Source organism: Salmo salar, chromosome 06 (assembly GCF_965601325.2).
Source record: "Salmo salar chromosome 06, fSalSal1, whole genome shotgun sequence".
In the NCBI taxonomy this organism is placed as follows: domain Eukaryota; kingdom Metazoa; phylum Chordata; class Actinopteri; order Salmoniformes; family Salmonidae; genus Salmo; species Salmo salar.
Genome location: NC_138296.1, coordinates 80514181 through 80586269, shown reverse-complemented (window position 1 = coordinate 80586269; position 72089 = coordinate 80514181). Strand labels below are relative to the sequence as shown.

Genomic DNA, 72089 nt, shown 5'->3' with positions numbered 1-72089 from the left:
GAATTATGGGTGAAATTATCATTATTACACCAGTTGGAAGTTCTTCATTTCAGAAAATAGTGATTTCTAATGCAGAAAAATATATAATATTAAAAATTAATCTTGAATATGCAGGTTGTTTTTGCTTTTCTGTTGTACATAAAGAGAATTCAGGTGTATTTTTCTTAATGATATGTTTGTCTCCATGGAAACCTCTTTATCTAATAGGTAGTGCTGAAAGCTAGCCTGTCGCTGCAGACCACTATGTAGACAGGTATGTCCACTCCCAAAACCACCCCTACACCCTATGCCCTTGCAGAGACCTGGATTATGTAGGTAGATATAGCACCCCATTTCCCTGAAACACTTGATTAAATGTTCACTATATTGCTTATATACCTATCCAATCCTCTCAGATTTGCACAAGGGCACAGGTTCTAGAGGTTGATTTAGGACCGGGCCATAGGCTAAGATAGGAGCTGTCTAATTCAGCCATCACTCAGAGCTCAGGTAAAACATGGAAGACTACTGCTGACAGGTCTCTCACCCATTAATAGGCACCAGTACTCTAAACGTGTGAATTCACTTACCTACCTAGTATATAACAAATATGACTGAACTGGTGTTATGGTTGTGTGGACTATGGCGGTACAGGAGTTATGACGACAGGACTGATGATAAATGTGTGAACCAGACAACTGACACTTCATGAACATCAATACTTGATGGTGGTATGAGTGCTGGGGCTAGCTCAGGGGAGTTACACGTTCACATCGAAATGTATTGGCTGAAAAAGATATGGGAATATCTCTCATGTAGAATAGGGAATCTAATTGTCTATTCATTACATTCCTTAAAGCTTTGTAGCTCTAAGGTCATCTTCAAACCATTGCTGACAATGGACATCTATAAGCATGATCTTAGCGCTACGAAGCTTTTGGGAAATTCTCCCCTGAACGTTTCACCTCCCTGAAGAGGGAGGGTGTGATGCACCCAGGTAGGCAGTGGAAGGATTCTCCAAGGTCTAACAGTGGGAGTGTTTTTTTTTTTTCACAGTGTGACTCCTATTAAACAGCTTTGACAGACCTTGTCTCTGACCTCCAGTCTTTTACTAGTGGGCTGAATGGACAGTCAGTCACCAGAGGACTTTCCTCTAAATGTTTCTCATGAGTTTAGCTTCAGTACCATTTGTTTTAGTAGTATTGTATGGGCACATGAGACCTAGTAGTTAATTCAAATGAAATCAGTCTTGAGGCTGAACACAAGTCTGTTGGACCAACTGTTTAGTAGTTTAGCTGTGGCTCTAAAAGAGCTGAACTGAGCGTTTATTGGAACCTGTATTAAACCACATTGTGTCTTCACCTCCCACACCACCAGCATTATGGGCCTGGGAGTAGTGAGCAGTCTGTTTTGGGTCTCTGTGTCCCCCTCCACTGGTCCTATGGGGGGGATGGTACAGCTGTCGATGGCCTGGCGATGGGACTCCCCTCTGGGCTGGAGGGACAAGACATCATCTTTATCAGAATAGGATAGAATATAACTTTTGTCCAACCAGAGATGGAAATATGCCTGTGAAATCAACTAACAAGTACAATATTTAAGTGATAATGCCAGAGAAGCTGGTATTTGGAGGATGTATTGGCACAGGTGTTGTTGGGGCAAACCACTTTTATACAATAGATTACGAACATATTCAAATAAGGATTGACATATTTTCATTAAATGTTATTTTGATAAATGTATTCATACTATTTCATCCTTTCACAAGATATAGTCCTGACACAAATCTAAGGTTGCTACTGAAGCCGGCTGGCCGTTCATTCTATCGGTTCGGTTGCCAGAGACGTGACCCAGTCATTAAGTATTTTTGTTCTGTTTCTATGGACGCGACCCAGTCGTTCGTTCTAAATGTTCCATTGCCCAACTGGCTGGTAACTTCTTACCCCTTGCTTAATGCTAGCCAACAAGGCTAACTTACAGTCACGTCAAACAGTGCAGCCAGAATAACAACAGTAGCCACATTTGTTTAAGCTGTTTTCTAGTGAAATTTATTTGGATACATCCATAACAATGAGCTAATGAGGTGCGATTTCACCTGGCTTAGAAATGTGCTCTCTCGTCAGGACACTTGTTCAGAGGACCTAGCTAACAACACAGCTAACACAATCATTTCAAACTGAAGCAGGAAAGACTGCAAACTAACTGCACTTCGTTTCATTGTACCTTTTTTCAATTGACATTTATTTGTATATATCAGTAAAAATGATGCCAGCTGATTCATGATTTCGACTGGCTGAGAAACGCTGCCTGCCTGTCTGTCTCCTCCCGACACGTTCATTACTATGGGGCAGCTGGAGATCCAATTTGAATATTGAAACAATGTTGCAAATGTTGGAGAGACAGACAGCAAGGTTTATACGTGTAACCCCGCCTCCACCCTCTCAGTTTGATTATGCAAAACCCTCCACCTCTTCCTGTCTCTTGCAGCCTCTGGCCTCTCTCTCCTGGGTCAAACGAGCTGGACCAGGGCTCAAAGATCCACGATGCCCCTGGAACGCCCAAAGTAGCTGTCCTCTGCAAATTCAAGCCGTGAGCAGAGACCTCTTGTCATGACGCTAAATGATTTAGCTAACATAACTACTGCTACTTTGTTATTGATAGGCTATGCACAGGCAGTGACTTCTAACTTTGACATAACTGTCAACAGCAGTGATATTTTGTCAGTTTCAGAAAAAGGGTATATTTCTCCTTCAGCCAGGTCTCATACGATGCCCTTCAACTTCCAGCGGAGGAAAGGTAGTGGTGTGTCCCAGCTGAACCCAGTGTTCTGAGAGCACTCTGTCCCAGCTGAACCCAGTGTTCTGAGAGCACTCTGTCTCTGCTGAACCCAGTGCTCTGAGAGCACTCTGTCTCTGCTGAACCCAGTGCTCTGAGAGCACTCTGTCTCTGCTGAACCCAGTGTTCTGAGAGCACTCTGTCTCTGCTGAACCCAGTGTTCTGAGAGCATTTTGTCTCTGCTGAACCCAGTGTTCCGAGAGCACTCTGTCCCAGCTGAACCCAGTGCTCTGAGAGCACTCTGTCCCAGCTGAACCCAGTGCTCTGAGAGCACTCTGTCCCAGCTGAACCCAGTGTTCTGAGAGCACTCTGTCTCTGCTGAACCCAGTGCTCTGAGAGCACTCTGTCTCTGCTGAACCTCATGCTGGAGTATGACCCTGATGATCTCGTCAGTTCCAGAGCCGCCCTTCAACACCCCGTCATCAGAGAACAACTGTGGGACATGGCTAGTCTATTGAAAAGCAAAGCTATTCATGTTACTAGGCCCACAGTTGAACTTGGGGATGTATTAATGCAGTGTGATGTGGTGACTCATGTACAGTGTGTGTGTGTGTTGTGCCATGGCAGGCTGCCAGACAGAGCCCGCAGGATCCTGGAGAGAGGGGGTGCTGGGGACCACCCTAGGCATGGCAGACGACTGGTGACCCCTCAGACACACGTAAACCCATGTGTGGCACTTATAGATGCTAATCTAGAACTGTGGTACACGTAGCCTACTGTACACTGACATCCATAATACTTCCCCTTCAACACCCTCTCTTTACACAAGCGATGTCCCAATGTTCTCTCCTTTCTCCCGAAGTGCACTAGTTCACTTCCCTTCTCTGATTTGAAAAAAATATGGTGGTGGAAACTCCCACAAGTCCATGCCTCCACCAATTCAATGAATTTAGATTTGTGGGAAGTAGTGAGTAACGAGTGCACTCTTCAGGAGAAAGGAGATATTATTGGGACGCATACAAATTACAGTAAACAAGTAGTGACTAGGTTTGGGACAAGAAGAGGATCCCACTTCCCTTTAACTAGTTACATGGCACCACCTAGTGGTGAAACTCACTGGTACGTCTGTCAGAGTATAATGTGATTGGTTTGGTTCCTTATGATCTTGAAGACAGAACACTGGAGGATACAACTCTCAAAGACACACCTGTACTACAGTGGAAGAGATACTACTACCCCATTAATACATAATGAATCATTACCTGATGATCTTGTAGAAGACACGCTCCAGACGTCCATCTTGTGAGAGTTGTGTCCGTCAGTTATGAGGCACTCTGGGGTTCTGTAGCAACGTGTAGAGATGTACTCTGTGTAGGGCGGGAGTAAACACTCTAACACGAGCCAAAGTCCCCCAGCTTCAGAGTGTCCTTCTGTTTAGGGGAGAAGACACAGGATACTACTACTGTGTGTGTTATACTGTCCTACCACCAAGTACTGTATGAAGCTTGCTGATGAAGGCTGGAATGTGTGGCTTTCAAATGATAAGAAACATTTTACTGAACATCCATTTTCATAAAACAGTGACTGAATACAAATTATAGTAACAATGTAACTGTGAGTGTTTGTCATGGCATTCTTAGTGGCACCATGGTAGGTTCAGTAGAGTTCTCCTCCAAACTCAATACATCTCTGTCTATGGGAATCTGTCTCACCTTAATCAGAATGTTCTCTGGTTTTACAGCCTGGTGGAAGAGCCCATGACTGTGGGGAGAAGTTACATGTCAGAAAAATCAACTGAAATGACCCTTGACCTTGACACACACAAGTATGAGAAGGGAGTCCGCTCTCCTAATGCTCATCTGTGATTACCTGTGTATGTGGTCCAGAGACTTGCAGAGCTGATACATGTAGTTGTGGCTCCTGCTCTCTGGCATGGGGTACTGTCGGGTTAACCCAGGGGTCAGAAGTCAGGGGTTATGGTAGAAATGAAGTACAGTTTTACTCCTCAATCACCCATGATAAAATAACCAGTTAACTGCTGATTCCAACAAAGGTAAAGGCTGTGTTTCATTCCTGATAGATGTGAATGTTCCCTCCCTTTTGCCCTCTTTAACTCTGGTCAGAATGGATATGTGAAATATGGCTGAAAACTACGTGGAACAACTGCTTAAAACCACCCGTCTGAGATCTATGAAGGGGAGTGAATAAGGGAAGAAGGAAAGGAAGAAAACGATGTGAATGAAATGTAGCCATATACTAAGAGTAGACTGATACTAGGAGAATAATATTCTGTAAGTTCATTTTAAATTACTCATCAGACACATACAGTATGTTTGTTCACTCATCACTGATATCAGGAGAAAGGATCAGGTTTGATATTCACTTTAATGTCATTACAGATCTTGTTAACTTTATTTATAAATTATAACACAGGATTATAACAAGAATACATACCTTCCTGAGAACAAAGTCAATGAAGGTCAAATTTCCACCTTGAGTCAGCTGACATGTACACTTCCTGTTGTTGTCCTCCCTCTGGATGTTCACAGAGTGAAGTCACAGGGAGAATGTTGTGTGACCTGGTATCTGGAGTCTCCCTGCAGATCAGTACTTGTCTCATCCACCAGCTCAGTGTAACACCACTAATGATGTGTGAGTTACACTTTCCATCAAAAGTGAGTAGAGAGCACCTTACTGTCACTGTTGTGGACAGGGAGACTGAAAGACAAGAATATATTTCAGTTTTAATCTTACAAATACATGATATACTGAGTTGCAAAATGCAAATGCATCTCAATATTTATTTGTATTATTTTGAAGCATGAAATTACTAGCTATGTTATTTTTAAGAACGAGGTGTGAGGACCTCTTTTTCTCTTTCTCTGCTCAGTCTCAGAAAAACAGAAGTGGTCTGAGCTGAAATAACCACTGAAAGAAGCGTTTCAGACATAGACATTAATATTCATTCTTCTGTTTATAAAGCTACATCATTGGTTGTAGTTACATTCACCTCTCTAACAAATGAAATTCCCTCCATTACCCAGGTGGGATATCAGCCTTTAGTAGAAATGGTTTGATATAAGATGGAACCTTCAGTTTGTAAACACATAACAATTCTCAAATCTATCATTTAAGACCTTATAGCGACATTCACAGTGATGTGCTGCTTCTATAAGCCGGAACGTGATTGGATGTCCACTTCAGCCCTTGACAGGTTTAAAACATATTGGTACATATGCAGAAACATACGTAAAATGTGATGTCATACACAAACAGGTATAATCTGCCTTAATATATGGACAGTGGGTCATCAAAAGACATAGGAACAAAACAAATAGGAACACCAAATCACTAGTACTACCCATTGGGGGCATGGTACAGCTGTCCAAGGTCTGGAGATGGGACTTCTCTCTGGGCTGGAGGGACAAGAAGACGGAACCTATAATTATCTTTATCAGAGTAGGGTAGAATATAACTGCTGTCCATACAGAGACGTAAATATGCCTTTACATCAACTCACGTAAAATGTACATTACCGGTCAAAAGTTTTAGAACTGTCACGTTGATATAAAGGGTCGGGAGACAGGCACAGGAATGCATAATAGTTTTTTAAATTAAGCCCAAATTACGGCGTGCCGTGTAAAGGCACGGGAACGAAGACCAAACAATCACATAACAAAACACAGGGTAGAAACTCAAAACAAAAGAGTGAGGAGTACCTCGAATAAATAACACACGCGCACAATGATTAACACACGGTAGGAGACACGTAATCATCTGCACAATCCACAAGGGCACGAAAGCCCAAAACACACAGCACAGCACTCCAAGCGCGCACAGCACTCCAAGCGCGCACAGCACTCCAAGCGCGCACAGCACTCCAAGCGCGCACAGCACTCCAACAGACATTGTAACAATGATCGACAGCCCAAAGGAAACTAAAGGGTACACTTATACAAGTACTAATCAGTGGGAATAGGGGACAGGTGTGCGTAATGAAAGTTCCGGAGGGATCCGTGACAAGAACACCAACTCATTCAAGGGTTTTTCTTTATTTGACAATTTTTTTACATTGTCGCATAATAATGAAGACATAAAAACTATGCAATAACACATGGAATCATGTAGTAACCAAAAAACTGTTAAACAAATATATTTTATATTTGAGATTCTTCAAATAGCCACCATTTGCCTTGATGACAGCTTTGCACACTCTCGGCATTCTCTCAACCAGCTTCATGAGGTAGACACCTGGAATGCATTTCAATTAACAGGTGTGCCTTGTTAAAAGTGAATTTGTGGATTTTTTTTCCTTAATGCATTTGAGCCAATCAGTTGTGTGGTGACAAGGTAGGGGGGATATACAGGAAATAGCCCATTTTGGTAAAAGACCAAGTCAATATGATGGCAAGAACAGCTCAAATAAGCAAAGAGAAATTACAGTCAATAATTACTTTAAGACATGAAGGTCAGTCAATCTGGAAAATGTCAATAACTTTGGAAGTTTCTTTAAGTGCACTCACAAAAACCATCAAGCGCTATGATGAAACTGGCTCTAATGAGGATCGCCACAGGAAAGGAAGACCCAGAGTTACTTCTGCTGCAGAGGATAAGTTCATTAGAATTACCAGCCTCAGAAATTGCAGCCCAAATAAATGCTTCACAGAGTTCAAGTAACAAACACATCTCAACATCAACTGTTCAGCGGAGACTGTGTGAATCAGGCCTTCAATTGCTGCAAAGAAACCACTATTAAAGGACACCAATAAGAAGAAGAGACTTGCTTGCGCCAAGAAATATAAACAATGGACATTAGACCGTTTTTTGGTTCCAACCGCCGTGTCTTTGTGAGACGCGGTGTGGGTGAAGAGATGATCTATACATGTGTATTTCCCACCGTAAAGCATGGAGGAGGAGGTGTTATGGTGTGGGGGTGCTTTGCAGGTGACACTGTCTGTGAATTAGTTAGAATTCAAGGCACACTTAACCAGCATGGCTACCACAGCATTCTGCAGCGATACACCCTCCCATCTGGTTTGGGCTTAGTGGGACTATCATTTGTTTTTCAACAGGACAATGACCCAACACACCTCCAGGCTGTGTAAGGGCTATTTGACCAAGAAGGAGAGTGATGGAGTGCTGCATCAGATGACCTGGTCTCCACAATCCCCCGACCTCAACCTATTCTACTCTCTTATCCTCTCCTCTCTCCTCTCATTTACACTCCTCTACTCTCCTCTCTTCTCTACTTTGCTCCTCTCCTTTCTCCTCTACTCTGCCCTCTCCTCTCCCCTCTTCTCTACTTTGCTCTTCTCTCTTTTCTCCTCTACTCTCTCCTCTCCTCTCCTCTATTCTGCTCTCTCCACTCCTCTCCTCTCCTCTCCTCTCTACTCTCATCTCTCCTCTCTATTCTACTCTCCTCTCTTCTCTAATCACATCTCTCCTCTCTACTCTACTCTCCTCTCCTCTCTTCTCTACTCTGCTCCCTACTCTCCTCTCTACTCTCCTCTCCCCTCTCTCCTCTACACTCATCTCCCCTCTACTCTACTCTACCCTCTACTCTACTCTCTCCTCTCCACTCTACTCTCCTCTCTCATCTACTCTCCTTTCTCCTCTCTCCTCTACTCTCCTCTCTACTTTCCTCTCTCCTCTACTCTCCTCTCTTCTCTACTTCTCTCTCCTCTACTCTCTCTCCTCTACTCTCCTCTATTCTACTCTCCTCTCTCCTCTACTCTCCCCTCTACTCTCCTCTTTCCTCTATTCTACTCTCCTCTACTCTCCTCTCTCCTCTATTCTACTCTCTCCTCTGCTCTCCTCTCTCCTCCTCTCCTCTCTCCTCCTCTCCTCTCCTCTTTCCTCTGCTTTCCTCTCTACTCTCTCCTCTACTCTCCTCTCTCCACTACTCGACTCTCTACACTCTCCTCTACACTCTACTAACCTCTACTCTCCTCTCTACTCTGCTCCCTACTATCCTCTCCTCTACTCTCCCCTCTCCTCTCCTCTCTTTTCTACTCTCCTCTCTCCTCTACTCTCCTCTACTCTCCTCTCTACTCTGCTCCCTACTATCCTCTCCTCTACTCTCCTCTCTCCTCTATTCTCCTCTCTCCTCTACTCTCCTCCTCTTCTCTCCTCTTCTCTCCTCTCTCCTCTGCTGTCCTCTACTCTCCTCTGTCCTCTCCTCTACCCTCCTCTCTTCTACACTGCTCTACTCTCCTCTCTCCTCCTCTCCTCTCTTATCTTCTTTTCTCTTCTCCTGTCCTCTACTCTCCTACTCTCATATACTCTCTACTCTCCTCTACTCTCCTCTCCTTTTCTCTCCTCTACTCTGTTCTACTCTCCTCTCTCTTTTACTCTGCTCTCCTCTCTCATCTGCCCTGCTCTCTTCTCCTCTTCTCTCATTTTCTATTTCTCTCTCTGCTCAGGCTCAGAAAAATAGAAGTGGTCTGAGCAGAAACAACCACTGAAAGAAGGACCAGTTGCAGACATAGACATACTTATTGTTCTATTTATGTACATCATTAACTGCAGTTACATTCACGTTTATAACAATTGAAATATTTACATATACATCAAACCCAACAGCCAAAAACAGGTTGTAACTAGAAGGAGTACAGCAATTGATGGAAGTGACTGTTCTTAGCAGGCTTGGAGATCATTTTAGCTAACCCTAACCCTTTTCCTAACCTTATGATAATTCTCCTAACCTGCTACATAAGTTCTCCTAACCTGCTACGAAAAAGTATGTCACGTCCTGACCATAGTAAGTGGGTATTTTCTATGGTAGAGTAGGTCAGGGCGTGACAGGGGGTGTTTGTCTATGTTTTGTATTTCTATGTTGGTTTTGTTTGTTATGATCTCCAATTAGAAGCAGCTGGTCGTCGTTGTCTCTAATTGGAGGTCATATTTAAGTTGATGTTTGTCCAACCTGTTTTTGTGGGTGATTATATTTTGAGTAGTGTGTTTTCTCTCTGCGTCACGGTTCGTTGTTTTGTTAGTTCAAGTATTTAGTGTATTAGATTACGTTTCACGAATAAATAAAGATGTGGAACTACAAACACTCTGCATTTTGGTCCGATCCGTTCGACAGCCGTGACAAAGTAATTTCCATCAACAGCTGTATACCATCTAGTAATACCCTCTAGTAAAACTCAAAACCGGGTCTCTATGTTAATCCCCATAGAAACGGTACAGGCCACTGTTCCCACAGTATCTTTGTGTTGTTGTCTTCTTCTTTTGAAGGTGTGAAATGACCAGCTGTGTTATTTTAGGGTGAGATAATATGCTGTGGTAAAATGAAAAGACAACCCACCACTATGACTTATTTCTCTCTCTCTCTGCTCAGTCTCAGAAAAACAGAAGTGGTCTGAGCTGAAAGAACCACTGAAAGAAGAGTTTCAGACATAGACATTAATATTCATTCTTCTGTGTATATCTACATCATTGGTTGTAGTTACATTCTGCTCTCCATCATTAGAAATTCACTCATCTGTCCTTTTTCACTACAAACACAGTTATGTGCTGCTTCTATAAGCTGGTATGATGAATAAACCCTGGTAATACAGGAACGTGATTGGATGTCCACTTCAGCTCTTGACAGGTTTAGAACATATTGGTACATATGCAGAAACATACATAAAATGTGATGTCATACACAAACAGGTATACTCTGCCTTAATATATGGACAGTGGGTCATCAAAAGTCACACAACAAATAGACACACCACCAAATCAATAAATAGTCATATTAAATGTCTTTAGTGGTGGAGAAAACCATCTGCATAGTTTGAGATCTCTTGTGAATGATCTTTGGTGTCTGGTAGTGCAGCTTGTTACATTGAACTCCTCAGATCATACTGTTGCTGTTTAAGGGTTAGAAACTTGTTCAGAGGACTGGTGGTTGTGCAGGAACACTTTGAAGGCCTTGGGAGGGAGTTGTAGGAAGTGCCAATGATGAGGCAGCAGCGTCTCTGAATGACTTCAAATCCTGGAGAGACGAGAGACTTGATTCCACTGATATGTCATGTTGACATGTTCACTATGTCACATCTCCGTCCTGTAAACTATTTAGATACAATTAGGATGCACACAGAATTAGAGGAGTGGATAAATACCAAGTCTGATTAACCATTCAAATGAATATGACAGTGGAGGCTCCTCAGAGGAGCAAGGGGAGGACCATCCTGTCACGTCCTGACCAGTATAGGGGTTATTTGTATTTGTAGGTTGGTCAGGACGTGGCAGAGGGTATTTGTTTTATGTGGTTCGGGGGTTATGAGTATTGTAGAGGGGTGTTTTATTTATGTATTACAGGGTTTTGGTGTATGTTCTGGGTTTTGTATTCTAGGTTGGTTTTCTAGTTTGTTTATTTCTGTGTGGTCTGTGTGGCTCCCGATCAGGAACAGCTGTACGTCGTTGTTCCTGATTGGAGTCATATATTAGTTGCGTGTTTTCACCTGGGGATTTGTGAGTAGTTGATTTTGCACTGCTTGTTATTATAGCCTGTAATACTGTTCCTGTCGTTTTTGTTTATTGTTTTCCGTGTTCACATTTTAATAAATAATAATGATGAGCACGCAACCCGCTGCGCACCTTGGTCCTCTCTCTCCTACGACAGCCGTTACACATCCTCAGTGAATTTCATAAAACTCATTTGAAAAAGTAATAATTTTTAGATACAACTATACTAAAAATGTTCATGTCACCAGTTGTTTTGTAATGAATGTCTACAGTAGCCTCAACAGCACTCTATAGGGTAGGTAGCACCATGCTGTAGCTGGAGGACAGATAGTTTACTCCCTCCTCTGGGTACATTGACTTCAATACAAAACCCAGGAGGCTCATGGCACTCACCCCCTTCCACAGTAACTATGACAACTTCCAGAAGATGTCTGCCCACCTATCAGAGTTCATGCAGCATGAACTGACAAATTGTCCACCCAATCAAAAGATCAGAAAATGGGTGCTTCCCGAGCTGCGCAGCGGCCTAAAACACTGCATCGAAGTGCTAGCTGTGTCACTACAGATCCCGGTTCGATACCAGGCTGTGTCGCAGCCGGCTACAACCAAGAGACCCATGAGTCGGCGCACAATTGGCCCAGCGTCGTCCGGGTTAGGGGAGGGTTTGGTTTGCTGGGTTGTCCTTGTCTCATTGTACTCTAGCGACTCCTGTGGCGAGCCGGGTGCAATGCACTCTGACACGGTCGCCATGTGTACAGTGTTTCCTCCGACACATTGGTGAACATTGTTAAGAAGCAGTGAGGCTTGGCAGGGTCGTGTTTCGTAGGACGCATAGAAAGAAGAAGAAAAAGCATCAGAGAATGAATCTAGTACTGAAAGCATAAGCTACAGTTACAGTAGCTAGCACTGCAGTGTTTAACATGTGGTGAGTAGGGGACTCAGAGAGAAGAACAATAGTTGAACAGTTTGAACAAATTAGTTTCTTTAAAATGAAGGAGAAGCAAGAGAGAGAGAGCTATATTTAGTTGTATGTTTGAGTAGGCTAGTTTAGCACTACTCAAACAACTGACTCAAACAGAGAGGGATGCTATGTTAGCTAGCTGGCCATTGCTGTCCAACACTGGAACGTTTCCAAGTCAAGGTCAACTTTTGATTGTATTAATGTATTGCCTCCGGGGCCAGCTTGCTAACTGTACACTCCACTCCACTGTAGAGGGTTTATTAATGTGTTAGTTCTAGTAGCTATATTGCATGACCTTAGCTAATATGGTGACAATAATGTAGGCTATGTGTAGCAGTTAGCAGTTATGATATGAAGGTTTGGCTTGGAAAGGTTGTCGCCTGGTCAAAGACAGCTGATGTGTTTTGCACTGGATCACACAAACAAAGGGAAAAGGTGAGAGGAGGAGAGTGTAGATGTGAGAAGGAATTAACAAGCAAAGTGATCATGCTGTTTGTTTAAGGCTACTATGAAAGTGACCTGTATTTGCATGTGATCAGGGGTTTATTCATTCTAGTATCATATAGTAGCCTAAACTTAACAACGTTACACTGAGCTGGGTGAATGGAATATGAATGACAGTCATCCAATTAAATGGCACCGACCACCACTTGAATATGACCACATTAATGCCAAATCCCTGCATCACTAATACAGACTCTCATACATGTGAAGAAGGTCTTTAACTGCTGGTGAACTGGAGGATTCTCACCAAGGTGTCAGAAACTAGATAAAAACATGACCCCTTTGAGGAAGTGATGCTATAGTGGTGAATAGAGATGCTGCTGTATGGTGAGAAACTCATAGTGCTGAGACACTCTGACAGAGGAGAGACAGAAACAGAGGAGAGAGAGAGAGAGAGAGGGGATCATGGCTCACATCCATCATTCATTTTTGGGATTGCTTGTGACCGTTTTGTTCCTGCTAACAGGTAAGACAGAGGAGAGAGTATGTCATTAGAGATCATAGAACACATGTATTTCACACGGCCAAACTAGTTCAGTTTACATTTTACTAATATTATGATGACATTTCTGTTGTGTAGCTGTTTACTCTTCACTATTGTATAGTAGACAGTATATTACACTATTATTCACACTGAAGAATATCAATAAGAATACGTATGAAATATAATGTCATCTGTATTACCAGTTAATAATTATCTGATGTCATACTCCTTCCAGGTGGCAGTGGAGAAACTCTCTCTATGTTCTCCAGAGTGGGAGATGATGTCAGTCTGCCGTGTAACAATGTGGTTTATCCAAACTGTTCCTCAACTACATGGAACTATAACAGAGCTGCAACTGCTATTGAACTAGTCGGTCTAGGGAAGGTGAAAAAACAACTCAACAACATAGCAGACAGACTGAGTTTAGGGTCTAACTGTTCTCTACATGTTAGTAATGTCAGAGCTGAGGATGCTGGACAATACACCTGTCAACAGTACCTTACAGAGACTGGACCAAGACATGGAGATGATACCCCTGTTCATCTATCTGTTCTAACCAGTGAGTATTACTGTTTAAATCAGAGTTTAAATGTCACTGTGTACAAGTGAAGTACTTCTTGGGGCTATGTGGGACGCTAGCGTGCCACCCGTGGTGCACCCTATCAACAGCAGGTGCATTTCAAGAGCGGGAAATTTGAAACCAAATAAATGTCAAAATTCAAATTTTTCAAACATACAACTATCTTACACCCTTTGAAAGATAAACATCTCCTTAATCTAACCACGTTGTCCGATTTCAAAAAGGTTTTACGGCGAAAGCATAAAGTTAGATTATGTTAGGAGAGTACGTTGACAATAGCTGTGTGTAATGTTTTGTCAATTCAAAGACAGGGTCACCAAAACCATAAAACCAGCTAAAATGATGCACTAACCTTTTACAATCTCCATCAGATGACACTCCTAGGACATTATGTTAGACAATGCATGCATTTTTAGTTCTATCAAGTTCATATTTATATCCAAAAACAGCGTTTTACTATGGCATTAATGTTGAGGAAATCGTTTCCCTCCAATAACCGGCAGTCAAGTCAGCACCACAAATTAAATAATTAAAATTAGAAAACATTGGTAAAATATTATATTGTCATTTAAAGAATTATAGATTTACATCTCTTGAACGCAATCAACTTGCCAGATTTAAAAATAACCTTACTGGGAAATCACACTTTGCAATAATCTGAGCACTGCGCCCAGAAAAATATGCTTTGCTATACAGACAAACGGCCATGTTGGAGAGATCTAAAATCGAAAATACTATGTAAATAATCCATTACCTTTGATTCTCTTCATCAGATGTCACTTCCCGGAATCCTAGGTCCATAACGAATGTAGTTTTGTTCAAAAAAGCTCATCATTTATATCCAAAAAGATCCGTGTTGTTAGCACATGATCTAAGCCAGCCGGACTTCTCGTCATGAACGAGGGGAAAAAATATATTTACGTTCGTTCAAACATGTCAAACGTTGTATAGCATAAATCATTAGTGCCTTTTTTAACCAGAACATTAATAATATTCAAGGTGGACGAATGCATTCTCTTTTATAACGTATTGGAACGAGGGTACCCAACATGAACTCGCGCGCCAGATTCTAATCGGCCATCACCGTTCCATGGCTCTTGTTCGGTCAGATCTCACAGTAAAAGACTCAAAACACTTTGTAAAGGCTGGTGACATCTAGTGGAAGCAATAGGAAGTGCCAAAACATTAATCAACCCCTGTGTGTTTCAATGGCATAGGCTTAAAGGTAATTCAACACATCAGGTATCCACTTCCTGTCAGAAAATGTCTCAGGGTTTTGCCTGCCAAATGAGTTCTGTTATACTCACAGACACCATTCAAACAGTTTTAGAAACTTTAGGGTGTTTTCTATCCATATATAATAAGTATATGCATATTCTAGTTACTGGGTAGGATTAGTAACCAGATTAAATCGGGTACGTTTTTTTATCCAGCCGTGAAAATACTGCCCCCTAGCCCCAACAGGTTTTAATAATCATCTGTCATGTTTTTTATTTTTTTATTTCACCTTTATTTAACCAGGTAGGCAAGTTGAGAACAAGTTCTCATTTACAATTGCGACCTGGCCAAGATAAAGCAAAGCAGTTCGACAACATACAAAAACACAGAGTTACACATGGAGTAAAACAACATACAATCAATGATGCAGTAGAAGAAAAAAAAATAAGACTATATACAATGTGAGCAAATGATGTGAGATAAGGGAGGTAAAGGCAAAAAAATGCCATGGTGGCAAAGTAAATAAAGTATAGCAAGAAAAACACTGGAATGGTAGATTTGTAGTTTGAAGAAAGTTCAAAGATAAAATATAAATAATATGGTGCAAAGGAGCAAAATAAATAAAATAAATAAATACAGTAGGGGAAGAGGTAGTAGTTTGGGCTAAATTATAGATGGGCTATGTACAGGTGCAGTGATCTGTGAGCTGCTCTGACAGCTGGTGCTTAAAGCTAGTGAGGGAGATAAGTGTTTCCAGTTTCAGAGATTTTTGTGGTTCGTTCCAGTCATTGGCAGCAGAGAACTGGAAGGAGAGACGACCAAAGGAGGAGTTGGCTTTAGGGGTGACCAGAGAGATATACCTGCTGGAGCGCGTGCTACAGGTGGGTGCTGCTATGGTGACCAGTGAGCGGAGATAAGGGGGGACTTTACCTAGCAGAGTCTTGTAGATGACCTGGAGCCAATGTGTTTGGCGACGATTATGAAGCGAAGGCCAGCCAACGAGAGCGTACAGGTCGCAGTGGTGGGTAGTATATGGGGCTTTGGTGACAAATCGGATGGCACTGTGATAGACTACATCCAGCTTGTTGAGTAGGGTATTGGAAGCTATTTTGTAAATGACATCGCCGAAGTCGAGGATTGGTAGGATGGTCAGTTTTACGAGGGTATGTTTGGCAGCATGAGTGAAGGATGCTTTGTTGCGAAATAGGAAGCCAATTCGAGATTTCACTTTGGATTGGAGATGATTGATGTGAGTCTGGAAGGAGAGTTTACAGTCTAACCAGACACCTAGGTATTTGTAGTTGTCCACAAATTCTAAGTTAGAACCGTCCAGAGAAGTGATGCTGGACAGGCGGGCAGGTGCAGGCAGCGATCGGTTGAAGAGCAAGCATTTAGTTTTACTTGTGTTTAGGAGCAGTTGGAGACCACGGAAGGAGAGTTGAATGGCATTGAAGCTCGTCTGGAGGGTTGTTAACACAGTGTCCAAAGAAGGGCCAGAAGTGTACAGAATGGTGTCGTCTGCGTAGAGGTGGATCAGAGATTCACCAGCAGCAAGAGCGACATCATTTATGTATACAGAGAAAAGAGTTGGCCCAAGAATTGAACCCTGTGGTACCCCCATAGAGACTGCCAGAGGTCCAGACAGTAGGCCCTCAGATTTGACACACTGAACTCTGTCAGAGAAGTAGTTGGTGAACCAGGCGACGCAATCGTTTGAGAAACCAAGGCTACTGAGTCTGCCGATGAGGATGTGGTGATTAACAGAGTCAAAAGCTTTGGCCAGGTCAATGAATACGGCAGCACAGTATTGTTTCTTATCGATGGCGGTTACGATGTCGTTTAGGACCTTGAGCGTGGCTGAGGTGCACCCATGACCAGCTCTGAAACCAGATTGCATAGCGGAGAGGGTGCGGTGGGATTCGAAATGGTCGGTAATCTGTTTGTTGACTTGGCTTTCGAAGACCTTAGAAAGGCAGGGTAGGATGGATATAGGTCTGTAGCAATTAGGGTCAAGAGTGTCACCTCCTTTGAAGAGGGGGATGACAGCAGCTGCTTTCCAATCTATGGGAATCTCAGACGACACGAAAGAGAGGTTGAACATGCTAGTAATAGGGGTTGCAATAATTTCGGCAGATAATTTTAGAAAGAAAGGGTCCAGATTGTCAAGCCCAGCTGATTTGTAGGGGTCCAGATTTTGCAGCTCTTTCAGAACATCAGCTGAATGGATTTGGGAGAAGGAGAAATGGGGGAGGCTTGGGCGAGTAGCTGTGGGGGGTGCAGTGCTGTTGAATGCAGTAGGGGTGTGAAAACAGCCAACAAGTACTGTATACCCTTTTCTCTTTCTCAGTCTCCTCTACCACACCAGTGACAGATCTGAAGTCAAATGTAAATATGACATTACGGTGTTCTCTGCTCACCTATATGGGACATGGAACATGCATCTCAGGAGTTAGTCTCAGCTGGGGGCCTAAAACAGGTACTAATGCCCAGGTCACACTGGATTCTTCCTGTGAAATCTCACTGACTGTGACACTCCAGAAGGAGGACAACAACAGGAAGTGGACGTGCACGCTGACTGAAAAAGGAAACGTGAAGATCTCGATTGACTTCCCCTCCACATTCTCAGGTATGTGTTCTTGTTATGCTCCTAGAATCTGTATAAGTTCACAAGATCTGTGATGATATTAAAGTTGAATATCAAACCTGATCCTTTATCCTGATATTAGTGATATTAGTGATTGATGATTAATTTGATTTGAATCCTACTGCTGTATCTGATGATGATGATGATGATGGGTTATTTAAATAAACTAACAGAGGATGTTCTCCTACTGAATTAGATATTGAAGAAAAGACCACTGATAATGATGATGTCATCTCCACTGTCCCAGGTAAAATACTCCCATCTGTATGATGTGTACAGATGTAGTAAAAGTTTTATCTTTCCTCTGGATACATAGAACTGGGTACTGTGTTTTCCCATGCTGTGTCAGGGTTTGAGACTGGGTCCAGAAAGACACTTGATTTGATGTTTTTCAGACAGTTCTGATGTAACTAGTGTAATGCCTGTCAAGACAACCACCAGTACTACGCAGCAGTATAAGACTGGTCATGTAAAAACACCCCCAAATATATTTATACTGCTTGTCTAGTGCTCTAGAGATTGGAGAAAGATTTAGCAGATTGCAGTAGAGAAAACTCTACAGGCAACAGAGTGAGTGACTGGATGTGGATCCATTCTCATCTGTGATGTCACCATTATTCACCAATGAAAAGTGGTCACCTTGTTTGTTTTTAACTACTATGCAGGAAGTACATAGTCTGAGTACCAGTCTCTTTAGCTAATGTTCCACTCCTTGTCATTGCCAAAGAGACTGGCCTTTTGGGAATATCAACATTCAATAGAGTACCACAGTATGAGTCATAATACCCATTAAACCTAGTGGTCAAACACGGAAATGGTTCCAATCCTTTTTCCACCATTCATTTCTCCCATAGGGGATTTTAGATACACTTCAAATAAGGGCTGTGTTTCATGTAGGCTTACCCTGGCATGATTTTTTGATAACCGTGTAAATCTCTCTCAGACAAGGTGACTTTAAATCAAATCAATTTTTATTGGTCACATACACATGGTTAGCAGATGTTAATGCGAATGTAGCGAAACGCTTGTGCTTCTAGTTCCGACAGTGCCGTAATATCTAACAAGAGCCTAACAAATGTAAAGGGAGGAATAAGAATATGTACATATAAATATATGGATGAGCGATGGCTGTGCGGCATAGGCAAGATGCAGTAGATGGTATAGAATACAGTATATACATATGATATGAATAATGTAGGATATGTAGACATTATTCAAGTGGCATTATTTAAAGTGACTAGTGATACCTTTATTAAATCACTTTATTAAATGTATTAAAGTGGCCAGAGATTTGAGTCTGTATGTTGGCAGCAGCCACTCTATGTTAGTGATAGCTGTTTAACAGTCTGATGGCCTTGAGATAGAAGCTGTTTTTCAGACTCTCACGCCTAGCTTTTATGTACCTGTACTGATGATAGTGGGGTGAACATGCAGTGACTCGGGTGGTTGTTGTTCTTGATGTTCTTTTTGGCCTTCCTGTGACATCGGGTGCTGTAAGTGTCCTGGAGGGCAGGTAGTTTGCCCCATGTGATGCGTTGTGCAGACCTCACTACCCTCTGGAGAGCCTTACGGTTGTTGGCAGTGCAATTGCCGTACCAGGTGGTGATACAGCCCGACAGGATGCTTTCAATTGTGCATCTGTAAAAGTTTATGAGGGTTTTTGGTGACAAGCCAAATTTCTTCAGCCTCCTGAGGTTGAAGAGGCACTGTTGCGCCTTCTTCACCACACTGTCTGTGAGGGTGGACCATTTCAGTTTGTCCGTGATGTGAACGTTGAGGAACTTAAAACTTTCCACCATCTCCACTACTGTCCCGTCGATGTGGATGGGGGGATGCTCCCTCTGCTGTTTCCTGAGTCCATGATCATTTCCAATTTTGTTGACGTTGAGTGAGAGGTTATTTTCCTGACACCACACTCCGAGGGCCCTCACCTCCTCCCTGTAGGCCGTCTCGTCATGGTTGGTAATCAAGCCCACTACTGTAGTGTCGTCTGCAAACTTCATGATTGAGTTGGAGGCGTGCATGGCCACGTAGCCATGGGTGAATAGGGAATACAGGAGAGAGCTGAGAACACACCCCTGAGAACACACCCAACCACCTGAGGGCGGCCCGTCAGGAAGTCCAGGACCCAGTTGCACAGAGTGGGGTTGAGACCCAGGGTCTCAAGCTTAATGACGAGTTTGGAGGGTACTATGGTGTTAAATGCTGAGCTGTAGTCAATGAACAGCATTCTTACATAGGTATTCCACTTGTCCAGATGGGATAGGGCAGTGTGCAGTGTGATAGCGATTGCATCGTCTGTAGACCTATTGGGGCAGTAAGCAAATTGGAGGAGGTCTAGCTTATCAGGTAGGGTGGAGGTGATATGATCCTTGACTAGTCTCTCAAAGCACTTCATGATGACAGAAGTGAGTGCTACAGGGCGATAGTCATTTAGTTCAGTTACCATTGCTTTCTTGCGAACAGGAACAATGGTGGCCATCTTGAAGCATGTGGGCACAGCAGACTGGGATAGCGATTGATTGAATATGTCCGTAAACACACCAGCCAGTTGGTCTGTGAATGCTCTGAGGACGCAGCTAGGGATGCCATCTTGGCCGGCAGCCTTGCGAGGGTTAACACGTTTAAATGTTTTACTCACGTTGGCTGCAGTGAAGGAGAGCCCGCAGGTTTTGGTAGCGGGCTGTGTTAGTGGCACTGTTTTGTCCTCAAAGTGAGCAAAGAAGTTTAATTTGTCTGGGAGCAAGACATCGATGTCTGCAACAGGGCTGGTTTTCTTTTTGTAATCTGTGATTGACTGTAGACCCTGCCATATACGTCTCGTGTTTGAGCCGTTGAATTGTGACTCTACTTTGTCTCTATACTGACGCTATGCTTGTTTGATTGCAGAGGGAATAGCTACACTGTTTGTATTTGGTCATATTTCCAGTCACCTTGCCATGATTAAAAGCGGTGGTTTGAGCTTTCAGTTTTGCGTGAATGCTGCCATCAATCCACGATTTCTGGTTAGGGAAGATTTTAATAGTCACAGTGGGTACAACATCATCGATGCACTTGCTAATAAACTCGCTCACGGAGTCAGCGTTTATGTCAAAGTTGTTGTCTGAGGCTACCCAGAACATATCCCAGTCCACGTGATTGAAGCAATCTTGAAGCGTGGAATCCGATTGGTTAGACCAGTGTAGACCTGAGCATGGGCGTTTCCTGTTTCAGTTTCTGTCGATAGGCTGGGAGCAACAAAATGGAGTCATGGTCAGATTTGCCAAAAGGAGGGTGTAGGAGGGCTTTGTATGCATCATGGAAGTTAGAGTAGTAATGGTCCAGAATTCTACCAGCTCGTGTCACGCATTCGATATGCTGATAGAATTTAGGAAGCCTTGGTCTCAGATTAGCTTTGTTAAAATCCCCAGCTACAATAATTGCAGCCTCAGGATATATGGTTTCCAGATTACATAGAGTCCAGAGGAGTTTTTTCAGGGCCGTCGAGGTATCTGCTTGGGGGGATATACACGGCTGTGACTTTAATCAAAGAGAATTCTCTTGGTAGATAATGCGGTCAGCATTTGATTGTAAGGAATTCTAGGTCAGGTGAAATAAAGGACTTGAGTTCCTGGATGTTGTTATGATTACACCATGAGTCATTAATCAAAAGACATCCACCCCCGCCCTTCTTCTTACCAGAGAGATGTTTGTTTCTGTCAGCGCGATGCGTGAAGAATCCGGGTGGCTGTACCGATTCTGACAACATATCCCATGTTTCCGTGAAACAGAGAATGTTACAATCTCTGATGTCTCTCTGGAAGGCAACTTGTGCCCTAATTTCATCCACCTTGTTGTCTAGAGATTGGACATTGGCGTGTAATATGCTCGGAAGCGGTGGATGGTGTGCTCACCTTCTAAGTCTGACCAGTAGGCCGCTCCATCTGCCTCTCCTGCTGTGACCGCGTTGTTTTGGGTCGGCCTCTGGGATTAGATCCCATGTCCAGGGTGGAGGTCCGAACAAAGGATCCACTTCGGGAAAGTCGTATTCCTGGTTGTAATTATCTCATTTACAGTTGAAGTCGGAAGTTTACATACACTTAGGTTGGAGTCATTAAAACTTGTTTTTCAACCACTCCACAAATTTCTTATTAACAATCTATAGTTTGTCAGTTAGGACATCTACTTTGTGCATGACACAAGACATTTTTCCCAAAATTGTTTACAGAGTATTTCACTTATCCTCTCTAGGGTAGGGGGCAGTATTTGCACGGCCGGATAAAAAAACGTACCCGATTCGAACCTGGTTATTACTACTGCCCAGAAACTAGAATATGCATATAATTATTGGCTTTGGATAGAAAACACCCGAAACTTTCTAAAACTGTTTGAATGGTGTCTGTGAGTATAACAGAACTCATATGGCAGGCAAAAACCTGAGAAGATTCCTTACAGGAAGTGGCCTGTCTGACCATTTCTTGGGCTTCTACACGCTCTTTATTGAAAACTGAGGATCTCTGCTGTAACGTGACACTTCCTACGGCTCCCATAGGCTCTCAGAAGGCGGCAAACCGCTGAATGATGTCTTTGCAGGCTCTGGCTGAAAAACAGTAGCGCATTTGGATAATGGTCGATCAGAGAACAATGAGACTGAGGCGCGTGCACGAGGCGACACCATGTTTTTTTTTTTTTGTCTTTGAACTAAAACTTTTTTTACGAGAAAAATCGCATAAAAATTGATTTTAAACAGCGGTTGACATGCTTCGAAGTACGGTAATGGAATATTTAGAATTTTTGTCACGAAACGCGTCGGGCGCGTCACCCTTCATCACCCTTCGGATAGTGTCTTGAACGCACGAACAAAACAGAGGATATTTGAACATAACTATGGATTATTTTGAACCAAACCAACATTTGTTATTGAAGTAGAAGTCCTGGGAGTGCATTCTGACGAAGAACAACAAAGGTAATCAAATTTTTCTAATAGTAAATCGGAGTTTGGTGAGGGCCAAACTTGGTGGGTGTCTAAATAGCTAGCCCATGATGGCTGGGCTATCTACTCAGAATATTGCAAAATGTGCTTTTGCCGAAAAGCTATTTTAAAATCGGACATAACGATTGCATAAAGGAGTTCTGTATCTATAATTCTTAAAATAATTGTTATGTTTTTTGTGAACGTTTATCGTGAGTAATTTAGTAAATTCACCGGAAGTTTGTGGTGGCTATGCTAGTTCTTGGGTATGCTAATGTCCTAGGATTGTCATCTGATGAAGATCATCAAAGGTTAGTGCTGCATTTATCTGTGGTTTTGTTTTTTGTGACATTATATGCTAGCTTGAAAAATGGGTGTCTGATTATTTCTGGCTGGGTACTCTGCTGACATAATCTAATGTTTTGCTTTCGTGGTAAAGCCTTTTTGAAATCGGACAGTGTGGTTAGATTAACATCAGAAGCCTCCTCCCTAAGATTGTTTTATTCACTGCTTTAGCACACTCTGCCAACCCTGATGTCCTAGCTGTGTCTGAATCCTGGCTAAGGAAGGCCACCAAAAATTCTGAAATTTCCATCCCCAACTACAAAATTTCCGCCAAGATAGAACTGCCAAAGGGGGTGTAGTTCCAATCTACTGCAGAGATAGCCTACAGAGTTCTGTTATGCTATCCAGGTCTGTGCCCAAACAGTTTGAGCTTCTACTTTTAAAAATCCACCTTTCAAAAGATCGACGGCCTAATACTACCCTTTATATGGGACAAAAAGCCCCCCAGGATGTGAAAACAGCTTTTGCAGAGGCCCAAACCAGACGGCGGTCTAGCTCTACCGGATTTCAGAATCTATTATTGGGCCGCTAACCTTAGGATCATTCACTACTGGTTGCAGAGCAGAGAGATATTCCCACCCCCAATTTGGTTAGAGATGGAGGCTGCCTCGTCTATACCGGCATCATTGTCTTCCCTCGCTCACTCCTCCGTTACAGGCCCTTACTCCTCCTTCAGCAAAAATATGTGTCAAAATAATATTGAAGTTCTGGAATCAATTTAGGCGCCACTTTGGGTTTCAAACAACCTCTTCTTTTTGCTCCGGTAGCCTCAAACCCAGCTTTTCCCCGATCTATGGTTGATGGGGCTTTCTCAACATGGTCTAGTGTCGGTATTAAAAGATTCAGAGATCTGTATATTAACAATACATTTAGTACGTTTGAACAATTATCAGCTAAATTTGGTCTCCCCAGACATAATTTTTTTAGGTTCTTACAAGTCCGGAGTTACATCCGCAGCATAGATGCAGGATTCCCCACCCTTCCTGGTGAAACCCAGTTCGACACATTTCGTGTCACACTTCCTACTCTGAAAGGCACCAAGTCAATAATCTATAGTCAAATTTGCTCAGTACAAGTCATCTCATTAAACAGTATTAAATCCTCATGGGAGGAGGAACTGGGTGAGGAAATATCTGATGAACTATGGGAAGGGGCACTCAAAAGGGTACATAGCTCTTCTATTTGCTCTCGACACGGCCTCATTCAATGCAAACTCATTCATAGGGCCCACTGGACCAAAGCAAGATTATCCAACATTTACAAGGATGTGAACCCTAATTGTGTACGATGTAATCAGTCTCCTGCTAATCATGTACACATGTTTTGGTGTTGCCCATCTCTTGTTGGTTTCTGGAAAGACATCTTTAACACACTCTCAGAATTAAGCGGCACACAGATTCGAGCCAGACCCTTTTATTGCATTATTTGGGGTTTCCTTACCCACAATACAATTGACCAAAATGCATAAGGATGTAATATGGAAGCATATTGACCTCATTCCATCAGTAGAAGATGCCTGCTTATTCTTTAAAAGTGCTTTCCTCACCATCTTAAATAAGCATGCCCCATTCAAAAAAATGTAGAACTAAGAACAGATATAGCCCTTGGTTCACTCCAAACTTGACTGCCCTTGACCAGCACAAAAACATCCTGTGGCGTACTGCAATAGCATTGAATAGCCCCCGCGATATGCAACTTTTCAGGGAAGTTAGGAACAATATACAAAGGCAGTTAGGAAAGCAAAGGCTAGCTTTTTCAAACAGAAATTTGCATCCAGTAGCACAAACTCCAAAAAGTTCTGTGACACTGTAAAGTCCATGGAGAATAAGAGCACCTCCACCCAGCTGCCCACTGCGCTGAGGATAGGAAACACTGTCACCACCAATAAATCTATGATAATCGAGAATTACAATTAGCATTTTTCTACAGCTGGCCATGCTTTCCACCTGGCTACCCCTACCAACAGGTCTGCACCCCCCACAGAAACTTGCCCAAGCCTCCCCATTTCTCCTTCATTTGCAAACTGGTTTCTGAGCTGGTCATGGGTGCACCTCAGCCACGCTCAAGGTCCTAAACTATATCATACCCGCCATCGATAAAAGACAATACTGTGCAGACGTCTTCATCGACCTGGACAAGGCTTTCGACTCTGTCAATCACCACATTCTTATCGGCAGACTCAACAGCATTGGTTTCTCAAATGACTGCCTTGCCTGGTTCTCCAACTACTTCTCAGATAGAGTTCAGTTTGTCAAATTGGAGGGCCTGTTGTCCAGACCTCTGGCAGTCTCTATGGGGGTGCCACAGGGTTCAATTCTCAGGCCAACTCTTTTCTCTTTATACATCAATGATGTTGCTCTTGCTGCTGGTTATTCTCTGATCCACCTCTACGCAGACGACACCATTCTGTATACTTCTGGCCCTTCTTTGGACACTGTGCTAACTAACATTCAGACGAGCTTCAATGCCATACAACTCTCTTTCCGTGGCCTCCAACTACTCTTAAATACAATTAAAACTAAATGCATGCTCTTCAACCGATCGCTGCCCGCACCTGCCCGCCCGTCCAGAATCACTACTCTGAACAGTTCTGACTTAGAATATGTGGACAACTACAAATACCTAGGTGTCTGGTTAGACTGTAAACTCTCCTTCCAGACTCCAATCCAAAATGACATCTAGAATCGGCTTCTTATATCGCAACAAAGCATCCTTCGCTCATGCTGCCAAACATACACTCGTTAAACTGACTATCCTACCAATCCTTGACTTCGGAGATGTAATTTACAAAATAGCCTCCAATACTCTACTCAGCAAATTGGATGCAGTCTATCACAGTGCCATCCGTTTTGTCACCAAAGCCCCATATACTACCCACCACTGCGACCTGTATGCTCTCGTTGGCTGGCCCTCACTTCATATTAGTCGCCAAACCCACTGTCTCCAGGTCATCTATACGTCTTTTCTAGGTAAAGCCCCGCCTTATCTCAGCACACTGGTCACCATAGCAGCACCCACCCATAGCACGCGCTCCAGCAGGTATATTTCCCTGGTCACCCCCAAAGCCAACTCCTCCTTTATCCACCTTTCCTTCCAGTTCTCTGCTGCCAACGGCTGGAACAAATTGCAAAAATCACTGAAGCTGGAGACTTATATCTCCCTCACTAACTTGAATTATCAGCTGTCAGAGCAGCTTACTGATCATTGCACCTGTACACAGCCCATCTGTAAATAGCCCACCCAACTCCTTATCCCCATAGTTATTTTTTCTTCTCCTTTGCACCCCAGTACTTCTCCTTGCACATTCATCTTCTGCACATCTATCACTCCAGTGTTTAATTGCTAAAGTGTAATTATTTTTCCACTATGGCCTATTTATTGCCTTACCTCCCTAATCTTACTACATTTGCACACACTGTATATCGATTTTTCTATTGTGTTATTGACTATGTTTGCTTATCCCATGTGTAACTCTGTGTTGTTTGTGTCACACTGCTTTGCTCTATCTTGGCCAGGTCACAGTTGTAAATGAGAACTTGTTCTCAACTGGCCTACCTGGTTAAATAAATTAGAAATAAATTAATTAATTAAAAAACATTAATTATTCTAGCCCAGGTGCAATTGAGATACAATTAGATGGCAGCACATGCAGTTTAGAGTGATCAAATTTAGGAGTGATCCAGTGAACTCTTGCATATCTGAAGAAGTTTTAAACTCTAACTGTTTTAAAGTCACCATTGGCCTCATAGTGAAATCCCTGAGTGGTTTCCTTCCTCCCCGGCAACCGAGTTAGGAAAGACGCCTGTATTTTTGTAGTGACTGGGTTTATTGATACACCATCTAAAGTGTAATTATTAACTTCATCATGCTCAAAGGGATATTCGATGTCTGCTTTTTTTTACCCCTCTACCAATAGGTGCCCTTCTTTGCGAGATATTGGAAAACCACCCTGGTCTTATGGTTGAATCTGTGTTTAAAATTCACTGCTCGACTGAGGGACCTTACAGATAATTGCATGTGTGAGGTACAGAGATGAGGTAGTCATTCAAAATGCATGTTAAAACACTGTTATTGCACACAGAGTGAGTCCATGCAACTTATGTGACTTGTTAAGCACATTTTTACTCCTGAACTTATTTCGGCTTGCCGTAACAAAGGTGTGGAATACTTATTGGCTCAAAACATTTCAGCTCATCGCTTTTAATTAAATTGTAAAAATTCTGAAAACATCATTTCACTTTGACATAATGAGGTAATGTGTGTAGGCCAGTGACACAAAATCTCAACTTAATCCATATTAAATTCAGGCTGTAACAACAAAATGTGGAAAAAGTCAAGGGGTGTGAATACTTTCTGAAGACACTGTAAAGAACTGAAAATGTCTGTCTCAAGCTTCACGTCACTCACCAGTAGTGATGGGAAAACAAAGCTTCCTGAAGCATTGAGGTTTTCCAGCCAAATGTGTTGAAAATAGGTTCAGTACTCGAGGCTTTGACCAACAGTGTACACTATTGGCACCTGCTGGTCCAAATAATTTAGAGCAGTCAAATTATTACAGATACACGTGGTCTGTGGTTGTGAGACGTACTGCCATCCATGTGGTCTGTGGTTGTGAGACGCACTGCCAAATTCTCTAAAACGATGTTGGAGACGGCTTATGGTAGAGAAATTAACATTTAATTCTCTGGCAATAGCTCTGGTGGACATTCCTGCAGTCAGCATGCTAATTCATGCTCCATCAAAACTTGAGATTGTGGCATTGTGGCATCAGTGGCATTGTGTTGTAGTTTTATTTTAAAAAGGCCTTTTATTTTCCCCAGCACAAGGTGCACCTTTGAAATGATAATTCTGTTTAATCAGCTTTTTGATGTGCCACACCTCTCAGGTGGATGGATTATCTTGGCAAAGGAGAAATGCATACTAACAGGGACGTAAACAAATTTGTGCACAACATTTCAGAGAAATAAGCTTTTTTTTGCATTTGGAACATTTCTGGGATCTTTTATTTCAGCTCATGAAACATGGGACCAACACTTTACATGTTTTGTTGATATTTTTGTTCAGCATAGTTCTTAATTGCTTTTATACAGCAGTGCATTCTGACGACATGAATTTAAATAGATTTAACCTAGTTCATATAGTTGGCAGAAATGATAAAGGATTAAATATAGACATCCCCCGGCTAAAGGAGAAGGGTTATGGTAAAATAAGTCTATGTTGCTAAAACCATCTAGGTAGCTAGCTAGCTAGCTAGATAGCTTCTTTGCAAAGAAAACTAGCCTAGTATTCATGACATGTAAGTATCAGACGGCTACTAGGATAGTATTTTATACAAGACAAAAGACCAAATGCATAAATAAGCCAACATATATTAGTTAAATAAAATATTGAACAGTAAATGAACATGTTCAATAAATATTTCTTTTTGGATCAAGGTAGCTAGTAGCTAGCTAGCTGACAGCAAAGGTGTCAGCTAGAGATGATGTGCAGGAGTTTGATGGAATTTGTAGTCTTGAATGATGTCCATTTTGATGCTAATTAGCATTTTTTAATCTGAGAGTAAATAGTGCTGAATATAGTGACCTGTATAAAAGACACCTGGGTGCCAGAAATCTTTCTGATTGAAAGGGGGTCAAATACTAATTTCCCTCATTAAAATGCAAATAATTTTATAACATTTTTGACATGCGTTTTTCAGTTTTTTTGTTGTTGTTATTCTGTCTCTCACTGTTCAAATAAACCTACCATTAAAATTAGAGACTGATCATTTCTTTGTCAGTGGGCAAACGTACAAAATCAGCAGGAGATGAAATACTTTTTTTCCCTCACTGTAGCTAGCTAGCTATGAACATCAAGCAACCTAAACCTCATAACTGTGATCATACTGTAGCCACCATTTGTGAATGTGTTGAGTAAATTAAATTGTGAAATTTGTCCACCAAAGGATAGAAATCACCAGTAACAAACATTATAACATTGTAAATAATACACTAAGCATGAATTTCCCATGTAATATGCTGCCAAATGGACTACGGTATCTTAACATTATGATTCTCATATTATAGTTTATGGCTTTTTCATTATACTGTTGTCATGACATTGTTATACACTACATGACTAAACGTATGTGGACACCAGTTCGTCAAACATCTCATTCCAAACGCATTGGAATGAGATGTCCCACCCCCACTTTGCTGCTTTAAAAGCCTCCACTATAGCCTCCACTGGGAAGGCTTTCCACTAGAAGTTGGAACATTGCTGCGGGGAATTTCTTCCATTCAGCCACAAGAGCATTAGTGGGTCGGTCACTGATGTTGGGCGATTAGGCCTGGCTTGCAGTCGGCGTACCAATTCATCCCAAAGGTGTTCAATGGGGTTGTGGTCAAGGCTCTGTGCAGGCCAGTCAAGTTCTTCCACACCGATCTCGACAAACCACTTCTGAATGGACGTCGCTGTGTGCACGGGGGCATTGTCATGCTGAAACAGGAAAGAGTCTTCCCCAAACTGTTGCCACAAAGTTGGAAGCACAGAATAATCTAGAATGTCATTGTATGCTGTCATTGTAGCGTTTACATTTCCCTTCACTGGAACTAAGAGGCCCAAACCATAAAAAAACAGCCCCAGACCATTATTCCTCCTCCACCAAACTTTACAGTTGGCGCTATGCATTGGGGCAGGTGGCGTTCTCCTGGGATCCGCCAAACCCAGATTTGTCCATTGGACTGCCAGATGGTGAAGCATGATTCATCACTCCAGAGAACACGTTTCCACTGTTCGAGAGTCCAATTGTGGCAAGCTTTACACCATTCCAGTCAAAGTTTGGCAATGTGAATTGTGATGTTAAGCTTGTGTGCAGCTGCTCGGTCATGGAAACCCATTTCATGAAGTTCTTGTGCTGATGTTTCTTACAGAGGCAGTATGGAACTCGGTAGCCAGTGTTAGACGATTTTTACCCACGACGCGCTTCAGCACTCGGCGTCTCCGTTCTGTGAGCTTGTGTGGCCATCTGCTTCATGCTGAGGCGTTGCTGCTCCTAGAGGTTTCCACTTCACAATAACAGCACAGTTGACCAGGGCAGCTCTAGCAGGGCATGAATTTGAAGAACTTACTTGTTGGAAAGATGGCATCCTATGACTGTGCCACGTTGAAAGTCCCTGAGCTCTTCAGTAGGGCCATTCTACTGCCAATGTTTTACTTTGGAGTCTGCATGGCTGTGTGCTCGATTTTATACACCTGTCAGCAACGGGTGTGGCTGAACTTACTTACTTGAATAGGTTCACGTCTACGCCCACAAAGCGGACAATCTTTTGAGCGAAGAGCTGCCATTTCATAAACTGTTAACTCATTTTTCTTGCACTCTGACAGGTAAATATTTAGCCTATAGTCCTAATATTTAGCTAATGAATGGCCTAAAATCGAGATAATATTTTGCTTTTTACTTCAGCTACACATCACTTGCCACTCTCTTCCAGCTGTTTCCATGCGCACCAGGCTACTCAAGCTTCTCCAGAATAGGCCATTCCTCTTCTTGTGAAATCCCAGGAAAAGTTATAGGCTACAAAAGCTATAGGACATTTATTTGTATCATTGTTTTTACTATAAAGCAGGCTTGCTCTTGCAAATTACTGAATGTAAAACAGGCCTACAGCATAGAAAATGCATGTTGATGTCACACCCTGACCGTAGAGAGCCTGTTTATTTCTCTATTTGGTTAGGTCAGGGTGTGATTTGGGTGGGCATTCTAGATTATGTATTTCTTTGTTGGCCTGATATGGTTCCCAACCAGAGGCAGCTGTCTTTCGTTGTCTCTGATTGGGGATCATATTTAGGCAGCCTTTTCCCTCTGGGGTTTTGTGGGATCTTGTTTTTGTGTAGCTGCCTGTGAGCAGCCCAGAACGTCACATTTCGTTTTTTGGTGAGTTTTATCTTAATTAAAAGATGTGGAATTCCATGCACGCTGTGCTTTGGTTTATTTATGATCGGGAGTTTGAAGACAGTGAGCGTGACAGTTGAGGAGAGAAAGTGCATTGGTGTGATCACTTTTGGCCAGTCATGATAACATTGTTGCACTGATGCATTGCAAATAGTTTCACAGGACATACAGAAATGTGCAGAGTGAAAAAGATGAACCAAAGGAATTAACAACCATCAGAAAAATGGTTCACTTGCAAAACCACTTGAACAACGATGAAACGACATACTGTAAAAGATGAGCAGGCTAAATGGCATTTGATGTTGAATTGTTACATTTAAATACACATTACTATATTCTGTTTCGTTAGTCCTTCATGTGCATTGAAGTATTATTTGCAGTTGTCACTATGACAATGAACACACCATGAAAGCACTGAATGGTCTGAACCAGTATCTGTGTGTTGAGAGACCTTGTGAGAGGTCTTGTTTTTATAGGCAGCTCTGCAGTAGGATGTGTTGATCAGTCGACTGACAGGAGTAGGACTGTAGAACGATACATGATCAACTTTCCTCTAGTGTGGATGCTCACCAACGTTCTATAGTTATGTAGCCTATAGTTTATCATCGTTAGTTATTGACTTGGTGGACGGCCCAGACCTTAACTCTGACACAACACAACTAACGGTAGTATCTCAACAGAACTACATTATCAATACTTGAATGAAATAAATATAAAATTACACACACACACACTTGTTTTCTTGACTTTAATGCTCTATAAATTGACTCTTTCAAATGATTTACTCTGGCCAGTTTGCTACCAGCGCGCTGCAGTAGGGAAGTAAAGCGGAAGTCGAATCCATCAGTATGTATTTTAGTTTAAGAATTTTAGTTTGAGAATGTACAAACCTAAAATGGTTGCTTAGCAACCCGATACCAACTGTGTTCTGTGGAGGAAAAAATTGGAGTTCCAATATTTGCATAATCATTGTGATTGTAGTATAGCTGTGAGGGCAATATAATCAGGATCAAATTCTGTCCTCCTCAAGCTCATTAATGATAGAATGTTCATATTTGAAGATGGCATATGACATGGAGTACAGGGAGTGGATTAGCTAAGGAGACTGTACTCAGGCTAGGGAGTACAGCTTCTACTGCAAGACCAGCCTTGTCAGCCACCTTTCTGTTACTGGCCCAAAGCTCTTATCCACTAAGCTATCTGCCGCCTCTACTTCACACTTCTCTCTTCCTGTGTGAATTTCTGCTTGTTTGAGAAACGCGGATCTCTTTTCTGCTAAATGACGTGCAACTAAAACAACTCTGCATCCCCTCTCTGGTTCTCAACTAAACCAGACCCCTCTTGTTATGTCAGTAACTGAGCTAACAAGTTTTAGATAAGTAGTTAGTAATCATGGCTGAATACCGACAGGGCACGTGCACAGGAGCCCTGACCTTCAGGGAGCCCCCATTCATTTTGTTAGTCATTCTCACTCAGATATCCTACTAACATGGCATGTCATTATAAAATGTGTAGATTTGTAGCTGAAAAAAATTCTCTCCACCCCATGGCAAAATGGGTAAAATTGCAGAAGATTTGCTGTAAAATGGACAGAAATTGTTAAAGGTGCTAAATGCAGCTGTTTTTATTTCAAAATCAAATAATTTATGGGTAACAAGTATGTACCTTACTGTGATTTGTTTAAAAATAAAAAAAGCGTTTTGCAAAGAGCAATTTCTCAAGCAACAATTTTGTAAAGACTATCTGGAAGTGGTGTGAGAGGGAAGGGGCAAACGGAAAAACGTCTAATATGAGCAGAAAGATTTGGAACTCTGTCTATGAACTATTTTACAGCATGGTGATGTCACTATGGAAGGCTAAAACTCCATCCCACCAAACACAGGTAGAAATTTAAGGCTGTCTTAAATTTTAATAATAATACATTTTACACACCAGATACAAACAAACATACGAACAACAACTTACAAACAACGACTACATCTCATCTGTTAATTAAAACACTATCCCATGGTTGTTCAATGAACCATAAATAATGAATGAACATGCACCTATGGAACGGTCGTTAAGACACTAACAGCTTACAGACGGTAGGCAATTAAGGTCACAGTTATGAAAAATGAGGACACTAAAGAGGCCTTTCTACTGACTCTGAAAACCACCAAAAGAAAGATGCCCAGGCTCCCTGCTCATCTACATGAACATGCCTTAGGCATTCTGCAAGGAGGCATGAGGACTACAGATGTGGCCAGGGCAATAAATTGCAATGTCCATACTGTGAGATGCCTAAGACAGCACTACAGGGAGACAGGACGGTCAGCTGATCGTCCTCACAGTGGCAGACCATGTGTAACAACACCTGCACAAGATGGTTACATTGGAACATCACACCTGCGGGACAAGTACAGGATGGCAACAACAACTGCCCGAGTTAGACCAGGAACGCACAATCCCTCCATCAGTGCTCAGACTGTCCGCAATAGGCTGAGAGAGCCTGGACTGAGGGCTTGTAGGCCTGTTGTAAGGTAGGTCCTCACCAGACTTCACCGGCAACCAAGTCGCCTATGGGCACAAAGCCACCGTCGCTGGACCAGATTGGACTGTCAAAAAGTGCTCTTCACTGACAAGTCGTGGTTTTGTCTCACCAGGGGTGATGGTCAGATTTGCGTTGATCATCGAAGGAATGAGCGTTACACCGAGGCCTGTACTCTGGAGCGGGATTGATTTGGAGGTGGAGGTTCCGTCATGGTCTGGGGCGGTGTGTCACAGCATCATCAGACTGAGCTTGTTGTCATTGTAGGCAATCTCAAGGCTGTGCGTTACAGGGAAGACATCCTCCTCCTTCATGTGGTACCCTTCCTGCAGGCACATCCTGACATGACCCTCCAGCATGACAATGCCACCAGCCATACTGCACGTTCTGTGCGTGATTTCCTGTAAGACAGGAATGTCAGTGTTCTGCCATGGCCAGCGAAGAGCCCAGATCTCAATCGCATTGAGCACGTCTGGGACCTGTTGGATCGGAGGTTGAAAGCTAGGGCCAATCCCCCCAGAAATGTCCGGGAACTTGCAGGTGCCTTGGTGGAAGAGTGGGGTAACATCTCACAGCAAAAACTGGCAAATCTGGTGCAGTCCATGAGGAGGAGATGCACTGCAGTACTTAATGCAGCTGGTGGCCACACCAGATACTGACTGTTACTTTTGATTTTGACCCCCCCTTCGATCAGGGACACATTATTCCATTTCTGTTAGTCACATGTCTGTGGAACTTGTTCAGTTTATGTCTCAGTTGTTGAATCTTATGTTCATAGAAATATTTACACATGTCAAGTGTGCTGTAAATAAACGCAGTTGATAGTGAGGACGTTTCTTTTTTTGCTGAGTTTATATAAAACACAGGAAATCACGTTTTTGACTGCACTGGGCCTTTAAAACGGCAACATTTTCTCAACACCCCACAGCAAACTGTGTAAAATTGCAGGAAATTAACTTTAAAACGTAAATGTTTCTCTCCACCTTTAGGAGGGGGACCTGCTCTAAGGTCCCCCACTAACCAGACCCTTCTCCCCTCTCTGGTCATCTCAGGTTCTCAGAAGGTCATCCTCACGGTGTCTGTAGGAGTGGCTGTGGTAGCAGCGGTGTGTGTCACTGCTGCTGTCATCATAGTACGCAGGAGGAGAGACAGTAAGGACTTACATTTGTCTTTGAGTTTAATGGAGGGCATGAATTACACAGTAATACATGGAGCCAGCCAGTTGTTTCATTGAAATTCTTCTGATTTCTTTTATTTGTTCTTGTCAGAGAATCAAGTGCCAACTGATAACAGCATTGTGAGTGAACTGTGACTTAATAAACAGTTAGTGTATTATACTATTGTTAAAGTAAAATAACTAAAAGGTTCCACTATAATTCTATTGTTTTGAATCCATTACCTTTGATACTAATTACAGGGTCTGAATGCAGTAAACCACTCCACCCAACCAACCAATGAGGTTAGTGCATCAATATCCTAATGTAATTTGAAACATGATTAATATGAAACATCATTTAACCCAGTTGTTATCATGCAATCAGACTAATGTCCAGTTTAAATGATTCATGTTTCAATAACAATTTTGATCCTTGTAGAGTCAACCTGCTGACAGAATCACCTATTCCTCCATTGACCACTTCAATCAAAATCCCCTTCAGAGAGATGACGTAAGTGAAGCTATACTGAACATATTGTAATAATATGACTCTCCCTTCTATACACTGTTTAACTTCTCTAGGGTAGGGGGCAGTATTTTCACAGCCGGATGAAAAACGTACCCAAATTAAACGGCCTACACCTCGGGCCCAGGAACTAGAATATGCATATTATTAGTAGATTTCTATAGAAAACACTCTGATGTTTCTAAAACGGTTTGAATGATGTCTGTGAGTATAACAGAACTCATATGGCAGGCAAAACCCTGAGAAACATCTAACCAGGAAGTGGGAAATCTGGTGCTTGTAGTCCTTTCAAGTCATTGTCTATCTAACACACAGTGACTTAGGGTTCGTTTTGGTTGTTTTTGTAAAGTGTTCTCTTTTTGAATTAAAATTCTAATGATGAACACATCCTCTGCCGCACCTTGGTCTAATTCTGACGACGGCTGTTACAGCACCAATGTAAAAGGCTGTTTTTGGATATAAATATCAACTTGAATGAACCAAAAATGTATGTATTGTGTAACATGATGTCCTAGGAGTGTCATCTAGGAGCGTCCCACCTCCCCAAGAGAGGTTAAAGCCTTTCCTTTGTTGTGTGTGTGTTGTCTCTGTAGGCCCAAGGTGAAGATGCAGTGATGTATGCCTCTGTTATGCCCTCTACTGGCAGAGGGAGAGAGACAGAGAACCCTGCTGACCCCAGCTCCCTCTACTCCACTGTCAACAAACCTCAGGGAGTCAAGACATCAACATGAAGACTATTCTCATTCACACCCTAATCCAGACTTAATATGGTTCTAGGAACAGAGATTTTTGTGCTATTAAAAGGGGCAATCTGCACTAGTTACATCCATTTCTAGACGTATAAATGAATGATATGCACCCATTGATTCTTGAAAAATAAAACATAGAAATGCCTCATGAGTTTAGTTAAACTGTCATAACCCATCAGAACCCAAAATATATGCTTGTTTTACTCCAATGTTTGTAAACAAATGAAATGTAAACAAACACACTGTATAGCTCAAAACATGGTTTAAACTATAATGTTGATATCATGGACAGCCAGTCATTGCATCTTTAGCTCTGTCTAGGAGAGTGGTTCGCCAGCCCCATCCCTCAGCTTTTCAGCAAAACAGTGGCGGAGAGTGTGATTGGTTAATGTTTCAACTGCTGATTGCCGCTTTAAGATGTGTATATTTTATTGATATAGACCAATGAGTTAGGAGACAGGAAAAGTGGAAGCGTTTGAGAGTGAGAACTGCACGCTTCAGATTCAAATTCATGCTGACTGATAGCCTAGGCTATACAGTAATATACTGTATATGCACATATAAAATATTACTGCCCAATATTACACACTACTATCCAGGGTGTACAGCTTCTACTGTAAGACCAGAGTGTGGCTATTTTGCAAGAATCTCACATGTAAAATATTGTTTTGGTTACTACATGATTCCATATGTGTTATTTCGTAGGTTTGATGTCTTCACTATTATTCTACAATGTAGAAAATATTCAAAATAAGGAAAAACCCTTGAATGAGTAGGTGTGTCCAAACTTCTGACTGGTGCTGTATGTGAATGAGTTTGCCAAAATATCTAAAAATAGGTTCATTATGAGGTATTGTGAGAATATATATATTTTTTTTAATCCATTTTGAATTCAGGCTGTAAAAAAACCAAATGTGGAAAAGGTGAAGGGGTATGAATAATTTATGAAGGTACTGTAGAAATACATGCTCTGTGTATTGACCAAGGTAATACACCTGACCCTGGCCCAATGCTGTACCACTCATACAATCTACCATAGAACTGAAATAGTATAATATACAATACCAGAATAAGGTGGGGAAGCTGGTCCTGCAGTTGAGGCCTTCATCCCTGGATAGTAATAGAAAACATACAAGATTAGCAGAGGTGAGTCCAGCATGACAGAACAGTACACAACATATTTACTAACTCACTCTGTAAAGTTAGAGGGAAAAGTCTAAAGTTTTCCTCCACTGTAATCTCTCAAAGACTTGTCTCTCTAGACAAGCAAAAGTTCCTACAAATATGTATGGGGCTGTTTTGATGTTACCAGTGTTAGGCAGCTGATGAGAACTGTCTGAAAAACAGCAATTCAAGTGTCTTGACGTCAGTATGGCAAAATGGCACAACCTAGTCTGAATCCATTAGCGGGACCAGCCCTGACCCAACATTTGGGAAACTACTTTAGAGGAACAGTAATCATGTCTATGTATCCAGATGGCACATGGAAGATGTCTGCAGTGCACACATCATACAGCTGGGAGGTTTTTATTTAACCTGGGACCATGAAGAGGAAATCAATGAAGGTCTTCACTGCTCCCTCACTTGTCAGTCACTTCCTGTTGTTGTCCACAGTCAGAGTGATGTCACAGCCAGACGTCTGTGTGATCTGATATTTGGAGTTTCTCTGCAGCCAGGGCCGGCCCACTCATTAGGCAGGATTAGGTGGCCAAGAAGCACCTCCAACAACACATAAAACCTCTCATAATTCTGCCCCAAAACAACAACAATCTCTCTCAACCAGTGACATATGGGATTTTTAGGTGAGCGCTGATGCCGCACTGTGATAAGCAGTGCCCACGTTGTCAAAGGCAAAAAATATAAAATATTTCACTTGTCCCTTCCCAGCGTGCCTTTCCAAGGTGCTGCGGCGCTCCACCAACTTTCCATCCCAAAAATGATCCATCACCTCCCGAGTGGCACAGCGGTCTAAGGCACTGCAGTGCTAGAGTCTTACTGGGAGTCCCATAGGACAGGGGAGGGTTTGGGCGGGGGGGGGCTGTACTTGGCTCATCACGTCCTTGCAACTCCTTGTGGCGGCTGACCCTGGTCGCCAGTTGAACGGTGTTTCCTCCGACACATTGGTGCGGCTGGCTTCCAGGTTAAGCTGACGGGTGTTAAGGAGCGCGGTTAGGCGGGTCAGGACGCATGACCCCACCTTCGGGGAGTTGCAGCGATGAGACAAGATCGAAATTGTGGATCATTTTATCTGCTAACATAAATCGTGTAGCAGATATAGCATATGGGAGAACGATGTGGCCTTTTCTGTAACCTACAGGCTGGAGATAAAATGTATGACAATGTAATGAGATGGACACTTTTTACATCATGGAGGTTTCTCCGAACAAATAGCCTCACCTAAATGGCACCCAATCAAATAAAAAATGTGCTGACTTGTTAACCAATAACATATCCTCAAAACAGGACAGGTCAAAGTAAAATGACAATATGGAATGAACAATCAGGTTACTCACAACTGCTGAACAGAAGTTTCACCCTCGAGGGCTAAAATGTCATGATCAGTGATTTCATATCTGTATACATCAATGTTTGACGAGCTGATCATAGTGAGAAAAAAATATTTCTGCATTTCCCGCTGTGTAAACACATTTCAACTAGGCTCAGGATAATTCCTGAAAAATGTGGGTACCTGACATCCAGAGCATAAATAGAGAAATTGATTATATTCTTGGAGAATATTCTGAAAATACAACTGGTTTGATCTGGGAAAAGATATGCCCGAGGCTACAGGGGACAGGAAGAGGATGGGGTCATACAGAGGTCAAACCAAGAGGGTGGATGGATGTTACCCCACAGAACTGTAATGATCATTGAATCATTCTATTGCTATGGGTTAACTGTGTCCAACAAGTAGGGACAAGGGACTAATAGAGGATCCCACTTCCCTTTAACTAGTTACATGGCACCACCTAGTGGTGAAACTCACTGGTACGTCTGTCAGAGTATAATGTGATTGGTTTGGTTCCTTATGATCTTGAAGACACAACACTGGAGGCTACAACTCTCAAAGACACACCTGTACTACAGTGGAAGAGATTCTACTACCCCATTAATACATAATGAATCATTACCTGATGATCTTGTAGAAGACACGCTCCAGACGTCCATCTTGTGAGAGTTGTGTCCGTCAGTTATGAGGCACTCTGGGGTTCTGTAGCAACGTGTAGAGATGTACTCTGTGTAGGGCGGGAGTAAACACTCTAACACGAGCCAAAGTCCCCCAGCTTCAGAGTGTCCTTCTGTTTAGGGGAGAAGACACAGGATACTACTACTGTGTGTGTTATACTGTCTGTTATGTTCCTCAGTTTCTGTGGTGTGGTTTGTGTATTTTCATGTATGCATTTCAGGAAATGGATTCCTGAAATTCTCTACAAGCAGCTGATTGGTTAGCCCCATTGATGATTGGAGAGCTGACCCCGCCCCCTCGTCAGGACGCAGCTGTCTCCAATTACTAACTCCTTCTGAAGCTTTATAAGCCAGTGTTCTGTTGCTCAGAAGAAGATGTTTGCGGAGAGGAGGCTAATGGCTGAGGGTTATAGCATGTTGGTTGTTTCTAAGAGATTTGGTATGTACTCCGTTCGTTGTTGCGAGGGTGCTGATTGGTTGTGTCAATAGGACGCCGTGTTTTGATTATTGAAATTGTTTATTCTGTTTCATTTGTTCCCAGGGGGGAAGGCACCTAGGGAGTGCTTAGGCAAGAGGCCTGCAGGAATACATTACCCGTAGTAGTTTACTGTCTATGCATACTAATAAAGACCTGGGCGGACCATCCCCTGTATTTTGGTTAGTGCACCAGATGGTGCTAGATAGGTAAGTAGTGGGTAGGCAGGTAAGGTAGGAGAGGGGGCTTTGATATTTACTTACTTTGCTTTGGTTCCTTCCAGCCCCTTTTCCCCAAAATTACCGCGCGACGGAATAAATTCCCTGTAAATCTCTGCCTTTTGTCATCCTTATTCACACCTACGCTTCATACCTCTTTCACACCACGGAGAGTTGCGTTGTAGCAGGGTGTTGCGTTCCCTCTTCCGAGAGGCGTGTGTAACACTGTCCTACCACCAAGTGCTGTATGAATGCTGGAATGTGTTGCTTTTAAATGATAAAGAAATATTTAACTGTTCAATCATTTTCATTAAACAGTGACTGAATACAAAGTATAGTAACAATGTGATGTGAGCGGACCAAGTCATTTGGCGTCACTATAGCGGAAAGGTGGAATAAACTAGTCAGGAGTAGGTTTCTTGATTGAACACAGTTCTCTATTGAAGGATTTTGGTCAATACAAACACTCCAACACAATCACTGAAAATCTCCCAAGAAAAAACATCTTCTAATCCAGATGAATCGGGAACACTGATTATCTTTAACCTCTAGGGAAGGTGGGACGAAATCGTCCCACCTACGTAACAGCCAGTGGAATCCTGTGGCGCGTTATTCAAATCTATGACTATTTTACACCATTTTAAAGACAAGACTCTCGTTAATCTAACCACATTGTCCAATTTCAAAAAGGCTTTACAACGAAAGCAAAACATTAGATTATGTCAGCAGAGTACCCAGCCAGAAATAATCAGACACCCATTTTTCAAGCTAGCATATAATTTCACATAAACCCAAACCACAGCTAAATGCAGCACTAACCTTTGATCTTCATCAGATGACAATCTTAGGACATTATGTTATACAATAATGCATGTTTTGTTCAATCAAGTTCATATTTATATCAAAAACCAGCTTTTTACATTAGCATGTGACGTTCAGAACTGACATACCCCCCGCAAACTTTCGGTGAATTTACTAAATTACTCACGATAAACGTTCACAAAAAACAATTATTTAAAGAATTATAGATACAGAACTCCTCTATGCACTCGCTATGTCCGATTTTTAAAATAGCTTTTCGGTTAAAGCACATTTTGCAATATTCTAAGTAGATAGCCCGGCATCACAGGGCTAGCTATTTAGACACCCAGCAAGTTTAGCCCTCACCAAATTCAGATTTACTGTAAGAAAAATGTTATTACCTTTGCTGTTCTTCGTCAGAATGCACTCCCAGGACTTCTACTTTTACATTACATTACATTTACGTCATTTAGCAGACGCTCTTATCCAGAGCGACTTACAGTAGTGAATGCATACATTTCATTAAAAAAAAATTCTGTGCTTTTCTACTAAAATAAATGTTGGTTTGGTTCAAAATAATCCAGAGTTATATCCAAATAGCGGCGTTTTGTTCATGCGTTCAAGACACTATCCGAAAGGGTAAAGGGTGACGCGCCCGACGCGTTTCGTGACAAAAAAATTCTAAATATTCCATTACCGTACTTCGAAGCATGTCAACCGCTGTTTAAAATCAATTTTTTATGCAATTTTTCTCGTAAAAAAGCGATAATATTCCGACCGGGAAACCCTGTTTTAGTACAAAGAGAGAGAAAATAAAAACATGGGGTCGTCCTCTGATAGACCACTTACCAAAGGCGCTAATGTTTTTCAGCCAGGGGCTGCAAAGATGTCATTCAGCTTTTTCCCGGGTTCTGAGAGCCTATGGGAGCCGTAGGAAGTGTCACGTTACAGCAGAGATCCTAAGTTTTCAATAAAGAGTCAAGAAGCCCAAGGAATGGTCAGAGAGGACACTTCCTGTACAGAATCTTCTCAGGTTTTTGCCTGCCATATGAGTTCTGTTATACTCACAGACACCATTCAAACAGTTTTAGAAACTTTAGGGTGTTTTCTATCCAAAGCCAATAATTATATGCATATTCTAGTTTCTGGGCAGTAGTAATAACCAGATTAAATCGGGTACGTTTTTTTATCCGGCCGTGCAAATACTGCCCCCTACCCTCAACAGGTTAAACTACAACAAAAGTCACGGGTTTGTCACCGTCTTAATGGTTCTTCGTGGTTAGCTTCTCTCTTGGTAGCCATCTTCCAGAGGTTTTTCCTCCCTCTTACTGGTTCCCTCCCTCTTGTAGGGAAAAGATGATAGGTCATTAGTACCATCAGCTGTGCTTAATTGCCTCAGGTCCCCTTGACTCACATGCCTAGTTGGGCTACTATCCGTGAGTCCAGCCTGCCCTCTGGTGGTCCTTCCACAGTAACTGAGTGTTTGTCATGGCATTCTTAGTGCCACCATGGGTTGGTTCAGTAGAGTTCTCCTCCAAACTCAATACATTGCTCTCTTAATGCTCATCTGTGATTACCTATGTATGTGGTCCAGAGACTTGCAGAGCTGATACATGTAGTTGTGGATCCTGCTCTCTGGCAGGATTTACATTTTAGTCATTTAGCAGACGCTCTTATACAGAGCGACTTACAGTAGTGAATGCATACATTTCATACATTTAATTTCATGCATTTCGATTCCCACCCACAACCCTGGTGTTGCACACACCATGCTGGTGTTGCACACACCATGCTCTACCAACTGAGCCACAGGGAAGACCACAACATCTATGAGATCTATGAAGGGGAGTGAATAAGGGAAGAAGGAAAGGAAGAAAACAATGTGAATGAAATGTAGCCATATACTAAGAGTAGACTGATACTAGGAGAATAATATTCTCTTAAGTTCATTTTTAAATAACTCTTCATCAGACACATACAGCAGAGAGCAGTACGCTTGTTCACTCATCACTGATATCAGGAGAAAGGATCAGGTTTGACATTCACTTTAATTTCATTACAGATCTTGTTAACTTTATTTACAAATTATAACAAGAATACATACCTTCCTGAGAACAAAGTCAATGAAGGTCAAATTTCTACCTTGAGTCAGCTGACATGTCCACTTCCTGTTGTTGTCCTCCCTCCTGGATGTTCACAGAGTGAAGTCACAGGGAGAATGTTGTGTGACCTGGTATCTGGAGTCTCCCTGCAGATCAGTACTTGTCTCATCCACCAGCTCAGTGTAACGCCACTAATGATGTATGAGTTACACTTTCCATCAAAAGTGAGTAGAGCACCTTACTGTCACTGTTGTGGACAGGGAGACTGAAAGACAAGGATATATTTCAGTTTTAATGTTTCAAATACATGATATACTGAGTTGCAAAATGCAAATGCATCTCAATATTTATTTGTTTTATTTTGAAGCATGAAATTACTAGCTATGATATTTTTAAGAACGAGGTGTGAGGACCTCTTTTTCTCTTTCTCTGCTCAGTCTCAGAAAAACAGAAGTGGTCTGAGCTGAAATAACCACTGAAAGAAGCGTTTCAGACATAGACATTAATATTCATTCTTCTGTTTATAAAGCTACATCATTGGTTGTAGTTACATTCACCTCTCTAACAAATGAAATTCCCCCCATTACCAAGGTGGGATATCAGCCTTTAGTAGAAATGGTTTGATATAAGATGGAACCTTCAGTTTGTAAACACATAATTCTCAAATCTATCATTTTTAAGACCTTTTAGCGACATTCACAGTGATGTGCTGCTTCTATAAGCAGGAACGTGATTGGATGTCCACTTCAGCCCTTGACAGGTTTAGAACATATTGGTACATATGCAGAAACATACGTAAAATGTGATGTCATACACAAACAGGTATAATCTGCCTTAATATATGGACAGTGGGTCATCAAAAGATGTACGAAACAAATAGGAACACCAAATCACTGGTACTACCCAGTGGGGGCATGGTACAGCTGTCCAAGGTCTGGACATGGGACTCCTCTCTGGGCTGGAGGGACAAGAAGACAGAACCTATAATTATCTTTATCAGAGTAGGGTAGAATATAACTGCTGTCCATACAGAGACGGAAATATGCCTTTACATCAACTCATGTAAAATGTACATTACCGGTCAAAAGTTTTAGAAGTGTCACGTTGATATAAAGGGTCGGGAGACAGGCACAGGAATGCATAATAGTTTTTTTTAATTAAGCCCAAATTACGGCGTGCTGTGTAAAGGCACGGGGACGAAGACCAAACAATCGCATAACAAAACACAGGGTAGAAACTCAAAACAAAAGAGTGAGGAGTACCTTGAATAAATAACACATGCGCCCAATGATTAACACACGGGACGAGACCCGTAATCATCTGCACAATCCACAAGGGAACGAAAGCCCAAAACACACAGCCCTCCAAAACACACAGCCCTCCAAAACACACAGCCCTCCAAAACACACAGCCCTCCAAACACACAGCACTCCAAACACACAGCAGACATTGTAACAATGATCTACAGCCCAAAGGAAACTAAAGGGTACACTTATACAAGTACTAATCAGTGGGAATTGGGGACAGGTGTGCGTAATGAAAGTTCCGGAGGGATCCGTGACAAGAACACCAACTCATTCAAGGGTTTTTCTTTATTTGACTATTTTTTACATTGTCGCATAATAATGAAGACATAACTATGCAATAACACATGGAATCATGTAGTAACCAAAAAACTGTTAAACAAATATATTTTATTTGAGAGTCTTCAAATAGCCACCCTTTGCCTTGACAGCTTTGTACACTCTCGGCATTCTCAACCAGCTTCATGAGGTAGACACCTGGAATGCATTTCAATTAACAGGTGTGCATTGTTAATAGTTAATTTGTGGAATTTTACAGCTGCAATTAGTCTGGGTATTGCTCTACAGTGCTAGATTAGCATCTATGAGTACAACACACAGGTGTGTGTGTGTGTGTGTGTGTGTGTGTGTGTGTGTGTGTGTGTGTGTGTGTGTGTGTGTGTGTGTGTGTGTGTGTGTGTGTGTGTGTGTGTGTGTGTGGAGAGACACCTGTCATCTGCCATGCCTAAGGTGGTCCCCAGCACTGGTTGTGTTGGAGGCACTCTCTCCTCTCTTACACCTCTCTCCTCTCTCTCTATCCTCTATCTATTCTCTCTCTATTCTCTATCCTCTCTTACCCCTCTCTCCTCTCTCCCTCCCCTCTCTATCCTATCTCTACTCTCTATCCTCTCTTACCCCTCTCTATCCTGTATCTATTCTCTCTCTATTCTCTCTCCTCTCTTACCCCTCTATCTCCTCTCTTAACCCTCTCTATCCTCTATCTATCCTCTCTCCCTCCCCTCTCTCTCCTCTCTCCCTCCCCTCTCTATCCTCCCTCTCTATCCTCTCTTCCCCCTCTCTATCCTCTATCTATCCTCTCTCCTCTCTCTCTATCCTCTCTTCCCCCTCTCTATCCTCTCTTTCCCCTCTCTATCCTCTATCTATCCTCTCTCCCCTCTCTCTCCTGTCTCTTCTGTCTCCTCTATTTCTCCACATGCTCAGAGCCGAACCACAACACACCAAAACACCGTCACTAACAATCATCTACCCTGTCCTGCTAAATACACTCCAGAAATGTAGAGTTTTATGCATCACCATGTCAAATAAAGTTGTGTGCATTAATGACTATTAAAAGGTGCACATCTCTGCTGGTCTTTGAGTTGAATTACCTTTCTAGAGGCTGTTTTACTGTCTTACAGACATAGTACTTTCCATCCTTTAGACATTTGGTCCTTAAAACAACTGCAAATGTCCCCTCCCCAATTCTCTTGATGATTCTGTATTCTATAAGGGAATGCAGAAGACAAGAAAAAATGCATGAGAATAAAGGACGCAAATTTTGTCGACCAATAAATAACTGTTTGAAAAATGAAAAAAATCCCTTACATGTGGAATAACGGTTTGATATTTCAGAAATAATAGTCTGGATGGAATATACAGTAAACCACTAAATCTTACTACCTATCCATCCATCAGACTTCTGATGAACTCTGAATGACATTTCATCATGATATGGTCCTATATAGTTTATCACATCTAAGGCAGTGGGAACAACCAATATATACATTCCCTGTCAAAAGTTTGGACACACCTACTCAGTCAAGGGTTTTTCTTTATTTTTGCTGTTTTCTACAGTGTAGAATAATAGAGAAGACATAAAAACTATGAAATAACACATTGGAATCATGTAGTAACCCAAAAAGTGTTAAACAAATACAAATATATTTTAAAGTCTTCAAAGTAGCCACCCTTTGTTCCCACATATGCTGAGCATTTGTTGGCTGCTTTTCCTTCAGTCTGCGGTCCAATTCATCTCAAGTGGGCTGTCATGTGCCTTTTACTGAGGAGTGGCTTCCGTCTGGCCACTCTACCACAAAGGCCTGATTGGTGGAGTGCTGCAGAGATGGTTGTCCTTCTAGAAGGTTATCCCATCTCCACAGAGGAACTCTAAAGCTCTGTCAGAGTAACCATCGGGTTCTTGGTCACCTCCCTGACCAAGACCCTTCTCCCCAGATTGCTTAGTTTGGCCGGGAAGCCGGGAGATCCAGCTCTAGGAAGAGTCTTGGTGGATCCAAACTTCTTCCATTTAAGAATGATGGAGGCCACTGTGTTCATGGGGTCCTTCAATGCTGCAGAAATGTTTTGGTACCCTTCCCCAGATCTATGCCTCGACACAATCCTGTCTCGGCGCTCTACGGACAATTCCTTCGACCTCATGGCTTGGTTTTTGCTCTGACATGCACTGTCAGCTGAGGGACCTTATATAGACAGATGTGTGCCTTTCCAAATCATGTCCAATCAATTGAATTTACCACAGCGGGTCTCCAATCAAGTACAATCAAGAAACATCTCAAGGATGGTCAATGGAAACAGGATGCACATGAGCTCAATTTCGAGTCTCATGGCATGGAAATGCATAGTAAATAAGGTATGTATCTGCAGCTGAGTTTCTCTCCGGGTGCGATGGCTAGTGCCTGTAATCCAAGTCACTGGGAGGCTGAGGTTGGTGGATCGAGTGAGCTGAGGACCTCAGGGATGTAGCGCGCTATGTCAAACGGGTGTCTGCACTAAATTCGGTATCGATATGGTGCTCCTGGGGGAGCCCGGGGCCACCAGGTCGTCTAAGGAGGGGTGCACCGGTCCAGGTCGAAACGAAGCAGGTCAAGCCCCCATGCCGCCCAGCAGACCACATCTGTAGGCCACACCCATAGACTCCTCTACAGACCTGGGCCCGGCTTACCATAAGATGCTTTTGGGGCTAAGTTCTCCCAACTCCCAACAGATCATCAAAAAGGCAGTGGTATCGAAACTCTAAGCACATTTTCAATTGACTAAGTACAACACACAAAATCATACAGTAACTTTTTCACCCAATCTAATCAGTGCTTCATTTAGAAATATGTTTCACATTGCAATACATGTTCATATAAAGTACCTGCTTTCATAATGCAATGTTCACATTACTTTTCATACGATTGTTTTCTCATTTGTAAACACATTTTACTATTATTTAATCTGACTGCTCTAGTTAATCACTTAACCGTTTGGTAAACCTATAGATTTTAAACTGGATTGTCTACTATATACAGATTTTGTATATAGCAAATGTATGTTTGTAAAGTATAAACATATGAAGTAGATTATCCTGTTTGGGATAGGGGGCAGTATTTTCACGTCCGGATAAAAAACGTACCCGATTTAAACTGGTTACCACTCCTACCCAGTAACTAGAATATGCATATACTTATTACATATGGATAGAAAACACCCTAAAGTTTCTAAAACTGTTTGAATGGTGTCTGTGAGTATAACAGAACTCATTTGGCAGGCAAAAATCTGAGAAGGTTTCATGCAGGAAGTGGCCGTCTGACAAGGTGTTGTTGTTCTTGCTTCTGTTTATTGAAGAGTCAGGATCTTAGCTGTAACGTGACATTTCCCACGGCTCCAATAGGCTCTCAGAGCCCGGGAAAAACCTGAACGATGACGAGGCAGCCTCAGGCTGAAACACATTATCGCCTTTTCCAAGTGGCCCATCAGAGGACAATGGAATTAGGCGCATGCCCGATTCGACCCAGTGATATATTTTCCTTCGGCTGTTTATCTAATTGCAGATTCCCGGTCGGAATATTATCGCTTTTTTACGAGAAAAATTGCATAAAAATTGATTTTAAACAGCGGTTGACATGCTTCGAAGTACGGTAATGAAATATTTAGAAATCTTTTGTCACGAAATGCGTCGTGCGTGCGACCGTTATTTACCATTGGGATAGTGTCTGGGACGCACGAACAAAACGTCGCTGTTGGAACATAACTATGGATTATTTTGGACCAAACCTACATTTGTTATTGAAGTAGAAGTCCTGGGAGTGCATTCTGACGAAGAACAGGAAAGGTAAGACCATTTTTCTTATAGTAAATCTGATATTGGTGAGTGCTAAACCTGCTGGGTGTCTAAATAGCTAGCCCTGTGATGCCGGGCTATGTACTTAGAATATTGCAAAATGTGCTTTCACCGAAAATCTATTTTAAAATCGGACATATCGAGTGCATAGAGTAATGTATCTATAATTCTTAAAATAATTGTTATGCTTTTTGTGAACGTTTATCGTGAGTAATTTAGTAAAATGTTAGTAAATTCGCCGGAAGTTTGCGGGGGTATGCTAGTTCTGAACGTCACATGCTAATGTAAAAAGCTGTTTTTTGATATAAATATGATTGATTGAACAAAACATGCATGTATTGTATAACATAATGTCCTAGGTGTGTCATCTGATGAAGATCATCAAAGGTTAGTGCTGCATTTAGCTGTCTTCTGGGTTTTTGTGACATTATATGCTAGCTTGAAAAATGGGTGTCTGATTATTTCTGGCTTGGTACTCTGCTGACATAATCTAATGTTTTGCTTTCGTTGTAAAGCCTTTTTGAAATCGGACAGTGTGGTTAGATTAACGAGAGTCTTGTCTTTAAATAGCTGTAAAATAGTCATATGTTTGAGAAATTGAAGTAATAGGATTTTTAAGGTATTTGAAAATCGCGCCACAGGCTTCAACTGGCTGTTACGTAGGTGGGACGAATTCGTCCCGCCTAGCCCATAGAGGTTAAATACTGTAATGTAATATTATGTTGAAGACTATAATGATTTTACTTTACAGTACATAAAACAAATCTGACGTTGACAAGATCAGAGATGTCCTGTATGTAACAAATGCTTCCCCTATACAGTAAACATGTATCCAAATGAAGTTGCTTGGGTTTTCACACTGCTTTACTCAATTTTAATTGGCCAATACAGTAGGCCTACTGTATTATATGCCATTTACACAGCAGACACTTTTATCCAAAATGACTCCATACATTTTCTTATGTGACCCCAGCGGGAATCAAACCCACAGCCCCAGTGTTGTTAATGCCATGCTCTTAATTACTGAGCCACACAGGACCACCACAATGCATAGGTATAATACAATACTGTAAAATATACTGAACAAAAATATTAATGCAACATGTAAAGTGTTGGTCCTGTATTTAATGAGCTGAAAAAAAAGATACCAGGAATGTTGTGCACAAATGTGTTTACATCCCTGTTAGTGAGCATTGCTCCTTTGATAAGATAATCCATCCACCTGACAGGTGAGGCATATCAAGAAGCTGATTAAACAGCATGATCATTACACAGGTGCTGGGAACAGTAAAAGGCCACTCTAAAATGTGCAGTTTTGTCACACAACACAATCCCAAAGATGTATCAAGTTTTGAGGGAGTGTGAAATTAGCATGTTGACTGCAGGAATGTCCACCAGAGCAACGTGGAAGGTGTACAGTCGTGGCCAAAAGTTTTGAGATTGACACAAATATTAATTTTCGCAAAGTCTGCTGCCTCAATGTCTTTAGATATTTTTGTCAGATGTTACTATGGAATACTGAAGTATAATTACAAGCATTTCATAAGTGTCAAAGGCTTGTATTGACAATTACATGAAGTTGATGCAAAGAGTCAAAATTTGCAGTGTTGACCCTTCTTTTTCAAGACCTCTGCAATCTGCCCTGGCATGCTGTCAATTAACTTCTGGGCCACATCCTGACTGATGGCAGCTCATTCTTGCATAATCAATGGCTGGATTTTGTCAGAATTTGTGCGTTTTTGTTTGTCCACCCGCCTCTTGAGGTTTGACCACAAGTTCTCAATGGGATTAAAGTCTGGGGAGTTTCCTGGCCGTGGACCCAAAATATCGATGTTTTGTTCCCCGAGCCACTTAGTTATCACTTTTGCCTTATTGCAAGGTGCTCCATCATGCTGGAAAAGGCTTTATTCGTCACCAAACTGTTCCTGGATGGTTTGGAGAAGTTGCTCTCGGAGGATGTTTTGGTACCATTCTTTATTCATGGCTGTGTTCTTAGGCAAAATTGTGAGTGAGCCCACTCCCTTGGCTGAGAAGCAACCCCACACATGAATGGTCTCAGGATGCTTTACTTTTGGCATGACACAGGACTGATGGTAGCGCTCACCTTGTCTTCTTCGGACAAGCTTTTTTCCGGATGCCCCAAACAATCGGAAAGGGGATTCAAAAGAGAAAATGTCTTTACCCCAGTCCTCAGCAGTCCAATCCCTGTACCTTTTGCAGAATATCAGTCTGTCCCTGATGTTTTTCCTAGAGAAAAGTGGCTTCTTTGCTGCCCTTCTTGACACCAGGCTATTCTCCAAAAGTCTTCGCCTCACTGTGCGTTCAGATGCACTCACACCTGCCTGCTGCCATTCCTGAGCAAGATCTGTACTGGTGGTGCCCTGATCCCGCAGCTGAATCAACTTTAGGAGACGGTCCTGGCGCTTGCTGGACTTTCTTGGGTGCCCTGAAGCCTTCTTCACAACAATTGAACTGCTCTCCTTGAAGTTCTTGATGATGCGATAAATGGTTGATTTAGGTGCAATCTTACTGGTAGCAATATCCTTGCCTCTGAAGCCCTTTTTGTGCAAAGCAATGATGCCGGCATGTGTTTCCTTGCAGGTAACCATATTTGACAGAGGAAGAACAATGATTCCAAGCACCACCCTCCTTTTGAAGCTTCCAGTCTGTTATTCGAACTCAATCAGCATGACAGAGTGATCTCCAGCCTTGTCCTCGTCAACACTCACACCTGTGTTAACGAGAGAATCACTGACATGATATCAGCTGGTCTTTTTGTGGCAGGGCTGAAATGCAGTGGAAACTTTGCAATTAATTGCAATTCATCTGAACATTCTTCGTAACATTCTGGAGTATATACAAATTGCCATCATACAAACTGAGGCTGCAGACTTTGTGAAAATTCATATTTGTGTCATTCTCAAAAGGTTTGGCCACGACTGTACAATCGCCATCCCTATGAGCGTACCACCCTCCTTCTGGCCATGGACGAGGCATGCGATGACATCAATCCAGATTAATTTCAGACTTGGAATCGCCATGCCAAATGTTTTTCACCAGGTGCATAAACAATGAGGACATTCACTGCAATGTTGATTAGAACCAAATGAAGACCAAATGCTCCAGACAGGCTTGATGCTGAACTTAATGTTTTATTTTTTATTTGTTTTGTTTCATTTCATTACTGTACACATATATTGTAATTATATCTGAAAAAAATACATTTGTTTTTGGCATCAACGATTGTGAAAGATATCTTCAGAAATCGCACCTTGGGATAGAAGTGATGGAAATTTTCTGCCAATTTTAATGGGTAGTGAAAGTGAATTGCCTAATGTGAAAACAGTGTAATTTTTAAACATTTATTTAGCTTTTTTTTTTTTGCTGTTGGATTTATTTTGGTCATTCAATCAACGTTCTCATGTTATTTCACAGTTAACTTATAGTATAAACATATATTTTCAATCAATGGTTGCGAGGTGAAAGATGTCTTCAAACAAAATAAATTATTGTAATTTCTTTAAAATGTAGTTACAGTCTTGTCCATTCTCCTCTCCTCTCCTCTCCTCTCCTCTCCTCTCCTCTCCTCTCCTCTCCTCTCCTCTCCTCTCCTCTCCTCTCCTCTCCTCTCCTCTCCTCTCCTCTCCTCTCCTCAACTCTGTTCTACTCTCCTTTCCTCTCTACTCTCTTCTCTAATGTCCTCTCTCCTCAATTCTCCTCTCTCCTTTCCTTTCCTTTGCTCTGCTCTGCTCTGCTCTGCTCTATTCTCTCTCTCTTCTCTTCTCTTCTCTTCTCTTCTCCTCTCCTCTCCCCTCTCCTCTCCTCTCCTCTCCTCTACACTCCTCTACTCTTCTCTACACTCCTCTACTCTTCTCTACTTTCTAATCTACACTGTACCCAGCAGCCCTGCTCTAACCTCTACTCTCCTCTACCCTCCTCTACCTTACTCTACCCTCCTCTCTCATCTGCTTTTCTCTCCTCTCTTCTCTCCTCTATTCTCCCCTCTACTCTCCTCTCTCATCTACTCCCTCCTCTACACTCCTCTCTCCTCTCTCCTCTCTCCTCTCCTCTACTCTGCTATACTCTCATCTCCTCTCAATTCTTCACTCTTCACTATTCTCCTCTCCTCTCCTCTCCTCTCCTCTCCTCTCTCCTCTTCTCCCTCATCTACTCTCCTCTACTCTGCTCAAATCTACTCTACTATCTCTTCTACTCTACTCTACTCTCCTCTCTCCTCCACTCTCCTCTACTCTGCTCTAATCTCCCCTCTCCTCTACATTCTCCTCTCTCCTCTCCTCTCTCCTCTACTCTCCTCCACTCTCTCCTCTCCTATCTCATCTCCTCTCCTCTACTCTCCTCTACTCAACTCTCATCCACTCTGATCTACTCTCCTCTACTCTCCTCTCTCCTCTCCTCTCCTCTCCTGTCCTTTCCTCTTCTCTCCTCTACTTTCCTCTATCCTCTCCTCTCTCTTCTCTCCTCTCTTCTACCCTCCTTTACTCTCTCCTCTCCTCTCCTGTCTCCTCTACTCTCTCCCCTCTACTCTGCTCTACTCTCATCTCTACTCTAATTTCTTCTCTACTTTCTCCTCTCCTCTCTGCTCTCCTCTCTCTTCTCCTCTCTCCTCTCCTCTCTCATCTGCCCTCTCCTCTCGTCTCATCTCCTCTACTCTCAACACTCTACTCTCCACTACTCTTCTCTCCTCTCTCTTTCACTCCTCTCTCCTCTCCTCTATCCTCTTCTCTCTCCTCTCCCCTCTTCTCCCATCTCTACTCTCCTCTATTCTCCTCTTTCTTCTACTCTCCCTTCTCTTCAACGCTACTCTCCTCTCTCTTCTACTCTGCTCTCCTCTCAACTCTGCTCTATTCTCCTCTCCTCTCCTCTCCGCTCTGCTCTCCTACCCTCTCTACTCTCCTATATTCTCCTCTTTCCTCTACTAATACAGATTCTCATACATGTGATGCTATAGTGGTGAATAGAGATGCTGCTGTATGGTGAGAAACTCATAGTGCTGAGAGAGAGAGAGAGAGAGAGAGAGAGAGAGAGAGAGAGAGAGAGAGAGAGAGAGAGAGAGAGAGAGAGAGAGAGAGAGAGAGAGAGAGAGAGAGGATCATAGAACACATTTATTTCACACGGCCAAACTAGTTCAGTTTACATTTTACTAATATTATGATGACATTTCTGTTGTGTAGCTGTTTACTCTTCACTATTGTATAATAGACAGTATATTACACTATTATTCACCCTGAAGATGTCACGTTCTGACCTGTAAAGGTGTTATTTGTTTGTGTTTAGTTTGGTCAGGACGTGGCAGGGGGTATTTGTTTTGTGGTTCATGGTGGTTGTGTGTATGTGTCCATGTAGAGAGGGGTATTTGATTTATTACTCCAGGGTTTTGGTTATTGTTCTATGTTAGTGTATTTCTATGTTCTGTCTAGTCATTTGTATGTTTCTATGTTTAGTTAATTGGAGTTGGGGCCTTCAGTTGGAGGCAGCTGTCTATCGTTGCCTCTGATTGAAGGTACTATAATTAGGGGTGTGTTTGTATTGTGGATTGTGGGTAGTTGTATTCTGTTTTGTGTTGTTCACTTGACAGAACTGTTAGTGTCGTTTTCGTAATTCCATACGTGGTTCATTTTGTTTCACCTTCTTCAATATTAAAAAAAGATGAGTATACACTTCCCTGTTGCGTCTTGGTCTAAACCCTACGACAATCGTTACAGAAGAATACCTATGAAATACGTCATCTGTATTACCAGTTAATAATGATCTGATGTCATACTCCTTCCAGGTGTCAGTGGAGAAACTCTCTCTATGTTCTCCAGAGAGGGAGATGATGTCAGTCTGCCGTGTAACAATGTGGTTTATCTAAACTGCTCCTCAACTTCATGGATCTATAACAGAGCTGGATCTACTGTTACTATTGACGAGGTCGTATTGGGGAAGATCAAAGTTGACCAGCCAGAGAGAGCAGACAGACTGAGTTTAGAGTCTAACTGTTCTCTACATGTTAGTGATGTCAGAGCTGAGGATGCTGGACTCTACACCTGTCGACAGTTCCTTACAGAGACTGGACCAAGACATGGAGCTGATGCCCCTGTTCATCTATCTGTTCTAACTAGTGAGTATTACTGTTTAAATCAGAGTTTAAATGTCACTGTGTACAAGTGTAGTGTTTATAATCATATGTAATGTGAAAACAGCCAACAAGTACTGTATACCTTTCTCTTTCTCAGTCTCCTCTACCATACCAGTGACAGATCTGAAGTCTAATGTAAATATGACATTACGGTGTTCTCTGCTCACCTATATGGGACATGGAACATGCATCTCAGGAGTTAGTCTCAGCTGAGTGCCTAAAACAGGTACTAATGCCCAGGTCACACTGGATTCTTCCTGTGAAATCTCACTGACTGTGACACTCCAGAAGGAGGACATCAACAGGAAGTGGACGTGCACGCTGACTGAAAAGGGAAATGTGAAGATCTCGATTGACTTCCCCTCCACATTCTCAGGTATGTGTTCTTGTTATGCTCCTAGAATATGAATAAGTTAACAAGATCTGTGATATTAAAGTTGAATATCCAACCTGATTCATTCTCCTGATATTAGTGATATTAGTGATTGATGATTAATTTGATTTGAAACCTACTGCTGTGTCTGATGGGTTATTTAAATAAACTAACAAAGGATGTTCTCCTACTGAATTAGATATTGAAGAAAAGACCACTGATAATGATGACGTCATCTCCACTGTCCCAGGTAAAATACTCCCATCTGTATGATGTGTGCAGATATAGTAAATGTTTTATCTGTCCTCTGGACACATAGAACTGGGTACTGTGTTTTCCCATGCCTAGTCCCTTGTCTAGTGCTCTAGAGATTGGAGAAAGATTTAGCAGATTGCAGTAGAGAGAACTCTACAGGCAACAGAGTGACTGGATGTGGATCCATTCTGATCTGTGATGTCACCATTATTCACCAATGAAAAGTGGTCAGTCACTCTGGTTGTTTTCAACTACTACCCAGGAAGTACAGCCTCTATTACAAGACCAGCCTTGTCAACGACCTCCCCATCTTCTGCTGGTCTTGTATTGAATACTATTTTCCTTCTCAGCTGTATGGTAGATATTATGAGTGGTACTGCATTGGGCTAAAGTCAGATGTACTACCTTGATCAATACACAGAGCATGTATTTGTACATGAAACTAAACTTTCATGTTACATTTTAACTTGGCTGTGGTGACGTACACACTTCTCTCTTCCTGTATGAATTTCTGCTTCTCTGTGATGCCAAATACCAATCCTCCAGGTTTAAGGTGTTATATAACCTTTCAATTATTTAGTGGATGGTGTGAACAATCATAATCCATTACACACAAATTAAAATGCTGAGATAGATCTTTGGTGTTCAGACAGAGGTGGAGTTGTAGAGGTGTTTGGCTGATGGATATTGGTCTTCAGCATCCTCTTTTGACTGTTGTGTGATACAAACTTTACTTTCATTTCAAATCAAATCAAAGTTTATTTGTCACGTGCGCCGAATACAACAGGTGTAGACCCTACAGTGAAATGCTTACTTACAGGCTCTAACCAATAGTGCAATAAAGGTATTAGGTGAACAATAGGTAAGTAAAGAAGTAAAAAGACAGGCCATATACAGTAGCGAGGCTATAAAAGTAGAGGCTACATACAGACACCGGTTAGTCAGGCTGATTGAGGTAGTATGTACACGTAGATATGGTTAAAGTGACTATGCATATATGATGAACAGAGAGTAGCAGTAGCGTAAAAGAGGGGTTGGCGGGTGGTGGGACACAATGCAGATAGCCCGGTTAGCCAATGTGCGGGAGCACTGGTTGGTCGGCCCAATTGAGCTAGTATGTACATGAATGTATAGTTAAAGTGACTATGCATATATGATAAACAGAGTAGCAGCAGCGTAAAAGAGGGGTGGGGGGGCACGCACACAATGCAAATAGTCCGGGTAGCCATTTGATTACCTGTTCAGGAGTCTTATGGGTTGGGGGTAAAAACTGTTGAGAAGCCTTTTTGTCAATCTAAATGATTGACTGTTTAATCACTGTCTGTCTCATTGTCCAGGTACCAGTAATGCTGTTAAGTTGCCCATCAGTCACATCATGCTCTTTGTGACACTGACCATCATGGCTGCCATAGTCACTATTCACACAACAAGGAGGAACCGCCCACCCAAGGCTCTGCCCCCACAAGCAGGTGAGAGTCACAGGCATTGGTCCAGTTCCATTTAGGTTCCTAACTCCTCCCACAACATCAGAGTTCACAGATCTGAAAGGACTGTATAGACCTAAACATTATGGATGGTTCCATCAATCCATAGAACATATGGAGCAAACACCACATTACGTTCACATATTCTGATCTTCAGATGTGTGAACTGAAATGGAATCAGGTCATAAATAGTCATTTAATATACTCATCCTGTCCATCTAATCCCCTATTAACTAGTTAGTCTTTATGGTCTGCTATAGAATGAATGGTGAGACATGTCTGATGTTTTGTTCTCTGTATAGAAGAAACCTCTGGTATGGAGTTTCATGTCCTGGAGGAATGACCCCTTGTTCCTCACTCTTCTCCCTGTGCTGGACTAAGACTTTCAAACTGTCTGTAGCTTTATTGATTCAGTAACAGAGGACATTATACATGCTTTTTATAGCTGATGTTTATCTATTTTAGTGCATAGTGTGGAAGATGTATTCATTCATAGTTGTATTCCTATATTTTACTATCTTTTGGGAGGAATGTAGTAGGGATTCAAATATCCACCCTTGCTTGATGTTTCATTTCTGTCCATTGTGAATGACGTCAGCATGGAGAAATTCCTTGGTTTTATTTAATTAATAATTTGTCCTAAGCAGACTTAAAATGAGCACAATGCTCCTTCTAAAATGTATATTAATTGATTTTAAATAAACACAGTATTTCAAACTCGTCAGTTACAGGTGTTTTCAGGCTAAACTTCCACAATGTAAGGTAAAGCATGAATGTATTGACCACATTTCACTTACAACCTTCTAGTCAGCAGCAGAGATGGATTTGTTTATCCCCTTAGAAAGAGGACCGTCAGAGATTCTGTAGGCCTACTCAGAATTTCTATGACAAAATAAATCATTTGAAGCACTAGAAGGCCTATCCATCAGTTCTTAGTTCTTCTCGTTGACAATGCAAATGACTTCAGCCTACGGCCTTCCTTCTAAATAATGTCAGACTCCTCCATTTATCACCTTTACCTGCAGCAGAGTTTCTTGCCAGGTGTAGTGGTGCTGCCTGTAATCCAAGCATCTGTGGTCTGTATCATGCTAAGTTAAACAGGTGTCCTTGCCAGGTGTAGTGGTGCTGTCTGTAATCCAAGCATCTGGAGGCTGTAGCATGCTACGTTAAACAGGTGTCCTCACCAAGTTCAGTATCAGTATGACCACCAGGTCATCTAAGGAGGGCTGCACTGGCCCAGGTCAGAAATTAAGCAGGTCAAAGCCCCTGTGCTGTCCAGTAGTGGTTTAGCGCCTGTGAGAAGACGCTGCAGTGCAGCCTTGGCAAGACATTGAAACCCAATCTTTGCTATTCATTTAGTTTCAGAATAAATATTTTGCTTCATTGTGGCAGCTGCCTCTTAGTTGAAAAATATGAAAAGATAATCAATACGGAAAGAGAGAACTAGGCTATAGCTTAGCTAGCAGGGTTTAACACAGACGCTGGGAGACGAGAAGCAAGTACGGGGTGTGGATTTAATGATAAATAAACATGAAAACAAACCACGAACAGCGTCTGGACAAAAGAACAGGAACATTAACAAAGCTGACTGGGGAATGAACCTGAGGGAGTGTCAGAGAGGGATGTAAATCATAGAAGTGATGCAGTCCAGGTGAGTCATGAGGCGCAGGTGTGCGTAACGATGGTGACAGGTGTGTGCAATAATCCCCACACTGGCAACAACGAGTGCCGGAGAGGGAGAGCTGGAGTAAACCTGACAGGGAGTATGTCTCACAGTTGAGAATTATACTGCCCCCTACTGACGAAGACAGTAAATTACTGAATTAAATCCCAACATCCAATACAATGTTGGAACTCTTTGAAAGGAGTTAATCAGTTCTGATTTACTTTAGTCAATATCTCAACATGAGTAATGAAGGAAAAACACTGTTATCAGCAAAGCTAAAATATGTTTTTCTAAGAAGCTGCTATTGTGCTACATACTAAAAGAAAATAACAGAGGCATCGGTCACCACATCTTCACCTTGGACCAACAGAGACAACACACACACGGTCACAACAAAGGAAAGGCTTTAAACAATGTATAGAAGGGAGAGTGATAGCATTACAATATGTTCAGTATAGCTTCACTTACGTCAACTCTCTGAGAGGGATTTTGATTGAAGTGGTCAATGGAGGAATAGGTGATTCTGTCAGCAGGTTGACTCTACAAGGATCAACATTGTTATTGATACATGAATCATTTAAACTGGCCATTAGTCTGATTGCATGATAACAACTGGGTCAAATTATGTTTCATATTAATCATGTTTCAAATTCCATTAGGATGTTGATGCACTAACCTCATTGGTTGGTTGGGTGGAGTGGTTTACTGCATTCAGACCCTTTAATTAGTATCAAAGGCAATGGATTCAAAACAATAGAATTATAGTGGAACCTCTTAGTTATTTTACTACAATAGTATAATACACTAGCTGTTTATTAAGCCACAGTGCATCAATGACATGTTTATGTTACTCACAATGCTGTTATCAGTTGATTCTCTGAAAAAAACAAATAAGTGAATAATTGATACAATGGATCAACTGTCTCAATGTGTATTACTGTGTTATTATTGAACTCCATTAAACTCAAAGAAAAATGATGAACGTCAGTATGTACATGTTCTCTTTTTGCGTACTATAAAGACACCACACAACTGCTCCCACAGCCACTCCTACAGTCACAGGGAGGATCTGGTTAAACTGAGAACCTGAAAGGACCAGGAAGAGGATGGGGTCTGGTTTAGTGGAGGAGAATCAGCCAGGACCAGAGAGAAGATGGGGTCTGGTTTAGTGGAGGAGAACCAGCCAGGACCAGAGAGAGGATGGGGTCTGGTTTAGTGGAGGAGAACCAGCCGGGACCAGAGAGGTGATGGGGGTCTGGTTAGTGGAGGAGAACCAGCCAGTACCAGAGAGAGGATGGGGGTCTGGTTTAGTGGAGGAGAACCAGCCAGGACCAGAGAGGTGATGGGGGTCTGGTTAGTGGAGGAGAACCAGCCAGTACCAGAGAGAGGATGGGGGTCTGGTTAGTGGAGGAGAAGCCAATTTGACATTTGCTCAGTACATTGTTTTCACTGAGGAAATGTACGAGTCTGCTGTTAATGATAATGCAGAGGATTTTCCCAAGGTTGCTGTTGACGCATATCCCATAGTAGTTATTGGGGTCAAATTTGTCTCCATTTTTGTGGATTGGGGTGATCAGTCCTTGGTTCCAAATGTTGGGGAAGATGCCAGAGCTAAGGATGATGTTAAAGAGTTTTCGTATAGCCAATTGGAATTTGTCCGTATATTTGACCATTTCATTGAGGATACCAACACCACATGCCTTTTTGAGTTGGAGGGTTTTATATTTTGTCCTGTAGCTCATTCAAGGTAATTGGAGAATCCAGTGGGTTCTGGTAGTCTTCAATAGTTGATTCTAAGATTTGGTTTTGATCATGTATATGTTTTTGCTCTTTGTTCTTTGTTATAGAGACAAAAAGATTGGAGAAGTGGTTTACCCATACATCTCCATTTTGGATAGATAATTATTCGTATTGTTTGTTTAGTGTTTTCCAATTTTCCCAGAAGTGGTTAGAGTCTATGGATTCTTCAACTACATTGAGCTGATTTCTGATGTGCTGTTCCTTCTTTTTCCGTTGTGTGTTTCTGTATTGTTTTAATGATTCACCATAGTGAATGCGTAGACTCAGGTTTTCCGGGTATCTATGTTTTTGGTTGGATACATTTCTCAATTTCTTTCTTAGATTTTTGCATTCTTCATCAAACCATTTGACATTGTTGTTCATTTTCTTCGGTTTTCTATTTGAGATTTTTAGATTTGATAGGGAAGCTGAGAGGGCAAATATACTGTTAAGATTTTCCACTGCCAAGTTTACACCTTCACTATTACAGTGGAACTGTCACGGTTGTCGTAAGAATGAGCGGACCAAAGCGCAGCGTGGGTATCGTTCCACATTTTATTTTCACTGTGAAACTATGCAAGATATACAAATAAACTAATGAACAAAAAAACAACAAACCGTTACGAAGAGGTGCAACATACACTAACTCAAAAACAATCTCCCACAAACACAGGTATGAAAAACAATTACTTAAGTATGATCTCCAGTTAGAGACAACGATGACCAGCTGCCTCTAATTGGAGATCATCCCAAAAAACAACAGCATAGAAATACAAAAACTAGAACATAACAACATAGAAAATCTAAACTAGAAAAACCCCTGTCACGCCCTGATCTACTCTACCATAGAAAATAACAGCTTTCTATGGTGAGGATGTGACAGGAACGTTTTATCCTTGAAATTGTCTAAAGGGGATTGAATTTGTTGTTGCCTAATTGTTTTTTGGTAGGTTTCCAAACTGCATTCCTTCCATCTATAGCATTTCTTAATATTACTCAGTTCCTTTGGCTTTGTTGCCTCATGATTGAGTATTGCGCTGTTCAAGTAGACTGTGATTTTGCTGTGATCTGATAGGGGTATCAGTGGGCTGACTGTGAACACTCTGAGACTCTGGGTTGAGGTCAGTGATAAAGTAGTCTACAATACTCCTGCCAAGAGATGAGCTATAGGTGTATCTAGCGTAGGAGTCCCCTCGAAGCCTACAATTGACTATGTACATACCCAGCGTGCGACAGAGCTGCAGGAGTTGTGACCCGTTTTTGTTGGTTATGTTGTCATATTTGTGCCTAGGGGGGCATATGGGGGAGGGAATGCTGTCACCATCAGGCAGGTGTTTGTCCCCTGTGTGCTGAGGGTGTCAGGTTCTTGTCCGGTTCTGGCATTTAGGTCGCCACAGACTAGTACATGTCCCTGGGCCTGGAAATGATTGATTTCCCCCTCCAGGATGGAGAAGTTGTCTTCATTAACTGGTATGGGCTATGTGGGACGCTAGCGTCCCACCTGCGGGACACAGCCAGTGAAATAGCAGGGCGGCAAATTCAAAACAGTAAGTATCTCATAATTCAAATTTCTCAAACATACAACTATTTTACACCATTTTAAAGATACACGTCTCCTTAACACAACCAAAAGGCTTTACGGCGAAAGCAAAACATTAGATTATGTTAGGACAGTGCCTAAAAAATAAAAGCCACACAGCCATTTTCCAAGCAATGACAGGCGTCACAAAAAACTGAAATACAGCTAAAATTAAGCACTAACCTTTGATGATCTTCATCAGATGGCACTCATAGGACTTCATGTTATACAATACATGTATGTTTTACTCGATAAAGTTCATATTTATATCCCCAAAAAACATTTTACATTGGCCCGTATTGTTCAGAAATGCTTTTCCTCCAAAAACTTCCGGTGAATGAGCACATCAATTTACAGAAATACTCATCATAAACATTGATAAAATATTAAACTGTCATTCAAAGAATTATAGATAAACATCTCCTTAATAATGCTTCCACTGTGACAGATTTCAAAAAAGCTTCATGGGGAAAGCACACTTTGCAATTATCTGAGTACAGCGTTCAGAAAACAACAGCAGGCAATACAGATACCCGCCATTTTGGAGTCATCTAAAATCATAAATAGCATTATAAATATTCACTTACCTTTGATGATCTTCATCAGAATGCACTTCTATGAATCCCAGGTCCACAATAAATGTTGTTTTGTTCGATAAAGTCCATCATTTATGTCCCTTTTGTTCGCACGTTCAGTAAGCTACTCCAAATGTAGGAAGCGCACAGAAAATGTCATGACGAAAAGTCAAAAAAAGTTATATTTACGTTCGTAGAAACATGTCAAACGATGTATAGCATCAATCTTTAGGGCCTTTTTAACCTCTCTTGGGGAGGTGGGATGCTAGTGTCCCACCCACGGTTCACACTATTCAACAGCCAGTGAAAAATCAGAGCGCCAAATTCAAAACCACAAAATGTCATAATTCAAAGTTCTCAAACATACGACTATTTAACACCATTTTAAAGATACACGTCTCCTTAATGTAACCACATTGTCCGATTTCAAAAAGGCTTTACGGCGAAAGCATAAAGTTAGATTATGTTAGGATAGTTCCAACACAAGAAAAACCACACAGCCATTTTCCAAGCAAGGACAGGCGTCACAAAAACCATAAAACCAGCTAAGATTATGCACTAACCTTTGACGATCTTCATCAGATGACACTCCTAGGACATCATGTTACACAATACATGCATTTTTTGTTCGATCAAGTTGATATTTATATCCAAAAACAGCATTTTACATTGGCGCGTGATGTTCAGAAAATATTTTGCCTCCAATACTTGCGGTGAATCAGCACTACAATTTACAAAAATACTCATCATAAACGTTGATAAAATATTAAACTGTTATTCAAAGAATTATAGATGAACATCTCCTTTATGCAACCGCTGTGACCGATTTCAAAAAAGCTTCACGGGGAAAGCACACTTTGCAATTATCTGAGTACTGCGCTCAGAAAAAGACATCAAGCAATACAGATACCCATCATTTTGGAGTCATCTAAAATCATAAATAGCATTAGAAATATTCACTTACCTTTGATGATCTTCATCAGAAGGCACTTACAGGAATCCCAGGTCCACAATAAATGTTGTTATGTTCGATAAAGTCCATAATTTATATCCAAATACCTCCTTGTTGTTTGCACGTTCAGTAAGCTACTCCAAGTGTAGGAAGCGCGGTCAAAATGTCACGACGAAAAGTCAAAAAAGTTATATTTACGTTCGTTCAAACATGTCAAACGTTGTATAGCATCAATCTTTAGGGCCTTTTTAACTTAGAACTTCAATAATATTCCAACCGGACGATTCCAATGTGTTGAAAACGTTTTGGAACACAGCTAACTCTCACGTGAATGCGCACCAATGGACTCATGCTCAGTCAAACACTGGAGCTGAATGTCAACATTAAAGATGAAGAAGAGGAGGAGGAGATTGGAGACCAGTTTGAGACATTCTCTACATCCAGAGAGCAACAGCAGGAAGATCACAGAGCTAAGAGGTCTCACCACTGCCCACATTGTGAGGAGATTTTCCCAATTCTATCAAAGCTAAAAATACACCTTAAAACACACACTGGAGAGAATCTGTATCCCTGTAATGACTGTGGGAAGAGATTCACGACAGCAAGGTCTCTGACAGTTCATCAGAGAATACACACAGGAGAGAAGCCTTACTCCTGCTCTGACTGTTGGAAGAGTTTCTCTTGACTGGGAAACTTAAAAACACATAAACGTATACATACAGGAGTGAAACCTTACTCTTGCTCTGACTGTGGAAAAAGTTTCTCTCGACTGGGTGACTTAAAAACACATAAACTTACACATACTGGAGTGAAGCCTTACTCCTGCTCTGACTGTGGAAAGAGTTTCTCTCGACTGGGCGACTTAACAACACATGAACGTATACATACAGGAGTGAATTCTTACTCCTGCTCTGACTGTGGGAAGAGTTTCACTCGACTGGGCCACTTAAAAACACATGAACGTATACATACAAGAGTGAAGCCTTACCTCTGCTTTGACTGTGGAAAGAGTTTCTCTCTACTGGTAAACTTAAAGACATGAACGTATACATACAGGAGTGAAGCCTTACTCCTGCTCTGATTGTGTAAAATGCTTCACAACATCAGCTGACCTAAAAGTTCATCAGAGAACACACACAGGAGAGAAGCCTTACTCCTGCTCTGACTGTGGAAAGAGTTTCTCTCGACTGGCCCAGTTAAAAAGACACCAAGGTAATCATAAAGGAGAGAAGCATTATCACTGATCTGACTGTAGATTTAGTTTTTTATCAACAGCTGAGCTGAAAGGGTCATCAGAGAACACACAGAGGAGAGAAGCCTTACTTCTTCTCTTAATGTGGCAAGAGTTTCTCCCGATTGGGAAATGTAAAAACACACCAACGGATACACACTTGAGAGAAGCCTTACAGATTTGTGTCTTTTTAAATGGCCCAATGTATACATAAAGGAGAGAAGTCTCATCAGTTTTCTCAGACCAGCTAAGATTAGTCACTCCACTTAATTCTCATCCTATAAAATAATTGGCAACTTTGAATTGGATCAAATGAAGAAAGCGTAGAACACTCTTGTAATCCTATTGTTTCTCACTGTGAGAACTGTGCAGAAAAAAGGGAGCATTCTAGAATGTTAGTCTCTCTTCTCTTTACTGATCAGTGTGCACCTTGTTGATATTGAGATCTTGGATTTGCAATTATGGTTGAATATCCTCTGTGAGGCGTCTCACAATGGAGTCTGATGGTTGACTGGGTGGTACTGCTTCTCTCTGCAGTTTTCTGTGGGAATGAGCTTGTATACACAACATATACTGAGTGTACAAAACATTAAGGACACCTGCTCTTTCCATAACATAGACTGTTTCTGTACAGCACTTTGTGACATCGGCTGATGCTTTATAAATACATTTGATGATGATGATGTGCTTTCCTGAGTCAACAACTTCCAACTTCCTTTGTTGGCTCTCTGTTCACCATAGACGCCTAAAACAACTTTCTAAAGACTGTTGACATCTAGTGGAAGCCTTAGGAAGTGCAAAATGAACCCTAAGTCACTGTGTGTTAGATAGGCAATCACTTGAAAAAACTACAGCCTCAGATCCTCCACTTCCTGGTTGGATTTTTTTCTCAGGTTTTTGCCTCCCATATGAGTTCTGTTATACTCACAGACATCATTCAAACAGTTTTAGAAACGTCAGTGTTTTCTATACAAATCTACTAACAATATGCATATTCTACGTTCTGAGCCCGAGAAGTAGGCAGTTTAATTGGGCACGTCATTCATCCGAATTTCCGAATACTGCCCCCGTCACTAAAAAGTTAAAGTATGGGGATTCCGGTGGGGGGATATAGGTAGCACACAGGTGGACATTTTTCTCTGTTAAGATAATTTCCTTTTGAATTTCTAGCCAAATGTAAAATGTTCCTGTTTTGATGAATTTAATGGAGTGAGTTAGGTCTGCTCTATATCAAATTAGCATACCCCCTGAGTCCCTTCCCTGGTTCACACCTGGTAGTTTGGTGGATGGGACTACCAGCTCTCTGTAACCTAGAGGGCAACCAGTGGGTCTGTCTCCTCTATACCAGGTTTCTTTCAGGATGACAATGTCTGTATTACCGATTTCTTTGGTGAAGTCCAGGTTCCTGCTCTTTAGGCCAAAGGCAGATGACCTCAGGCCTTGGATATTCCAGGATGAGATAGTGAAGGCTTTGTGTTCCATAAAGTGTCCAATGTTGTTGGTTGTGTGGTTTGGCCTCAGGCCAGTAAGTGTGAACAGAGCCTGCTGAGCATCTGGTACATGCCATTGGCTTGGGCTAGTGTAAGAGTGGGGGTTGGGCCTGTTTGCCCGCTCACTGCCTGGGCGTATGTGTGACTTCCATGTTGAGGCCCTCTTTGCGGGGGTGGGGTGAATGGGGTAGGCAGGAGGGGCATATGTCTGATCTGAGGGGCTTAAATGGGGTGTGGGCATGGTTGACTTGGGGGGGTGTTGATTGGTTGGGGTGGGGGTGTGGATGTGGCTGGTGGTGTTGTGGTCTGGATGTAAGTCCTCTTGGCGTGGGTCCTCTATGTGTATGTCCGGGGGGGGTCCCGCAGGTCTGGGAGAGTGTCTCGCTGGTCTGGGTGGGGTGTCTATTGGTCTGTTGCTCCTGTGTGAAGTGTTGGGGATACGTTTGAGAGCGATGTCCTTTAGAGTCCGGGCAAAGGTGAGCACTGCTGCCTTGTAGAGGTGGACCTGCTCATAGAGGTTGTTCAAGTCCAGGGTGGAGTGGTGGGCCAGGAAAACATTTAGTTTTGAGGCACAGTCATGGGAAATACTTGCGTTTACCCGCTGTATTATAGCAGGGTGGAAGTCTTTTCGTGGTAGCAGGGTGGAGATAACCACTTGTGCGTTGGGGAAAGTAGAAGAAGCTTTTTCAATCACTCCCTTCAGTGCTGTGGCCACCCTTTCCTGCTGTGTTCTCAGGTCGTTTATGCCTGAGTGTATCATTATGTGGCTGGGTGAACCTAGTTGGTCCTCAGACAGAAGGTCCAGGGTGTGCTGGGTGTTTGGACACCAGAGTTTAGACACATTGTGTTTGGGAAAAAGTTTATTTTCTTGTATATATTTCCCGTTTGAGTCCATAAGGAGTACAATCTGTGTCTTGTGTATGTCCTCAGTGGGTGTGGGGGGGTTGTCAGGAGGGCTATCAGGGTGGCTCAGAGGGAGTGAGAGCCCCTGGGCTTGGGGTTCTTCATTTGTTTGTTCTGCTGTGATGTCGACGCTACGGTCAGGGTCTGGTGTGGACTGTTCTGCTGTGGTGTCGAGGCTATGGTCAGGGTCTGGTGTGGACTGTTCTGCTGTGGTGTCGAGGCTATGGTCAGGGTCTGGTGTGGACTGTTCTGCTGTGGTGTCGAGACTTTTGTCGGGAGCTGAGGTGGGTTGTTCTGCTGGCTCCTCTGCGGGAGTGGCCACCTCTCTAGTGGGTTGTTCTCTGTCACACGCCATCCCACTCACCCTCTCCTCCAGCAGGCTGATCCTCTCCTCCATCCCCCTCACCCTCTCATCCAGCAGTCTGATCCTCTCCCTCCATCCCCCTCACCCTCTCCTCCAGCAGTCTGATCCTCTCCTCCATCCCCCTCACCCTCTCATCCAGCAGTCTGATCCTCTCCTCCATCCCCCTCACCCTCTCCTCCAGCAGTCTGATCCTCTCCTCCATCCCCCTCACCCTCTCCTCCAGCAGTCTGATCCTCTCCTCCATCCCACTCACCCTCTCCTCCAGCAGGCTGATCCTCTCCTCCATCCCCCTCACCCTCTCCTCCAGCAGTCTGATCCTCTCCTCCATCCCCCTCACCCTCTCATCCAGCAGTCTGATCCTCTCCTCCATCCCCCTCACCCTCTCCTCCAGCAGTCTGATCCTCTCCTCCATCCCCCTCACCCTCTCATCCAGCAGGCTGATCCTCTCCTCCATCCCCCTCACCCTCTCCTCCAGCAGTCTGATCCTCTCCTCCATCCCCCTCACCCTCTCATCCAGCAGTCTGATCCTCTCCTCCATCCCCCTCACCCTCTCATCCAGCAGTCTGATCCTCTCCTCCATCCCCCTCACCCTCTCCTCCAGCAGTCTGATCCTCTCCTCCATCCCCCTCACCCTCTCATCCAGCAGTCTGATCCTCTCCTCCATCCCCCTCACCCTCTCATCCAGCAGTCTGATCCTCTCCTCCATCCCCCTCACCCTCTCCTCCAGCAGTCTGATCCTCTCCTCCATCCCCCTCACCCTCTCATCCAGCAGTCTGATCCTCTCCTCCATCCCCCTCACCCTCTCATCCAGCAGGCTGATCCTCTCCTCCATCCCCCTCACCCTCTCATCCAGCAGTCTGATCCTCTCCCTCCATCCCCCTCACCCTCTCCTCCAGCAGTCTGATCCTCTCCTCCATCCCCCTCACCCTCTCCTCCAGCAGTCTGATCCTCTCCTCCATCCCCCTCACCCTCTCATCCAGCAGTCTGATCCTCTCCTCCATCCCCCTCACCCTCTCATCCAGCAGTCTGATCCTCTCCTCCATCCCCCTCACCCTCTCATCCAGCAGTCTGATCCTCTCCTCCATCCCCCTCACCCTCTCCTCCAGCAGTCTGATCCTCTCCTCCATCCCCCTCACCCTCTCATCCAGCAGGCTGATCCTCTCCTCATCCCCCTCACCCTCTCATCCAGCAGTCTGATCCTCTCCTCCATCCCCCTCACCCTCTCCTCCAGCAGTCTGATCCTCTCCCTCATCCCCTCACCCTCTCATCCAGCAGTCTGATCCTCTCCTCCATCCCCCTCACCCTCTCCTCCAGCAGTCTGATCCTCTCCTCCATCCCCCTCACCCTCTCATCCAGCAGTCTGATCCTCTCCTCCATCCCCCTCACCCTCTCCTCCAGCAGTCTGATCCTCTCCTCCATCCCCCTCACCCTCTCCTCCAGCAGTCTGATCCTCTCCTCCATCCCCCTCACCCTCTCCTCCAGCAGTCTGATCCTCTCCCTCCATCCCCCTCACCCTCTCCTCCAGCAGTCTGATCCTCTCCTCCATCCCCCTCACCCTCTCCTCCAGCAGTCTGATCCTCTCCTCCATCCCCCTCACCCTCTCCTCCAGCAGTCTGATCCTCTCCCTCCATCCCCCTCACCCTCTCCTCCAGCAGTCTGATCCTCTCCTCCATCCCCCTCACCCTCTCCTCCAGCAGTCTGATCCTCTCCTCCATCCCCCTCACCCTCTCCTCCAGCAGTCTGATCCTCTCCTCCATCCCCCTCACCCACTCTTCCAGCAGTCTGATCCTCTCCTCTAGTGCTCTGTTCTTGTCCTGCTCATGCTTTTTATCATGTTGAAGTTGTCTCACCACAGTCCAGAGTGCAGATATCTCTCTACACCTCCAGCACTCCGGGTCTGGTTAAGGGGGTGTTGTTGTGCTGGACTGTTGTCTGGGTCTGGTTAAGGGGGTGTTGTTGTGCTGGACTGTTGTCTGGGTCTGGTTAAGGGGGTGTTGTTGTGCTGGACTGTTGACTGGGTCTGGTTAAGAGGGTGTTGTTGTGATGGACTGTTGTCTGGGTCTGTTCTGGCTGGAGTGTAATCACCTGCTGTTCCAGCTCCACCTGCCTTATCTCCAGCTGGGTGAATGTACCCCCCCCCCCCCCCCCTTAACAGAGTGTGTTAATATAGCACCGTACCATGCCAGGGGATGGTCTGGTTAATATAGCACTGTGCCATGCCAGGGGATGGTCTGGTTAATATAGCACTGTGCCATGCCAGGGGATGGTCTGGTTAATATAGCACTGTGCCATGCCAGGGGATGCTCTGGATAATATAGCACTGTGCCATGCCAGGGGATGGTCTGTGTGGAAGATGAGGTTGCTGATGTTCCCATTATTGTAATAGTCAGCAAAAAGTGTCTCTTGATTATCCATAAGGAGCTTAATATTGTGATCTTTTCTTGTCTTATCATTCTTTACATACACAGGGTTCTGTATTTAATTACCTCTGAACAGCGGCAGGCAGCTTCTAAGGCCTCTCCATTTGGTTGGGTTAGACGGTGCGATACTACTCCTGCCATTGTTGGGCTAAAGGGCTTTGACCCCTCTCACTTTACACGTCAGCGCTAATTTAAGTTGTATCAAGCTTGGCAGCCTTAATTTAGCATTCAGTCCTTATAAAGTAATGTCATGTATTTTTCTTGGCTTTTGGAAATAAAATATAGCTTCAGACTAAACATTACTCTCTCAGTTCCAGGTTGGATGGTGTTTTCAGGCTTCTGTTGTTTCCAGAGAGTTTGCTGTATAGTTTTAGAATAATAATCCTTGGTAGTTGTAAACCTTCCAGGTGATTCCGTAATTCCATCCAAAATCAGGTTGTAGGTTTTGAGTTTTGATTTGGAGTGAAGGTTATGTTGTAGAGGGTAGCATTCTGTATATGTTCCTGACAAAAAATCCAAGTTTATCTAACTCTAAATCTATCTTTTTTTAAGAACATGCAGAAAAATGCATGACCTCATCTGATCGTGACCCTTCTATCTCTCCCTCTGTCTTCTCCTCTTCTCTCCACTACTCTCCTCTCACCTCTACTCTCCTCTCTCCTCTACTCTCCTCTCTCCTCTACTCTCTACTCTCCTCTCTCCAACTCTCTCTCCTCTTCTTTCTACTACACCCCTCTCTCCTCTCCTCTCCTCTCCTCTCCTCTCCTCTCCTCTCCTCTCCTCTCCTCTCCTCTCCTCTCCTCTCCTCTCCTCTCCTCTCCTCTCCTCTCCTCTCCTCTCTCCTCTACTCCTCTCTCTTCTCCACTCCCCCCTTCTCTCCTCTCTACTCTATTCTCCTTTCCTCTCTCCTCTCTACTCTATTCTCCTTTCCTCTCTCCTCTACTCTCTACCCTCCTCTCTCCTACTCTCTCTCCACTTCTCTCTACTACACTCCTCTCTCCACTCCTCTTCTCTATTCTCTACTCTACTCTACTCTACTCTCCCCTCTCTCCTCTACTCTCCTCTCTCATCTACTCCTCTCTCCTCTACTCTCCTCTCTCTTCTCCACTCCCCTCTACTCTACTTTACTCTCTACTCAACTCTCTCCTCTCCTCTCCTCCCCTCTCCTCCGCTCTCCTCCGCTCTCCTCTCCTCTCCTCTCCTCTCCTCTCCTCTCCTCTCCTCTCCTCTCCTCTCCTCTCCTCTCCTCTCCACTCCACTCTACTCTACTCTCTCCTCTCCTCTCTGCTCTACTCTCCTCTCTCCTCCTCTCTCCTCCTCTCCCCTCTACTCTACTCTCTCCTCTACTCTCCTCTACTCTCCTCTCTCATCTACTCTCTCCTCTCCTCTCCTCTCCTCTCCTCTCCTCTCCTCTCCTCTCCTCTCCTCTCCTCTCCTCTCCTCTCCTCTCCTCTCCTCTACTCTACTCTACTCTCCTCTACTCTCCTCTCTCCTCTACTCTCTTCTCTCACCTACTCTCCTCTTTCCTCTCTCCTCTACACTCCTCTCTCCTCTACTCTCCTCTCTACTCTACTCTCCTCTCTACTCTACTCTCCTCTCTCCTCTCCTCTACTCTACTCTCTCCTTTCCTCTCTCCTATCTCCTCTACTCTCTTCTCTCACCTTCTCTCCTCTCTCCTCTCTCCTCTCTACTCTACTCTCCTCTCTGCTCTGCTCTCTTCTCTACTTCTCTCTCCTCTACTCTCCTCTACTCTCCTCTATTCTCCTCTATTCTCCTCTATTCTACTCTACTCTACTCTCCTCTCCCCTCTCTCCTCTCCTCTCCTCTCTCATCTACTCCTCTCTCCTCTACTCTCCTCTCTCTTCTCCACTCCCCTCTACTCTACTCTCTACTCTCTCCTCTCCTCTCCTCTCCTCTCCACTCCTCTCCTCTCCTCTCCTCTCCTCTCCTCTCCTCTCCTCTCCTCTCCTCTCCTCTCCTCTCCTCTCCTCTCCTCTCCTCTACTCTCCTCTCCTCTCCTCCTCTCCTCTCCTCTACTCTCCTCTCTCCTCCTCTCTCCTCCTCTCCCCTCTACTCTACTCTCTCCTCTACTCTCCTCTACTCTCCTCTCTCATCTACTCTACTCTACTCTACTCTCCTCTCCTCTCTCCTCTACTCTCTTCTCTCACCTACTCTCCTCTTTCCTCTCTTCTCTACACTCCTCTCTCCTCTACTTTCCTCTCTCCTCTCTACTCTACTCTCCTCTCTCCTCTCTACTCTACTCTCCTCTCTACTCTCCTCTCCTCTCCTCTACTCTCCTCTCCTCTCCTCTACTCTATTCTCTCCTCTCCTCTTTCCTATCTCCTCTACTCTCTTCTCTCACCTACTCTCCTCTCTCCTCTCTACTCTACTCTCCTCTCTACTCTGCTCTCTTCTCTACTTCTCTCTCCTCTACTCTCCTCTATTCTCCTCTCTTCTCCTCTCCTCTCCTCTCCTCTCCTCTCCTCTCCTCTCCTCTCCTCTCCTCTCCTCTCCTCTCCTCTCCTCTACTCTACTCTACTCTACTCTCCTCTCCCCTCTCTCCTCTCTCCTCTCCTCTCCTCTCCTCTCTCATCTACTCCTCTCTCCTCTACTCTCCTCTCTCTTCTCCACTCCCCTCTACTCTACACTCTACTCTACTCTACCCTCTCCTCTCCTCTACTCTCCTCTACTCTCCTCTACTCTCCTCTCCTCTCCTTTCTCCTCCTCTCCTCTACTCTCCTCTCTCCTTTCTCCTCCTCTCTTTCCTCTACTCTCCTCTCTCCTTTCTCCTCTTTTCTGAACTCTCCTCTGCTATCCTCTCCCCTCTACTCCTCCGCCCTTGCTGTCTCTGCCTGGCCGGTTTCCCCTCTCTCCACTGGGATTCTCTGCCTCTACCCCTATT

General features: G+C 42.9%; 2 protein-coding genes across 4 annotated transcripts in view; both read left to right on the top strand.

The window, feature by feature from the left end:
• LOC106608138 (WD repeat-containing protein 20) overlaps positions 1–1064 on the top strand; it is a 12096-nt gene extending 11032 nt beyond the window's left edge. For all 3 annotated transcript variants that reach the window (XM_082977004.1, XM_045721019.2, XM_014205882.3), the window contains exon 4: positions 1–1064. This exon is cut by the window's left edge and continues 1143 nt beyond it. The gene's annotated coding sequence lies outside the window, so the exon portion shown is untranslated.
• An 11887-nt stretch (positions 1065–12951) lies between these two features.
• Positions 12952–36470, top strand: LOC123743492 (uncharacterized). The gene is made up of 10 exons (XM_045721018.2): positions 12952–13142; positions 13396–13719; positions 15744–15839; positions 17306–17584; positions 17799–17849; positions 34414–34512; positions 34630–34658; positions 34779–34820; positions 34957–35028; positions 35637–36470. The coding sequence occupies exons 1-10, from the start codon at positions 13082–13084 to the stop codon at positions 35772–35774; spliced, it is 1191 nt and encodes a 396-aa protein (XP_045576974.2). The 5' UTR covers positions 12952–13081; the 3' UTR covers positions 35775–36470.
• Positions 36471–72089: the final 35619 nt, after the last annotated feature.

Excerpts from the sequence above, each read along its gene's own strand:
- LOC123743492 (XM_045721018.2), top strand. The coding sequence starts at position 13,082 with ATGGCTCACATCCATCATTCATTTTTGGGATTGCTTGTGACCGTTTTG. Across the intron at positions 17,585-17,798 it reads CTTCCCCTCCACATTCTCAG|ATATTGAAGAAAAGACCACT; the intron begins GTATGTGTTCTT and ends CTACTGAATTAG. Across the intron at positions 35,029-35,636 it reads ATCCCCTTCAGAGAGATGAC|GCCCAAGGTGAAGATGCAGT; the intron begins GTAAGTGAAGCT and ends TTGTCTCTGTAG.